We start from the raw sequence: 72,089 nt of genomic DNA, 5'->3' as shown, positions 1-72,089 counted from the left end.
GCACAAGGCGCCAGTCAATTTTTGAGAAATAAATTAACAATAAATCTAACATTATAAGCATAAACATGTCAGCCCATTTTCTTCTAAATTTTGGACAGCTATGGCACCTAAACACTGAGGCAACGACAGCTCTTGTAAACAGGGATCAGCTGTGTCTTTGTGTTGCTATGGTTTCATGGATACTACATCACATGCTTATTTACACCGAAACTTCTGACATTTTAACCACTAACAGTATCAAATACAGACAACACAGAGTCAAACCGGTGAGATTTAGAATCTTGTAATCGTTGTGCTTATGTGTCATGATAATACTTGGAAATTACGTTCACCGAAATGTATGTGTGTTTGTTAATATTCCTTACTGCATTATGTTTGTTAATATTCCTTACTGAATTATTTGAAACATTATTGATAAAATCATTTATGCTTACAATTGGAATTGAAAACATTTACGCAATATATGACTTGGCTATGACTGCAAGCGATTAGTCTGAACCATGAACTCCATATAACAAACGCATTTTATGTACATGTATATGTTTGTATTCTTGAGGAAATCAGAGACTTGCGATGAAGCCATTGTCGATAAGTACTGAAATAAATCATTAAATAAATAAAATTAATTGTCATAGATTTCATGATGATTTTAATTACAATATAATGTATATATCTCATTTTAAGCCTACGCGTTATGAGACATTTAACTTGGAATTATATTCATGTAGTATGTGATCTACATTATCTTCCAGTGTCTGACAATGTTTCACCAAAGTATACCAGTATTCCTAAGATGTAATTACTATATTTACTTTAGTAATTCTTCCAATTACTAATTAAGAAAAACAGGCATATTAATACTCTTGTATATTATTTCTAACAACATTGCAGAAAATTAAACACGATGTGCCATTTAGTACCGCTTGGATAACGGTATGCGCTTAGATAATATCTTATAAAATATGTACGGATGTACCAAGATTAAAAGTCAAACAAAGCTTGCAAAGAATAAAAGCTTGCAAAGTCTTTGCCATTCCTCCATTCCCCCTGGAACGCGTTGGCAAGTTGTGCAAGTGTTGAGGACGATGGTGACCTTTACGAACGCGTCGACCAAGTTCGTCCAATAGATGCTAGATCAGGTTCAGATAAGGCAATTTGGAAGTCCAGGGAAGAATACTGATGTTTACATTGGCGAGACTGAAACCCGAGTGGAGTCGAACGTTGTCGTGTTGAAACAGCTCCCTCTGGTGGTTAAAACGATTGAGGAGGTAAGGTCGTCGGAGTGTGTCGATGAAGCACTAGCTCTGATGTGCCCATGTAGGACATGGTTCCCCACACCATGACGCCTTCAGAACAAAATCTGTTCATCTATCAAACGCTGCTCGGCGCAAACTGTTCGTGTTGACGTGAACAGTCACGCTATCTCCCATCCCGTCGTTGCAGGAGGAAGCGCGATTCATCGGTGAGCCAAACGCATCCAGAATTCCCCGGACCCCATGCCTGTATCCTGTTGCACCAGTCGGTTGAGTCTTGTGAGGACAGATCCAACTTTTGGTCGATATGCTCGAATTCCCACTTGTCACAGCATTCAATCTTGCCATATCACGTTTCCGTCGTAAATTCCGTAAAGAAATTATGTCTTTGGTTTGATCTTTTATATCAATATTGCACTGCATTGATTTCGTGAACAAGGTTTCCTGCAAACAGTTGTCATAAATCATTGACAAACGTTTAAAAACAGATTTTGGGAGAGGTGTTCGCACAATTCATAGCGACAACGACATGGTTCAAACATAGAAATTGTCTTAATGACGATTGGTGACAAAACATGTCGAAATAAACTGCGAAATGAACTGCTATCAGTTCCTTCTTTTAAGAGTGTGAGTAATGTCTTTATTAGAAGTTCATTTCCTCACTGGCCACAACCAAGAAGAAAACAGTTTCATGTCTTTGTGAAACAAATTATTATGGAGTTCCTTGATAGTCACAGATTGTGGTAGTCAATATTTCAGGACTAACATTAAAGTCAACTCTATTTTGTGGCCGCTTCTAACCTTTCGTTATGTTTCAGTAAAGACATTCTGGACAAAATATATTTAATCACATATACCAGAGGCCAATAGAAACGCCACCCAAAACAATTTGTCAAAATAACTGTCAGTCTGTTTGACAATAGCTAAAATATCTCGAACACATGTCCATACCCAGTGAACATTGGCATTTCGTATTTTGAGTAGAAAAACGAATTTACACCTTTAAAACGGAAACTGTGTATAACGTTACCCGTGTCAAATTAGGGTATAAAAGCTAACCAGAGTTATTCTCTTACATCATTTTAATCGACTGACAACCAGTGGGAGAGAGCAATCGGTATGTTACAGGTGGAACAGACACAAGAGCATGTGGCTAAGAGCACGGGATGCTGCAAATCCACCATCGGAAGACTTGCAGTACCGTATTTACGGGTGTTGCGCTTGAGCAACCGATACGTCAATGTGACGTCATCAAGCGCCAACAGCATTGTACATCCACTCAGCAGACAAACTGTGGCCTGACGACTCCGCATTCGTGGTCTCCGTGCCAGTCGACCTTTCAAAGGCATGACGTTGACGTACCAACACCGACGTGCCAGTTTGAGATGGACCAGGACTGTGCCGCAGTGGCAGTAGCGAAACTGGCGAAGAGTTGACTTTGGTAACGAAAGCAAGTTCCAGCTCGTCAAGATCTGTCCGCAACTGAGCACCTTTGGGAATAACTGGAACGTCGCATTAGGAAACGACAAAATCAGCCACTGACGAGGAACGCTTTGGCAGATGCCAGGCAAAAGGAAATTTACACCTGTGTGATAACATGTCACATTTCCTCTTTTGTGATGACAAGGAACACTTACACCATTTTGCTGGCAATTGACAAAGAACATTTACACCCGTGTAATGTCATTTGGCTGTGATGACAGTTACACCTGTGTGATAATATGTGACATTTCCACCTTTGTGATAAGAGGCATCTCCACATGTATGATGACAAGAGACATTTCCACCTGTGTGATGCCAAGGGACATTTACACTTAGTTGTTAGCAACTAACAAAGAACATTTACACCTGTGTAATGACACTATGCTGTTGCACTTTTGTTTTGGCACAGAATTCAGTTGTGAAGTGAGATGTCATTTTCTCCAGTGTGTTGGCACAGAACAGTCATGCCTGTTGCTTGAAACAATACATTTCCTCCTGCTGGACAACGCATGACTCTGTCAGATGACACAGAGCTGTTACAATAGCCTTCCTGTGAGATGACATAATACAGGTACATCATTGGTAGCCATGCGCTTGCAATGATAATGTTACCAACCAGGGTCTAGATTTTCCAAGCTCTCTTAGCGCTAAGGTAGTCGTGAGTTAATGTTAATGTATGGCAATTACGACTATCTTAGTGCTATGAAAGCTTCGAAAATCTAAACCTTGATATGGGTTTCACACAGTGAACTATACTTTATGTATACTAAGTGCTCCTAGTATAGGTAGTTTCAAGCATTATGTAACGTGATTTTGCGCACTTTATAGTATACGAAAGCATATCGTATACGCAATTTATTCCATCTAAACTTGACATCTGCCAAACGTACACTGCCATTTACAATTCGTTAACGAGGAGCCGCTGATAACTTGTATAAAAAAGACATGTTGGCAAGGGTTTTATTTACCCATGATTAATCCAGTTCTTCATCATGAGTAAAACTATCAGTTCACTTTGTTTGTCAAGACAGACTTATCGTTCCCCATTTTTTTTTAAGTACGTAACTCAGACAGAACGTATCTTTCTAATCTACCCACAAGCTGTTCAAGCGTTCCTGAAAGGTTGCGATGTTCTACTTTGATTTTGTTTTCAAATGGTGGATATATACACGAGCGTGGTAACTCTGTATGTTTCTTGTCTGACAGACTAATTTAGTTGAATGACATTTTGTGAAATAAATGGTTGGGTGTTGATGAAGTATAGATAGTGTTCGTTTCTGGTAGCTTTCAAAGGTTACTGCTGCCGTAGACAGGTTGATAACCCATAATAAGAGAGTGATTAGTGAATTAATATATCTATGCTGCTGTTCATTATGAATTTGATGCTGTTATTGAAGGAAACGTGGGATGCATAGTATATTTAAACAAGTTTCGTCGTCAGTAGAAAAAATTCACTCACTCAACCAACCAACCAACCTTCCAACGTACCTACCAACGTATCTACCAACGTACCTACCAACCAACCAACCAACCAATCGATCGATCGATCAGTCAGTCAGTCAGTCAGTCAGTCAAGTTTCGTCGTCACTAGAAAAAATAATCACTCAATCAATCAATCAATCAATCAATCAGTCAATCAGTCAATCAGATAAATGAGAACATAACAAGCATAATAACATAACAAAAGGGGCACTGATTGGTTGTTGTGGTGCTGACGTAAAGAACATGTTGTCAGAACCAGTGCGACCAGTGACTCCTCATGAGTATCTATTTAAGCGGAAGTTATTGGGATACGTTGACATGCGACAAGCAAGTCAGCGAACCTGACCACCCGATCCCGTCAGTCGCCTGCTACATGGATTTACGAACACTAGTTTCAATCCTGATCTTCATGGGTTCAGGAAATTCTAAATGGTAGAACGTTCGTAATGTTTGACGTGAGTAGTTTGACATCAGCTAATCATATCTATAGGAATTCATCTTCAGATCCTGCAATTATATCGTCCTTCTTCTCTGAAGCGGAAGTAAAGCGACTTCAATGTCCCTGCGAAAGAAATATACGTTAAGGAGAACAATACACGCTTTCTGTCACGATTAACATAAAACAGGGAAGTAAGTAAACGATTCTCATGCGCAACGTGACCTCTGACATGAAGTACAAGAAGAATGTTCCCACCTGCACCCACACCATGTTACCATCAGCACCCACGCCATGTTTCCATCAACTCCCACACCATGTTCCTTTCAACACCCACACCGTGTTACCTTCAACACCCACACCATGTTCCCATCTACACCCACACCATGTCTCCATCTACACCCACACCATGTTTCCATCTGCACCCACACCATGTTCCCATCAACACCTACACCATGTTCCCATCTACACCCACACCATGTTTCCATCTACACCCACACCATGTTTCCATCTGCACCCACACCATGTTCCCATCAACACCCACACCATGTTCCCATCAACACCCACACCGTGTTCCCATCAACACCCACACCATGTTCCCATCAACACCTACATCATGTCCCCATCTGCACCCACACCATGTTTCCATCTGCACCCACACCATGTTTCCATCTACACCCACACCATGTTTCCATCTGCACCCACACCATGTTTCCATCTACACCCACACCATGTTTCCATCTACACCCACCCACACCATGTTCCCATCTACACCCACACCATGTTTCCATCTACACCCACACCATGTTTCCATCTACACCCACACCATGTTTCCATCTACACCCACCCACACCATGTTTCCATCTACACCCACACCATGTTTCCATCAACACCCACACCATCCATGTTTCCATCTACACCCACCCACACCATGTTTCCATCTGCACCCACACCATGTTTCCATCTGCACCCACACCATGTTTCCATCTACACCCACACCATGTTTCCATCTACACCCACACCATGTTTCCATCTACACCCACCCACACCATGTTTCCATCTACACCCACACCATGTTTCCATCAACACCCACACCATCCATGTTTCCATCTACACCCACCCACACCATGTTTCCATCAACACCCACAGCATGTTTCCATCTACACCCACCCACACCATGTTTCCATCTACACCCACACCATGTCTCCATCTACACCCACACCATGTCTCCATCTACACCCACACCATCCATCTTTCCATCTACACCCACCCACACCATGTTTCCATCTACACCCACACCATGTCTCCATCTACACCCACCCACACCATGTTTCCATCTACACCCACACCATGTCTCCATCTACACCCACACCATGTTTCCATCAACACCTACACCATCCATGTTTCCATCTACACCCACCCACACCATGTTTCCATCTACACCCATACCATGTTTCCATCAACACCCACACCATCCATGTTTCCATCTACACCCACCCACACCATGTTTCCATCAACACCCACAGCATGTTTCCATCTACACCCACCCACACCATGTTTCCATCTACACCCACACCATGTCTCCATCTACACCCACACCATGTCTCCATCTACACCCACACCATGTCTCCATCTACACCCACCCACACCATGTTTCCATCTACACCCACACCATGTCTCCATCTACACCCACACCATGTCTCCATCTACACCCACCCACACCATGTTTCCATCTACACCCACACCATGTCTCCATCTACACCCACACCATGTCTCCATCTACACCCACACCATGTCTCCATCTACACCCACCCACACCATGTTTCCATCTACACCCACACCATGTCTCCATCTACACCCACACCATGTCTCCATCTACACCCACACCACGTCTCCATCTACACCCACCCACACCATGTTTCCATCTACACCCACCCACACCATGTTTCCATCTACACCCACACCATGTTTCCATCAACACCCACACCATCCATGTTTCCATCTACACCCACCCACACCATGTTTCCATCAACACCCACAGCATGTTTCCATCTACACCCACCCACACCATGTTTCCATCTACACCCACACCATGTCTCCATCTACACCCACACCATGTCTCCATCTACACCCACACCATGTCTCCATCTACACCCACCCACACCATGTTTCCATCTACACCCACACCATGTCTCCATCTACACCCACACCATGTTTCCATCTGCACCCACACTATGCTTCCTTCCACACCCACACCATGTTTCCATCAATACCCACACCATGTTTCCATCAACACCCACACCATCCATGTTTCCATCAACACCCACAGCATGTTTCCATCTACACCCACCCACACCATGTTTCCATCTACACCCACCCACACCATGTTTCCATCTACACCCACACCATGTTTCCATCTACACCCACACCATGTTTCCATCTACACCCACACCATGTTTCCATCTACACCCACACCATGTTTCCATCTGCACCCACACCATGTTCCCATCAACACCCACACCATGTTCCCATCAACACCCACACCGTGTTCCCATCAACACCCACACCATGTTCCCATCAACACCTACATCATGTCCCCATCTGCACCCACACCATGTTTCCATCTGCACCCACACCATGTTTCCATCTACACCCACACCATATTTCCATCTACACCCACACCATGTTTCCATCTACACCTACCCACACCATGTTTCCATCTACACCCACACCATGTTTCCATCAACACCCACACCATCCATGTTTCCATCTACACCCACCCACACCATGTTTCCATCTGCACCCACACCATGTTTCCATCTGCACCCACACCATGTTTCCATCTACACCCACACCATGTTTCCATCTACACCCACACCATGTTTCCATCTACACCCACCCACACCATGTTTCCATCTACACCCACACCACGTCTCCATCAACACCCACACCATCCATGTTTCCATCTACACCCACCCACACCATGTTTCCATCAACACAAACAGCATGTTTCCATCTACATCCACCCACACCATGTTTCCATCAACACCCACAGCATGTTTCCATCTACACCCACCCACACCATGTTTCCATCTACACCCACACCATGTCTCCATCTACACCCACACCATGTCTCCATCTACACCCACACCATGTCTCCATCTACACCCACCCACACCATGTTTCCATCTACACCCACACCATGTCTCCATCTACACCCACACCATGTCTCCATCTACACCCACCCACACCATGTTTCCATCTACACCCACACCATGTCTCCATCTACACCCACACCATGTCTCCATCTACACCCACACCATGTCTCCATCTACACCCACCCACACCATGTTTCCATCTACACCCACACCATGTCTCCATCTACACCCACACCATGTCTCCATCTACACCCACACCATGTCTCCATCTACACCCACCCACACCATGTTTCCATCTACACCCACCCACACCATGTTTCCATCTACACCCACACCATGTTTCCATCAACACCCACACCATCCATGTTTCCATCTACACCCACCCACACCATGTTTCCATCAACACCCACAGCATGTTTCCATCTACACCCACCCACACCATGTTTCCATCTACACCCACACCATGTCTCCATCTACACCCACACCATGTCTCCATCTACACCCACACCATGTCTCCATCTACACCCACCCACACAATGTTTCCATCTACACCCACACCATGTCTCCATCTACACCCACACCATGTTTCCATCTGCACCCACACTATGCTTCCTTCCACACCCACACCATGTTTCCATCAATACCCACACCATGTTTCCATCAACACCCACACCATCCATGTTTCCATCAACACCCACAGCATGTTTCCATCTACACCCACCCACACCATGTTTCCATCTACACCCACCCACACCATGTTTCCATCTACACCCACACCATGTTTCCATCTACACCCACACCATGTTTCCATCTACACCCACACCATGTTTCCATCTACACCCACACCATGTTTCCATCTGCACCCACACCATGTTCCCATCAACAGCCACACCATGTTCCCATCAACACCCACACCGTGTTCCCATCAACACCCACACCATGTTCCCATCAACACCTACATCATGTCCCCATCTGCACCCACACCATGTTTCCATCTGCACCCACACCATGTTTCCATCTACACCCACACCATGTTTCCATCTACACCCACACCATGTTTCCATCTACACCCACCCACACCATGTTTCCATCTACACCCACACCATGTTTCCATCAACACCCACACCATCCATGTTTCCATCTACACCCACCCACACCATGTTTCCATCTGCACCCACACCATGTTTCCATCTGCACCCACACCATGTTTCCATCTACACCCACACCATGTTTCCATCTACACCCACACCATGTTTCCATCTACACCCACCCACACCATGTTTCCATCTACACCCACACCATGTCTCCATCAACACCCACACCATCCATGTTTCCATCTACACCCACCCACACCATGTTTCCATCAACACAAACAGCATGTTTCCATCTACACCCACCCACACCATGTTTCCATCTACACCCACACCATGTCTCCATCTACACCCACACCATGTCTCCATCTACACCCACACCATGTCTCCATCTACACCCACCCACACAAGGTTTCCATCTACACCCACCCACACCATGTTTCCATCTACACCCACACCATGTTTCCATCTACACCCACACCATCCATGTTTCCATCTACACCCACCCACACCATGTTTCCATCAACACCCACAGCATGTTTCCATCTACACCCACCCACACCATGTTTCCATCTACACCCACACCATGTCTCCATCTACACCCACACCATGTCTCCATCTACACCCACACCATGTTTCCATCTGCACCCACACTATGCTTCCTTCCACACCCACACCATGTTTCCATCAACACCCACACCATGTTTCCATCAACACCCACACCATCCATGTTTCCATCAACACCCACAGCATGTTTCCATCTACACCCACCCACACCATGTTTCCATCAACACCCACAGCATGTTTCCATCTACACCCACCCACACCATGTTTCCATCTACACCCACACCATGTTTCCATCTACACCCACACCATGTTTCCATCTACACCCACCCACACCATGTTTCCATCTACACCCACACCATGTTTCCATCAACACCCACACCATGTCTCCATCTACACCCACACCATGTCTCCATCTACACCCACACCATGTCTCCATCTACACCCACCCACACAATGTTTCCATCTACACCCACCCACACCATGTTTCCATCTACACCCACACCATGTTTCCATCAACACCCACACCATCCATGTTTCCATCTACACCCACCCACACCATGTTTCCATCAACACCCACAGCATGTTTCCATCTACACCCACCCACACCATGTTTCCATCTACACCCACACCATGTCTCCATCTACACCCACACCATGTCTCCATCTACACCCACACCATGTCTCCATCTACACCCACCCACACAATGTTTCCATCTACACCCACCCACACCATGTTTCCATCTACACCCACACCATGTTTCCATCTACACCCACACCATCCATGTTTCCATCTACACCCACCCACACCATGTTTCCATCAACACCCACAGCATGTTTCCATCTACACCCACCCACACCATGTTTCCATCTACACCCACACCATGTCTCAATCTACACCCACACCATGTCTCCATCTACACCCACACCATGTTTCCATCTGCACCCACACTATGCTTCCTTCCACACCCACACCATGTTTCCATCAACACCCACACCATGTTTCCATCAACACCCACACCATCCATGTTTCCATCAACACCCACAGCATGTTTCCATCTACACCCACCCACACCATGTTTCCATCAACACCCACAGCATGTTTCCATCTACACCCACCCACACCATGTTTCCATCTACACCCACACCATGTTTCCATCTACACCCACACCATGTTTCCATCTACACCCACCCACACCATGTTTCCATCTACACCCACACCATGTTTCCATCAACACCCACACCATGTCTCCATCTACACCCACACCATGTCTCCATCTACACCCACACCATGTCTCCATCTACACCCACCCACACAATGTTTCCATCTACACCCACCCACACCATGTTTCCATCTACACCCACACCATGTTTCCATCAACACCCACACCATCCATGTTTCCATCTACACCCACCCACACCATGTTTCCATCAACACCCACAGCATGTTTCCATCTACACCCACCCACACCATGTTTCCATCTACACCCACACCATGTCTCCATCTACACCCACACCATGTCTCCATCTACACCCACACCATGTCTCCATCTACACCCACCCACACCATGTTTCCATCTACACCCACCCACACCATGTTTCCATCTACACCCACACCATGTTTCCATCAACACCCACACCATCCATGTTTCCATCTACACCCACCCACACCATGTTTCCATCAACACCCACATCATGTTTCCATCTACACCCACCCACACCATGTTTCCATCTACACCCACACCATGTCTCCATCTACACCCACACCATGTCTCCATCTACACCCACACCATGTTTCCATCTGCACCCACACTATGCTTCATTCCACACCCACACCATGTTTCCATCAACACCCACACCATGTTTCCATCAACACCCACACCATCCATGTTTCCATCAACACCCACAGCATGTTTCCATCTACACCCACCCACACCATGTTTCCATCTGCACCCACACCATGTTTCCATCTACACCCACACCATGTTTCCATCAACACCCACACCATGTTTCCATCTACACCCACCCACACCATGTTTCCATCAACACCCACGGCATGTTTCCATCTACACCCACCCACACCATGTTTCCATCTACACCCACACCATGTCTCCATCTACACCCACACCATGTCTCCATCTACACCCACACCATGTCTCCATCTACACCCACCCACATCATGTTTCCATCTACACCCACACCATGTCTCCATCTACACCCACACCATGTCTCCATCTACACCCACACCATGTCTCCATCTACACCCACACCATGTTTCCATCAACACCCACAGCATGTTTCCATCTGCACCCACCCACACCATGTCTCCATCTACACCCACACCATGTTTCCATCTGCACCCACACTATGCTTCCTTCCACACCCACACCATGTTTCCATCAACACCCACACCATGTTTCCATCAACACCCACACCATCCATGTTTCCATCAACACCCACACCATGTTTCCATCTGCACCCACACCATGTTTCCATCTACACCCACACCATGTCTCCATCTACACCCACACCATGTTTCCATCTACACCCACCCACACAATGTTTCCATCTACACCCACCCACACCATGTTTCCATCTACACCCACACCATGTCTCCATCTACACCCACACCATGTTTCCATCTACACCCACCCACACAATGTTTCCATCTACACCCACCCACACCATGTTTCCATCTACACCCACACCATGTCTCCATCTACACCCACACCATGTTTCCATCTGCACCCACACCATGTTTCCATCTACACCCACACCATGTCTCCATCTACACCCACACCATGTTTCCATCTACACCCACCCACACCATGTTCCCATCTACACCCACACCATCTCTCCATCTACACCCACACCATGTCTCCATCTACACCCACAGCATGTTTCCATCTACACCCACCCACACCATGTTTCCATCTACACCCACACCATGTTTCCATCTACACCCACACCATGTCTCCATCTACACCCACACTATGCTTCCTTCCACACCCACACCATGTCTCCATCTACACCCACACCATGTTTCCATCTGCACCCACACTATGCTTCCTTCCACACCCACACCATGTTTCCATCTACACCCACACCATGTTTCCATCAACACCCACACCATCCATGTTTCCATCTACACCCACCCACACCATGTTTCCATCAACACCCACAGCATGTTTCCATCTACACCCACCCATACCATGTTTCCATCTACACCCACACCATGTCTCCATCTACACCCACACCATGTCTCCATCTACACCCACACCATGTCTCCATCTACACCCACCCACACAATGTTTCCATCTACACCCACCCACACAATGTTTCCATCTACACCCACCCACACCATGTTTCCATCTACACTCACACCATGTTTCCATCAACACCCACACCATCCATGTTTCCATCTACACCCACCCACACCATGTTTCCATCAACACCCACAGCATGTTTCCATCTACACCCACCCACACCATGTTTCCATCTACACCCACACCATGTCTCCATCTACACCCACACCATGTCTCCATCTACACCCACACCATGTCTCCATCTCCACCCACCCACACCATGTTTCCATCTACACCCACCCACACCATGTTTCCATCTACACCCACACCATGTTTCCATCAACACCCACACCATCCATGTTTCCATCTACACCCACCCACACCATGTTTCCATCAACACCCACAGCATGTTTCCATCTACACCCACCCACACCATGTTTCCATCTACACCCACACCATGTCTCCATCTACACCCACACCATGTCTCCATCTACACCCACACCATGTTTCCATCTGCACCCACACTATGCTTCCTTCCACACCCACACCATGTTTCCATCAACACCCACACCATGTTTCCATCAACACCCACACCATCCATGTTTCCATCAACACCCACAGCATGTTTCCATCTACACCCACCCACACCATGTTTCCATCTGCACCCACACCATGTTTCCATCTACACCCACACCATGTTTCCATCTACACCCACACCATGTTTCCATCTACACCCACACTATGCTTCCTTCCACACCCACACCATGTTTCCATCAACACCCACACCATCCATGTTTCCATCTACACCCACCCACACCATGTTTCCATCAACACCCACAGCATGTTTCCATCTACACCCACCCACACCATGTTTCCATCTACACCCACAACATGTCTCCATCTACACCCACACCATGTCTCCATCTACACCCACACCATGTCTCCATCTACACCCACCCACACAATGTTTCCATCTACACCCACACCATGTCTCCATCTACACCCACACCATGTCTCCATCTACACCCACACCATGTCTCCATCTACACCCACACCATGTTTCCATCAACACCCACAGCATGTTTCCATCTACACCCACCCACACCATGTCTCCATCTACACCCACACCATGTTTCCATCTGCACCCACACTATGCTTCCTTCCACACCCACACCATGTTTCCATCAACACCCACACCATGTTTCCATCAACACCCACACCATCCATGTTTCCATCAACACCCACAGCATGTTTCCATCTGCACCCACACCATGTTTCCATCTACACCCACACCATGTTTCCATCTACACCCACACTATCCTTCCTTCCACACCCACACCATGTTTCCATCAACACCCACACCATCCATGTTTCCATCTACACCCACCCACACCATGTTTCCATCAACACCCACAGCATGTTTCCATCTACACCCACCCACACCATGTTTCCATCTACACCCACACCATGTCTCCATCGACACCCACACCATGTCTCCATCTACACCCACACCATGTCTCCATCTACACCCACCCACACAATGTTTCCATCTACACCCACACCATGTCTCCATCTACACCCACACCATGTCTCCATCTACACCCACACCATGTCTCCATCTACACCCACACCATCCATGTTTCCATCAACACCCACAGCATGTTTCCATCTACACCCATCCACACCATGTCTCCATCTACACCCACACCATGTTTCCATCTGCACCCACACTATGCTTCCTTCCACACCCACACCATGTTTCCATCAACACCCACACCATGTTTCCATCAACACCCACACCATCCATGTTTCCATCAACACCCACACCATGTTTCCCTCTGCACCCACACCATGTTTCCATCTACACCCACACCATGTCTCCATCTACACCCACACCATGTTTCCATCTACACCCACCCACACAATGTTTCCATCTACACCCACCCACACCATGTTTCCATCTACACCCACACCATGTCTCCATCTACACCCACACCATGTTTCCATCTACACCCACCCACACAATGTTTCCATCTACACCCACCCACACCATGTTTCCATCTACACCCACACCATGTCTCCATCTACACCCACACCATGTTTCCATCTGCACCCACACCATGTTTCCATCTACACCCACACCATGTCTCCATCTACACCCACACCATGTTTCCATCTACACCCACCCACACCATGTTCCCATCTACACCCACACCATGTCTCCATCTACACCCACACCATGTTTCCATCTACACCCACCCACACCATGTTTCCATCAACACCCACACCATGTTTCCATCTACACCCACACCATGTCTCCATCTACACCCACACCATGTTTCCATCTACACCCACACCATGTTTCCATCTGCACCCACACTATGCTTCCTTCCACACCCACACCATGTCTCCATCTACACCCACACCATGTTTCCATCTGCACCCACACTATGCTTCCTTCCACACCCACACCATGTTTCCATCTACACCCACACCATGTTTCCATCAACACCCACACCATCCATGTTTCCATCTACACCCACACCATGTTTCCATCAACACCCACACCATCCATGTTTCCATCTACACCCACCCACACCATGTTTTCATCAACACCCACAGCATGTTTCCATCTACACCCACCCACACCATATTTCCATCTACACCCACACCATATTTCCATCTGCACCCACACTATGCTTCCTTCCACACCCACACCATGTTTCCATCTACACCCATACCGTGATGTTTGTTCCACAGTAGACGCGGTTAATATAGCTTTATTATTAAATCAGTGTTGCAAACTCCTCAAAACTTATGAGTTACCAGACCCTTTGGATAGTTGCCAGTCAATGATTTTCAGGATTACGAAAAATATAAAGAAGGTAATTAAGAGGTGGGAAATTGCTTTAGTCGTTATACTCAAAGTCAGATACATCCAACACCATCGGGTGTGTAACTTTATAAAACTGACCACAAACTGACCACAGACAAAACAGACTGCCCCGGACAGTCAGACAGACAGGTGTTTGCAACACTGATTAAATATAGAGCAATAAAACTATTTTTGCAAGCCTATTCTCGTTTCTATAATGATAAGTACAATGAAAATATTTTCATTTCTGAAACAGTTTGAGTTTCACTTAAGACACCATTAAATTCTCCATAGGTTTGTAATGTACCTTAATGTACGTTATGAATAGTTATAGTGAGAGTTAACCCGTTAACCCTTAATGCAATACATTAGCTGCGAGGTTCAGCATACGGAAATGGTATTAAACAAGTATGGAAAAAGACAGCATTGCTACAAGCTTAAACATCATCAAATTGGATAGAACCCTGTACTTGGATATAGCCCTGTCAACGGGCCCTGACACGTTTTCACATGGATCACCCAATAATTTTTCGGTCGACTTTTAGCTGTCTATAGCACTTTATTGAAGCCAACTTAGTTCCATTTGAGTATTTTAGAGTGAGCGAGTGTAGTTTTACGCCACACTTACAATATTCCAGCAGTATCACGCCAGAAATGGGCTTCACATATTCTACCCATGTGGGGAATCGAACCCTGCGTGTTTTACCCATTGGGCTAGTAAGGTCAGTCACAAGATTGTCTGGCCTAGACTCGATTATCAACAGATAATCACATACCTAGAACATTGCTGAGTATGCCACTCAACAAGAAACAAACACTTTAAACTGCTGTTACGATTGGTTTATTCCGAAGAAAAAGATAATGTCTTCAGTCTTCGTTTATTGGTTCGACTGATTACCATTAATCACGATTGTTCCAGATTGTTTCCCGAGGGACCGTTCCTTATCATCAAAATGAAATCCAACGAATCATGGCTCGTTGTGATGTGCCAGTCTTATACATTGCCTTCCCATAAATATTGTACGAAAAGAAGGGTTTCCGGACAAGCTAAGTCCGGTTTGACGAGGTGTCCGCATATCCAGCTAAGTCTTACAATAACTTGCTTCCTGCGATCAAATTCTCATTGTTTGTTTATCCTTGTGGCAAAGGTCGAACTGGACGCAGACATGTAAGCGTATAACCAGCCTGAAAATTTAAACTGTAGTCACCATTTGATAAGGCCAGCAAGTTCTAGTTGTATCGTACCAGACCATCAAATCTTCATTTGTGGTGTAGTATATCTCGTCTGGGATAAAACGCCGTATCGTATCACAGTTTATGATCATGTCAGTGCGGATATATGATCCCTGGTTTGGCATGACTATATTTTTCACGTGAAAATGACAAATTCAAGATCGTCTTTTCGCATCAAATTTCCAAACTGCAGCAAGGGCAGTGATGAAAGCCTAAGCTCCTCACGGTGAAGACCAGGGTTCGGATCCCCAAATGGGTACGGTGTGCGAAGCACATTTCCGGACGTCCTCCGCCATGACATTTCTGGATTATTGTTTAAAGCGGCGTAAAACAGAATTCACTCAACAAGATTCTCTCGCTCGCTTTCTCCTGCCACCTCACCTCCAACCTCAGTTACCTCAACCACTACTTTAATTCATAGATATTTCAGCGAAGAGAACTCATAAATAAAATAAAAACGAACTTCTTACCGACAATGACGAGAGACGTCACGTAAAGTGTGTTATCACATCGTTGGAACTTAATGGTAGTGCTTGTCTCGGAATACTCTAAGAATGTTTACCAAAGTTGCGCATTACAACGCTATGATTGCCAGGTTCGTGTTTAGAAATAAGTGCTTGACATTACGCTTTTAGTGAACAAAATAACTAAGATTATCATTATTATCCTTTTTGGGGGCTTAAAGCTCTATTCTCGGACGACCGATGTTGGTTCACTGCAAATTCACGGATGTGAAAATAAATATTGAAATTGTCTCGAATAATTAAAATAACGTTGTCAAAAACAGATCTCACCATGTTCGAGATATTTTAAGATATTTCCGATTTAGAGATTACCTCCGTAGTATTATTGTTGTCAAAATAGCGTAAATTGTTCATCGGATGCCTTTGGTATTTCACTTCAAAGATCCATAAAGTCCACATTAAATACTTTAAAGTTTAATTTGAAAACATGAACATTTTGCAGGGGCGCTGTTCTTGTCCACGTGCGATCATCTTCCATCCCACCCAGCCTAAATATTCGTAATAATAATTGGTGCAAATAGCGAACTCTATTCATAGGTTATAACTGAATGGCGAAACAGCCTTGCTTGTCAAGCCAGCGTCACTCCTAAAGCCACGCTCGTGTGCATTTTGTGAAAATGTGTGAATGTGTGAAGTCTGTTGTTATGTCTTCATTGCTGAACTATTGCCCAGAACAAAAGAACGCCTCAAATATGTTTCACTTGTGTCCTCCCCGCAAAATGTGAAACGTTGAAATGAGGTTTGTTTGGCGCGTGGTTAAAGGGACGCAACTCCTTCATGGTAGTGTGTAATTGACAGAATCACTACGAAAATCTCGCAATGGTGACGACCGAATCAAACGAGAGTGATAACGGTGGCTGGAAGTTGAAAATGACTTAGTGAGTGAGTTGGAATTTACGAGACTTTTAAAAGCATTCCCGCAATAAGGGAACACCAGAAATACACACTTTACACATTGAATACTTTCTGTAGGAGCCTTCTTTGAGTGACATTTTAGACGTTGCACAGTCAGAAAAGGACAAACTCTGTGGATGAAGACCCGTGAAGGTCGTAAGAGGCGGCTAACGGGATCGGGTGGTCAGTCTCGCTGACTTGGTTGACACATGTCATCGGTTCCCAGTTGCGCAGATCGGTGCTCATGTTGTGGATCACAGACCGCCGCCATATGGCTGGACTATTGCTGAGTGCAGCGTAAAACTAAACTCACTGACTCACTGTGGATGAACATCATCTTTATTCAGGTGATGTGTTTTGATACAAGTCAATACGTTGCTGAAACTTCCTATTCAGCACAGTGTTAACAGACTCGTGCAAAAAAATATTCGGGCACTTGACGAGATTTCCGCAGACTAACATCGCCGTTGAAAGAATGCAGGTTGGAGATTGGCAATCTTTTTCTGACCGTCCACGTATAGGCAGACCTTGAGTTACCACTGCAGCCGAAGATCGGTGTATCCATGTACTACAGTTACGTGATCCTACTGCCACGGGTGAGAGCACAGAGGCCAGGGTGAATGGACTTCAGAGGATATCCGATCAAACAAGTTGAAAGAGATTGGTCTGAGAGTCAGGAAACCCTACGTCGGGGTCGTTCTAAGTCGTCACCATCGCGCTCAACGCCTCCTTTATTTAAATGCATCCACTTGGTTGTATAGACATTACCTTCTTCTAAATTGGTGTAAAACTTCATGCACTGAAGTCTATTTGTGGACGAGTTATACATGTTTGAAAATACAACATTTTATCTGTTTATCTGTTTCAGGGTCTTTATGACGGAGTAGTTTGCCCGGAATGAGGATTGTTAACCTAGATCACAGATAGCATCGTATTTCTAATTTTTTTTCTGTCTTAGATTGATCGTAGGAAAGTATTTGCCATCCAAGAAAACAAATATAGCTTGCTCTATCCCCATGTGTTGTGTGATAAAACACAGCTTTGCCATGTTAGTTTTACGTCACTCAGTGACCTTATGTATGCATCATATTTCACTAGTCACATGGAATAGGCTTACCCTCAATATGCATAATTATAATGATTCAAGTCAGGTTTTGAATAAGAGCCACTCGACATATAACAGAGCTGAATGCGGTCAGCATGCACATTCCGGCTCAGGGATGACTGAGCACAACATCCCTGCCACAGGCTAATTAGCAGATCACGAGACAGGACTTTCTCTTGTTTGTAAACAGACGCTCATATTCCTAAACAAGAAGAGACTGGCCTAAAGCAAGCTATCCGGTGCACTCTTCATAATGTTTTATTTTGTTGCAAAAATATTCTTCTAAAGCTGCAATCTGTAGTAAATGACAATACACATTTATACATCAATAATGCTGCATCACTTGCTCTTCATAGGGCCTCTAAAACAGCAATTCGAGCCTTACAACCCATGTATACAAAGGATCTCTACTGTACGAGAATCGGATTAGATCTAGTGTTTTCAGTGAAACTGTACCATTCTATCAAAGATGTCCAATCAAATGTGTAGACTAAATAAAATTAAAAATATGTGTATTACCCGTATATTGAATGGACTACGAATCGTCACACATCTTTCTAGCCTGAGGCACAAGAACTGTGCTAGCCGAATGAAACCTGTAGGAGAGTGGCCTGCTGTCACTGCGCTAGGCTGCGGGACCAAGTTCCGATCTGTAACGGTGACGTCAATACTGAAACACTATTATGACGTCATAATCGTTCATCTGACGTCATGTCAGTAACTGTGCACCACACTCACCAAAACAAGCAACATGGCACTCTTCAGGAAGATAATACCGCGAAGCGTGATAAAACGAAACTCGAAAGGCAGTTTGACATCGAACAGCAGCACCTCTCTAGTGAGCGACGACAACATCGACTGGAAGATACCACAGACAGATGACAGCGTATGTGACATCATCGACATATTCATTGATGACATCAAATATGACGACAAAAGGGGAGCTCTGAACTCACGCTTTTCACTGCACAGGTAAAGCATATTAACTTACCCAACTCTGTAATATGACTGTATACCGGTTTCCTCACGTGGTTTTGGTTTAAACTGAATGGGTAATGGAATGAGTGGGTGAGTGGAACACCAGGGGCTCCTTTCACGAAGCAGCCTTGGGTTTACTGAGGTTAACCTTAACTCCTATTCTTTAACACTGCACTAAGGTTACCTTAGTCTCAGTGCAGTGTTAAAGAATAGGAGGACGAATAGAGATGGGATTCACACACCCGGTTCTTCGGCGTGATGAGCTAAAGTTTTCACCACTAGACTTCCCCACCGTCCCCAAAAAGAAGTGCACGATCTCTTGCTTAGTAAGGGTTTTTAAGGTTTTCAGTTTCCGCCCCTCGGGATTTCCCTCCCTCTGGTTTTACATTGTCTACCAATACCTCAGAGGCCTGTTTTCTCCTGTACATAGAGTTCTTTGTTTCTGTCATAATCGTAGCTATCTATTTGAAAACTTACCATCTGTCGCAGACTCACTCACTCAAATGACATCAGCGTTCAAGGTCCTGTGGCACCGCCTTGCCTTCCCTTTTCTGTCTACATAAGTGTAGAGTCACCACCGTTCTTCCAGCTCCGATAACTACATCAGTCCACAATATCAGTCCACCAAATCTCGACTGTAAAGTATCCGTCCCGAGCTTTATTTTCCGCTGACATCAAAAACGGGTCTGTTCCTTCTCTGGGTAAACGTGAAGACGTATTTTATCGCCAATTTTAAAACGAGCGATGTTGGTAGAGAAAGAGAAAATTAACATGGACGAAGTCATGAGTATAATAATATAATTTAATCTGGGTGTTTTGTATGTTTGAATCCCGTTGTCACCACAAGTATGAATTGACGGAAGACAGCAGAATGGAAATCGGTTTTTGGAAGTACAGAACTAACGATTTAGTCGCGTTAGCTATCTTGTCGCAATATCAGTGGAAACAACCAAGGGGGCAAGTATTATGGAGAGGTGATGTTGAGTTGGGTAGTCGGGTAAAGATTCATTTATCAGAGTGTCTACAGGAGTGCTTACTGCGCCATTTCATAAGCCTATCTCAGCACAAAGACAAACGTCGTTCAAACAGTTTAATGGAGACATTCGACTATCGCCTAGTTTTACTTTATTGACATTGCCTTGGCCTTTCCAATGACCGTGGGTTCGACGGGGTGGCCTCGTGGTTAAAGCATTCGTACGTCACACCGAATACCCAGGTTCCATCTCCCTATGGGTACGATATGTGAAGCCCATTTACTGGAATATGGAATAAAGGTGGCGTAAAACTAATCACACTCACTCAAAAAATATCTGCTTAATCTGCTTAGTCTGGTGTGAGAGATGTAGAAAGACTTGAAAGGGTTTCATTAGATCTTACAATGTCTTAATATGTGTAGGAGACGAGACCGGAAGTTATCCCGCATGAAACAAGGTCTGTTGGAAATGGAGTCAGAAATGAAGGAGTTACAGCGCATGCTCGCCAGAACGGAAGCGGAAATAAAGGCGGTTGAGGGTGAAGCGAAGGAGAAGCTGCAAGAGTTGGAAAACGTTCTAAAACGTGGTAATTGAATTAAAATGCGTATCGGTTCAGTGAGTTGTAGTAATAGTATTTCATTTCTGTTATTAGTATGAATTATTATAATTTAAAAGGTCTTACAGTCACGTCAACCGTTTCAAAACACGGTGTGATGAATTTATTACCCTTAAGATCGTAAAATGAAGTTTATCTTTACCAAGCAGCATTCAACCTTCGGTAGAATGAGACGCAACGTTTTGCCGTGCTGTTTCCAAAAACAGTCATAAAGGGAGATAACTTCGGATGGCTTAGTTTATGATACACGTTTATTCATACGTCAACTCTGAAATATAGTAGCGGTAGTCCGCTTGGTGGCCACATTCCATATAAGGTGGAGGGCATTCGTACATCATTTGTAGTGTGCCACTTGAAAAATTTGACGGGGTGTACGAGTCGTACACCCTGGCAAATCCGGCGACATTATTAGTTACACTGTGTTGCGAAAAGGGTGTACGGGGCTGTAAGACCCTTGTAAATACGGATATCCTACACAGATCCTCCTGAGGAAATACGGATGTCCTACACAGATCCTCCTGAGGAAATACGGATATACTACACAGATCCTCCTGAGGAAATATGGAATTTACAAGGGTCTTACAGTCCCTTACAGCCTTTCAAAACACTGTGTGACGAATTTATTACCCTTAAGATCGTCTAAATAAGCTTATCTTTCAATAGCAACATATTAACCCCCTGGATGCCGATTTTTTTGTCAGGCGCACTGAATATTGTACATCACGGGAATTAAAGCACATGTTGCAGTAATGGCTATGTGAGATCTTCCAACACTTGTGTAGAGGCCTAAAATGTGGTATAGTACACTTACTGAGTTAATTTCCCATGTAAATATTATTCAAACAATCAAAAGCTTTCAAACAATAAAAACGCATACCTTATATCCACATAAGCTATGGTGTTGAACATGGATATATGTAGAACTGATACTGAAATCAGTTTCATTAAAAAATATCTGAACGATACGCTAAATATACATCACAATACTAAAAGTGCAATCGGAATGGTATTGGCATTGTGTTTACTCTTGTTCAACCGACCTTCACCTCAATGAAATTGCCTAATAAGTGCAACAATGTTGACGTGTCACATCACTACCGATGACCGATTTCTTTCAAAATGGCGGCTTCACTGAGAAGGGTACACAGGATTTTGCGAGGACATTTTCCTTGATTCAGGGATCTTTTGTACATAAATGTGAGATGTAAGTAATCAGAATTATTCTGACTATCTGTGTATTGTTATATGTTTTTTATCGTTTACACTGAAAAGGACGGAAGAAGCCAGAAATGCCGATAAGTACCGTTGTCGTTCTGCGTGATTTTGCGTCAGTCATGGCGTCACGCTGCTCAAGAAGTTTGACGGTTTCTTATGAATTACCAAATGATTTCATTGTATGTATTTTCTTGCTACGATACTCTTCCCCTGAATATACTAAGCGCATTGAGTCATTGTAAGCAATGATGAGACGGCTGAATATTGGAAAATTTCCGAAAATGCTACGCAGTGTAAACTTGGAATTTTTTTTCCTTTACATTTCAATCAAGCGCTGTCTTTCGAGCACAGCGTTCGTTTTCATACCAAGTATATTTCGTTTCGTTTTGTCTAGAAAGCTAGTATTGGTGACAAAGACCATTTGTAATTTGCTTCTAAGATGCTTGGGGAATTCAATGATGCATTTGTCGCAGCTAACTATGAAGTGTACATGATATAATAGGCGTCTCAATACCGGCTTTCTCGAAACCTGATTTTGTAAACACTATCCAATATGGCGGAAAGCGCACTTCGGCGTCCGTGTAAGTGTATTTTCGAAAACATCCCCACCGATTCTAGGTTCATCCAGAATTATCATTACTGGTTACATGAAAACTTGATATCAGTGATCATTAATATGCTATTTTTGAAATTCATTACTCCCAGTAATTATCCGATTTTCACATTTCAAAACATACTGCAAAAAACGCTGTGAATCTCGATTTTGTACAGTTTGAAAGTTGACGACATTTACGATGAAGCCTATTTTGAAACGCGATTTTAAGCACTTTAGCTTGGTCTGAGATAATAGTGGATGGTATCAAGAAACAGGGAATTTTCCGCAGAATTCAAAACTGTGAAGTATTTATATATGAGTGGTATATTTAGAATTTTATTGGGCTCCAAAGCGAAGTATGTAGAGGAAGGACATATATGTCCCTGTGGCATCCAGGGGGTTACAAATCACCTGCAATTACGTAACAGAGTATTATGACGTGTTGGTAAAGTTCGTTGTGCTGGGTCCTGTTCCTCAAAGCAATCGTATTTCTTTGTATTAAGAGCTGTTGAGGTGACTGGTCACATTCTGCCATATTTTATTATTCGCATTTTTTGTCAATTTAAATAATCTAAATATATTTTATATTTCGGTTTCAAATATAACTATGTGGACCAAATGAATTATAGATGTGAACTAATATACATATGTATCTTTTTTAATCAGTGGTTTGCATCGTTTATACTGACATGGAGTTTATTATTATTTTATTTTTCGAAGCGGAAAGAATGCACTACACTGGACACTTCAGCCATTTTCGTGCCGGTTCGGTGAATGTATTCTATTTATTATAATTATTTCAAGGGTTTAGGGTTAGGGGAAGGGACCTAATCCAATATAGCACTATGCATTAGTACCATTTCTTTTCCTTTTTCATTTTTAATATTTTGTTCACACAAAAACGAGAGACCTAAAACGTCAAAAGTTAAATAAACGATGGAACGTTTTAATGTGGAAATTTAGGACTAGTGGAAATCGGCCTCGAACCTGCAATCCAGCCACTTTCACTGCTCACCCTCGTGCCGACTATCCGTAATCCGTAATCCGTATCTTAACAGTAGGATGTCACAACTCCCGTCTAACTAGTTAGGATCTGTCTTAGCTGGGACACTTTCGAGAATGTGCACCCAGTGTAATATTTTTGCAATATAACACTAGATACCACTAGAAGTATGACGTCATAAGGGTTCAGAGTTATGACGTCACAATGCTAATGCCAAAAAGTCATGTCAAGATCATCCAGAGTGTCGAGCACTTTCGACCTGTCAGGACTTATTAGTTAACGTGTTTTAATCACTTGTAGTACCATAATCATCGACGCCATCTTTGTACTAGTAGTGTTTACGACCTCCTAATGGACTTACATGTCAATCGGGGTCCTACATTTGCGGCTGTTTACGACACAGTGTAAATGTACGAGGTCTTTGTGAAACGGGGTTAAAAAGCAAGAGGTGGTCTACGACTTGCTTTTTGAGGTCGGACCGGGAAGAGTGCTTTGTGAAACGGGCCCCAGAATACTAAACTCGCTTCTTGAAACACCATTTTCATTAAACTCGTGAAAGATTTAGTATAAAATTCGCTTTGGCTCTTTTAGTATCCTCTATGTACGTAACAACAATACACTCAAAACGTGCAAACAGGACTAACCAGTGAGCCAGATGTATTGTGAATCATTTTACGACCTCATCAAACAATGACAGTCAAGGTCTCACTTAAGGTATGCTGTCTAAACCTCGACATAAAATGTAGAAATACGAATTTACTAAAGTTTACAACTGAGATTCATTTGTAAATACCATTTTCTTATGAAAGAATGAATTGGAATTCAGTTTCACCAGAGGTGCTTGTAGTGTCTTTTTTCACTTTCACACGAAAACTCGGATCGGCTGAAAAGTAGGTCATTGTCTTAAATGATTAATGAGTCTCATGTTTCTCTTTGCGAGAATTCACGGTGCCTTATAGAAAGCGATCAAATGCAGCATGTCATATTTTTTTGTTTACACTTCCTCAGTAACTTACAGGTTCAAGTACATTTTGGAGGTTGAGCCCCATTCCGGGATTCGAACCCACGCCCTGAGAGTAAGGCACCCAGTAGACAACGGCATGAACCACTAAGCCACCGAGGCTTCTACAAACATGGAAGTCTGAAAGCTGCTTGTCTAGATCACGGCGTACGTATTCCTCATTAGTACACCCCATTGCCAAAGCTATGATCTCAGCCTCCACAAAGCATTTCGAATTTGTACTTTAATGAGAAGTAATGGCAGTGACGATTGTCCTGTCCTGCTTGATTTTCGACTGTACCTTTTTTGGTTTCTTTGCAGTTGATGTAGAGACGGAAGTCGAGGTGAAGAAGAAGGAACCATTATTGTTTAAGAAATACACCAATCTGAAAACATCATCAGAGTGTAAAGCTCTCATCCGAACTGTCCGTCAGAAACACAGAGCGTTGCAACATCTAGAACTGCTCATCTACCGGAAGTACGTCAAAATCCAACATGGCGGAATATCAAGTCCAGACAAGCCGAAGGCGAAGGTGTATTCCCTCCTTCCGGTAAAGCCAGTAAGGTTGAAACCATGCAAAACGTTTTCTGGACCCAAAGACCTTCCCGAGGGGGTGGTGTATGTTGAGATTGAGGACCTCAAAAGCCCTGATAACCGGAGTTTGGACCTGACAGCGGAAGATGACGACATGCCGCACACATCGTACGACGTGCCGCTCGAGACCGAGGTGTGATGTGCACTATATAGCGGGCTGGCACAAGATGGCGTCATTCCTTGGTTCGGATCCCATGTTCCCCCGGACTGTGGTTTACGGTTTGTCAGCATATATGCCCGCGTCTCAGTGTTTCAAAGAAGAGGAAACTTTCGAAACCTTGCACTACTTCTGGTATTTCTGAAATGGCACCAATGATACAACGTCAAAAAAGCTCACCCTCTCAATAAATCCGTTGTAAAATAGCAGTGACACTAATTTCTCTCCATACCCCCGTATTGAGTGACTGGAAAATCTCCTTGGGAGGTGCACGTTGTTTTGGGTTTTTTTAAATGTGTTCATTGATGTGAACCCGACACATCAAATGTGAGCACTGACACCCTGTATTTGTTACGAACGTTTCCACTAAATAGACAAGCTCTCGATTTCAACACGTACATGAAATAACGCAGAGAATGTCAAAGGTAGTAATATCTATGTTGAAATTTAATTCACTTAATTTTGCTTTGGCTAAAATGACTGCGAGCGATGCCAAAGAACCAAAAATGCCTAATGGTTAAAGCGTGCTCTCGCTGGAATATTGCTAAAAGCGTCATAAAAACACACTCACTCGTTTTTGCCACGCACGTATAACATGACCACCTGAACCTTACTCCTCGAAACAAACTTAAGTTTTACTAAAATCTCAAACTGAGTTTCACAATTTGAAAGAGCTGCATTTTTAACTAAACTGCATTTTTGAACTGTACAAACCCAAACAGCTTGAGTATTCTCTATCCAGCAAACTCCAATTGCCTACTATAGTTTGAGTTTTTATACCGATTTCAGTTCATTCTGGCAAATGCGTTTTCTCAAATTTGAGTAAAACCTCGAACTTAGTCAAAACTCAATTTGTTTCGCGAAATCGGAGTCTGTTTTTTTTTTTAAGATGTGTCGCTCATCCCTATATAAATTCCAGCTATGGATTCTCACGTTACATTTATGCTTCGTTGAAAAAAATAATAAATAAAGTAAATTTCACTCACGTTTACTTTCTCAAATTACGTTTATGTTTCAGTTTCGTCACTTGGGAAAACCTCTACTAGTGAGCGAGTTTACATTTACGACAAACTCTGCAATATTCCAGCTATATCGCGGCGGTCTGTAAATGATCGAGTTTGGACAATCCAGTGATCAACCGCATGAGCAATTGGGATACGATGACACCCGATCCCCCTAATAGGCGGTCTATTGCGGAAAACAAAGCATGAGAAAAGGATGTTATTTATTTGTTTGTTTGTTTGTTTGTATGTTTGTTTATTTTATTTTTGTATGCATAGTGTCTTTTACTCGATGGTTTCTCAGACTGTGAAATCAAATCAAACGATATCGAATGTGTCTATTTCCTGTTTATTCAATGTTTATGCATTGTTACATGGGCATTTCATGAGATCAAACACATAAGTAACAGAAAGGAAATCTAATATAGAAGAGATCTCTCTTTCACTATGTAAGCATAGGGGTTTTTTTTCATCGATAAGGTTGTTTATGTCAGTAATCCTTCATCGTAGTAACATTTTGCATGATCCTGACATTGATACATCCAGAATTACTAAGAATAACAATGGATGACACAAGACACAACGCCAAGACCAAACGTCTTTGACGATTGGCAATACAAGACACGTACACAACAGAACTGTCTTCACGAAAGAAATATTCCATACAATATTTTTCGAAAATATGCGTGAAAAATGAAGAAATGCAAACCTTCCATTTTAAGTATTGTATATAATTCAAATATGCATATTAACTATAGTCCGTTTGATTTCATTTGAGACCGATGAACTGCCCATTAAGACAAAATCTAATATCAGCAACATAAACATATTTTGCACAGTCACATGAAATCGACAGAAAGTGGTTAACAAATGAGTTTCACGTATGAAATTGAAATTTCACCACTGACGCTTGTTCATACTTGCATGTCCCCCATCTTAGGAAATAGAGGCAAGTGGCCACAAAATAATGATCGTTCGTAAAAGTAGCACAATTTGGTTCTGTTGCAGTAATTAGATTTTGTGTCAGTGATCATTTCATCGGTCTCACATGAGATCAGCAGGACTACAGGAACAAGTGCTCTCTACGGTACTGATCGGCCTCAAGGTCAAATTACGGAGGTCTGTATTATGATGTCACGGGAATTATACCATAATACTGTTGTGGATTTGGAAGGAATTGACCCGTGTTTCACCCAATTATCCACGTGCACCTTTGATCCTTTCGCTTTTCATCCTTGATTGACCCCATCCAGTTATAAGGTATTACCAGGAGCTGGCTATGTCGTAATACTTCTATGACACAGTAACCACATGCTGTGTGTATCTCTTTTTTTTATTTTTGCTTCCTTTTTTTCCCACATCCGTCAGGTCACTGAATTCACATCCTTCATGTTCTTCAGTTCACTGCCTTATACTTTTGTATTCACGTACCTTATTTTTTTGTGTATTTTTTGGTATTCACATGCCCTATGTTTTTGTATTCATATTGCCCTATGGTTTTGTGTTCACATGCCCTATTCCATGAAATACGAACACAAGAACAGTTTTGCACAATCCCTTGTAAATATAAGTACATTTGATCCTCATAATTGTAATATTCACATATAGTCCCGTTAACATTCCTCCCGTGGGGATTTGTCCGCTCTATTTTCCAGGTGTACTCTCTTGCCGCTAGGTATGCTTGGGAGTCGAGTGGGTTGAGGTAGCGTGTTGACAGGGGAGGGGCTGTTTTCATTCAAGGCAGAGTTCCGTGGTGTTATGGGAGTCAAAGGTCGCCTTGAAGACGGCTGCTTGCGAATGATGTCTAAATTGGCTAATCCAGGGGTAACCATTTCCCGTGGAGAAACTGGGAATTGAGCATTTGGAGAGTTGAGCAAACGCTGATAAATTCCGCTCGTGTTTTGGACTTTCCCTGGGATCGGGGAACTCAGTTCGGCTGAAGGCGACAATAGAACTCGTCGATGGAGATCGCTGTTTTGTCTCATGAAGGGCGACGCTCTCATCGATATAGGGTTAATCGGAGTCCCACCCGCCCGTGGTGAGAACCCATGTCGAGTGACAAATCGCTGGTTAAATGGGGTATTCGTTCTCGAGTCATCACGCAAAATGTCAAATAACGCTGATTTATCCTTCACGCAAGTGTCTGCACATCCTTCCTGCACTAACACTTTGCACACGTCACTTAATCTCAGTTTTACAGCCAGTTCAAGGGCAGATAACCCTTGTTTGCTGACAGCGTTAATCTTAAGAACGTTTTTCGTGTTTGCGTGGTTTGTGAGTATTCGAATACCGGCTGTGTTTCCACTGACTGCAGCGTGCATCAGTGCCGTGTACCCTTCCCGGTCCTGTATATTGGGATCACATTTCTTGCACCTGATCAAAAGTCTCACAGAATCAACCTTCCCATCCTCCATACAGGCGTACATTAACGCAGTACGTCCCTCCGCATCTTGAGCATTGACGTCACTTCCGTAACGCAACAACAAACGTACCACGTGAGCTCTGACGTCATCCTTGCTAAGAAAAATAGCATGGATTAAGGGTGTTCTCATACACGAATCGCGAACATCCAAGTCCTCAGTTTTGGACAACAACGAGCTCAGTCTTTGAACTTTTCCGTACGAGATGACTTTAAAGAGATTCTTGTCTTCGTCGTTAGAATTTGAGACAATTTCGTAACGACCTTGTTCCTCGTTCGCCATCACGGCATGTACCTGTAAACAAAACTCCTGATTAATGCAACTCAAATGAATTGAAATCAAATCAAACTAGAATTTTTAGGTTTACTGGAATAAAATTTATATTGTTGATTATAATTTACCTAACTTGAACTTGAACCCACACTGATTGTGTGGTGACGGGTGGCCTCGTTATTGAAAGCGTCTAAATTCGCTGTACAGAGTAACGGCCCTTACGTTTGACAGGCACCCGGGTTCCACATACGACTACCCCGATTACGTTTCTGCGTTTGTCAGCGCCATGTTAATACTTGTCTTCAAAATGGCATTGTCGCAGATCCTATTACTTTGAGACTTGCCCCCAACAAAGTTGAAATACTGTGGGTTGCCCACCATCGGGTGACGTAGTACCTTTACAAAGTAGGACGTAGCGGGATTGGTTTGTCAGGCTTACTGACTTGGTCAATGCATGTAATCGTATCGTAAATGGGTAGGTGTTCATGATGTTAATCACTTGCTTGCTTGATCCCGAATGTATCATTTACAGAAAAGATTCATAAAGGTGAGAAAAAACAAAATCCAGCTACTAATCACATGATGTCTGTATATTCCAATCAACGGCGTCTGATGGGAATTTCAATCTGTCACGACCAGACTATTCACTCATAAATCAGAAATTAAATAAATCTTACATGGTATCATATTTCCGACAACATTCTCTGTTTCAAATATTCCTACTGATAAATCAAACTGGAGCATCTCAAGATTGTTCATGCAATTATACAATGTGTGTACATTGACTTCAATGTAACTGCCGATTGATCGATTGTATGCTGCGGGAAGCCATGAAATATTTAGTCACCTACCGTCAAAGCACACCTTTAATCAAGGGGCTTCTAACACCTGACAGGTATACCTTCGCCATATGCACAATACGGTTTTGTGCCGAGTGGGTCCTTGCTCTGATGTGTTGCCGTTGTGACTGGGATTAATCTGGGGCAGTGTTCTGTGGAAGTATTAGGCTTATACTTGCTTGCTTATGTGGACTCGGGTGATGACGTAATGTGAAGTGTGACTTGAGGGTCAAGGGGTATGCTGGGTCTTATTTGTATATAATGAACGTATGTTGTGTGGATTGTGGTAGTAGTAGTTGTTGTTGTAGAGGTAGCAGATGCAGCAGTAAACGTAGTGGTAGTAGTAGTAGTAGTAGTAGTAGTTGTCATGGCGGTGGTAATAATAGTGGTAGTGATAGTGGTAGTAGTGGTAGTGGTAGCAGCAGCAGTAGCAGCAGTAGCAGTAGTAGTACCAATAGTAGCGGTTGTAGTAGTAGTAGTAGCAGCAGCAGCAGCAGCAATAGTAGCGGTAGCAGTGGTGGTAGCAGTAGCAGTGGTGGTAGCAGTAGTGGTGGTGGTGTTGGTGGTGGTGTCGGTGGTGATGATTGTAGTCGTTGTCGTGGTTGTAGGAGTTGCGATTGTAGTCGCGACCTGGAGCGCTGTAAATCTTGATTTTGAGTTACGTTTCTTTGATAGCAGTGTCAAGATCCGCTCCTATTGGCTGTAAGTTCGAATCCACGATTCGGCACTGACACGGTTCTTCAGCTTGAATACGAGAGGGCACGGGAAAGACAAACGAAACCTACATCATCGATCATCGTCATTAACCCTCCTTGTCATAACAAAGCGTAAATAACCTCAATCTCAATTGACAAAAACGATGGTCACCGAAAATATGTAATAAACAAGTATCACTTAAGTGTCACGCTCTGTTAGGCCCCAGATACATGAATCCTTCCCATACAAACCAACACAACACATCCGAACAAAATGTCCGCCCATATCATGGTATCTGTACCTCACACAAAAGCCAAGCGGGTATCTCTACCCTCTGTGTCTGAGTACGATCTGCTATTGTTGTGGGAGTCATTGTCATTATTTCGTCGGGGTCATCATTTGACCTTAGACTGATCACATTTCTCAAAATGTTACAGACAGTGGTTTGTTTGTTTACAGTGATCGTATTTTGAATATCATGGCCTGGTTATCGCACACGTGAATAAACTTAAGTTGTGATTCATGGCTCTGATGAGTACACAGGGCAATTAATGCCTGCTCATTACCAAATCTTTACGGAGGTCCATACTTAAGAATCATTTATATGTCCGGGGTGGATGAAGACGTTTTACACCGTCTTTTAGCACTATTATAAGGGTAACGCTATTTTTCAGGGCATTATCATATGCAGAAGCCCGAGGTCTTTCATTAACTGCCCGACGAAGGAGGGCAGTTGAAAAGACAGAGGGCTCCTACAAATGATAATGCCCTGGAAAATAGCGTTACCGGCATTATAGCTAATATGAATAGAATATTTAATAAAATAAGAATAAAAACAGCGGCATCGGTTTAGAAGCATTTACTGCCAACAACAAACGACGGAGGTCACTGACACACATTTTACAAATATAGATACGTCCTAGAACACAGATGACGTCAATATAGAGAGTGACGACATTCGACCTTGACCTTTGCCCATACTGCCAGCCGCCATTGTTTTCAGTGATCCACAACGTTAGACTACATGTCGATATTTTCATATGTTGTCAATTATGGTACAGTTGGTATGGTTGGCACAAGCAGGAAAGTGCATAATGGCACAGGCACAGGCACATGTGACGAGTGTGAGCCAGATATATGGTCAATAATGAACCCAAGTTCAAACGAGCCGTAGGTGATTGAACTTCAACAGCTGAACTACCTATGACGTCACCTAACAACGGGCTTGATAATGGCCAAGCATTTTGCGGGCATTATCAAGTTACAGCGGCCCGCTCATTTCTGATAACGTGCGGTCGTTTTAATGATAGTTCTATCCATTTAGCTATAATCTAGCAATATCACGTCGGGGGATCCCAGAAATGGGCTCCAGACTTTACCCATATATGGAATCGAACCCGAGACTTCGGCGTGACGAGGGAACGTATTCCATTGAGGCCGGGGAAGTCGCCTCAGTTTGGATTGGGGGCAGCAAACGCGTTAATTTGGAGAAACATTATGTCCAAGATTTACAGTTCCATTAATTACACTAAACCGTTACATCCCTAAACATTTTTTATTATTTTGAAGCACAGACGAACAACTAAATATCAAGACATTCGGACAAATCAGAGGTGAGTGAATATGGTTTTACGCCGTTTTAGCGACAGTACAGCGATATCACAGAATACCAGAAATAGTCTTCACCCATTGTACCATGAGGGAAATCGCACCCGGGTCTTCGGCGTGACGAGCGAACGCACTTACCACTAGGCTACCCAACACACAAACAGTATTAAGGTGATTCTGTCAAACGCAACCCAGTGCTGAACCAATACCTTTCAGACAGAAACCTAAACTTCCCGGAATGAAAGACTATAGGGGCAGGGCCCCAAGGACTGTGTCATTCTTAGTCGAATCTCCTTGCATAATTAGTCAAGGGTTGTTGTATGAACAGGTTTACATGGAGACTAAACATCATCAACTGCACAGATTTATCAGGAACATCACCAGATATACGACCCTATCCATGGGCCTGAAACCTATTTCCACACTTTCCATGTCGAAAATGACGTTGAAGGAAAACGAAAAGCAACACAACCTCTGACAAATCAAAAATACGTCATACGGTTATTACGAAAATGACAATGGTGTTAAACGAAAAAGGAGTAAAATTACACTCGGTTAAATGAAAAACTCAAAATTTACAGAAAAATGATTTTGAAAAAAAAATATAGTGTTTTGACCGTACGTAGCATGATATATTCACGCATAGTCACGTGAACTAGTAAATTCAGCTCTCATCTAAATTCCCCCAAATCAAGCCTCCGAGTATTCCTAAATGAAAAACTCGAAATTTACCGGAAAATGATTTTGAAAAAATATAGTGTTTTGACCTTTCGTAACATGATATATTCACGTATGCATTGGTCAAATGGAAATGGTTTTGATTCATCATAATCCAAGCTCCTTGTCCACTTTCACGAACAGGTCTCATCAGAGATCAATTAATAGATATATAACCACAGCGATACTATAATGACAGCAATATGATAATCACAGCAATACGATAATCACAGGATTATGATAATCACATCAATCTGATAATCACCGCAACTAAGAGTTTGCAAAAAATATCGTTCTTACCCTACAAGTCCCAGCTACACATCCTCCTGAGATCCTGTCTTGGCTTCACCTACTGTTCTGATTTGCGGTACACAAGTTTGGTCCGTTAAAGTCGTCATGTATCATTCTGACGTCAGGCACAACCACTCATTAATTAGTCGGCTACCATTTTTCTCACGCGATAAGTTTTCCACCTCACAATGATGTGGGTATTAATTATTAAGAAAGAGCCAAATGTGGGCGAAATAGTTTTTTTATAGCCGTTAATTCTCAGCAGACGAGGTATTAGGACATTCTCACATGATACTGAGGGTGATGTCTCGAAGGGGCATTCGGGTGTAGTCGGCATACACCGTCACTTACGTGATAAGTCACGTGGTACTTTACAGTACTGCATATGCCAGATAACTCCAGCTGAATCCAGGGACAGTATAGTGAGTTTTGTTATATTATGCTCTCTGATAAGACATATTCGTTTATGAAAACTATAAACAATGAGTGCATTTATGTCTTAATTTCGGGCAAAAGTGGTGTAAGGGTCATGGCTGTGGTCAGCATAATTCTTTGTTAAATATCGCATAGCCACGGGAACTAGTAAATTCAGCTCTCATCTAAATTAATCCGGGTATTCAAAGAGTTGTTAACTCGCGGTTATGTCCGTGTCTCACAGACAGATATCGACCAGCGTTCGAAATAACCGCTGGCCCGGAGTCCCAGCACCGGTTGTTATTGTATCGGGCCGGCAGTTTCAAATATGTGCAGGCCTTTATGGTCTTCAGTAAATTACATGTCAGGTATGTTTCAAGTGGGATGTTTCCCCTTTCTTTTCTGTAGCAACGTTCGGGTGTTCCACGATCCAGCATGTTTTTTTGTTGTTGTTTTTTTGTTTTGTTTTTTGTTTTTTACGATAATTTACAGTTTCCTGGTATTTCAGTGCTTTGGCGTAAGAATGTCAGTCAATTTAAATAGATAAAAAGTCCCCTGTGTGTCAAAGGCTCCGCCTGATCCTGCAGAATCAATGTGAAACTGTGCACAATGTGGTATACTTTGTTTGTTTGGTTGACTGTAACCAAATGGGCCCGCAGACTTTATTGAAACTGTATTGCAAACACTGCTTTGGACCATTTCCGTGACGAACCGATGCCAAGGACATTAAATGAAAGAACATTCTAGGTTACTATGAGGGTATGGAGTATCGGTCATCCATCAATGTATCCATCCATGCATCCTTCTTGTTAGTTCTCATTTTAACGTTTGTGAACGCAAGCGTGTTTTGTGCGCGTGCGTGCGTGCGTGCGTGCGTGCGTGTGAAATCTGTGCTTGTATATCTTTGTGTCTGTGATTGTCGTCGTTACGTCTTGTGTGTCTTCATCCCGCTGGGTCGGTGGGGTAGCCTAGTGGTTAAAGCGTTCGTTCGTAACGTCGAAGACGCGGGTTCGAATCGCCACGTCGGTACGATGAAACCCATTTCTGGTGTGATATTGCTGGAATATTGTTGGGTTTTTTTCTCTCAGATATACAATTTGGCAAGTTTAGCACGTGTTAATGTGTTGTGGGTTCAGTCACACTCGTTCTTACAGACTCTCATTCTTATAGTGCACAAATGGGTGATCAGGACGCGGCAGAGTCAGAATTATATTTTTAAAATGGAAATAAAACATCGTTACGTGCACAAATAAAAGTGACGCGCCGATGTCCGAGAAACATATCCCTGTTGTTATTTAGCCTTATGCGTAAATGAATGACATGTTGTCATATCACCATTGTAATCGTGATCACCTTTGAACAATTTCCAACATAGACTGTCATCCTCGTGAGTGATTAATGTGTGACATATGATCATGCACCAATTTCTTAACGTAATCAAAGAAATCGCTTCCATAAAATATACATCTCGATTCCATTGCTGTTGAAATGACTCTTGATGAGGTGATCAATATATTAACATTGTAAAAAAATCATTCAGCATCAAGTAAAGTAAAACAACCTACCTTAATTCCTGTTACAACATTCCGCGAAGAAAACCCTCGAGAACTGTACAACACGATACATATTTCACAGACCGTCTATTTTTACGCACATGTACTAAGATAACAGGTGACTGATCAACACGTCTCTGTGGAATTTCGTCCCGAAAACACATCTGCCAAGTCCGGGGGTCCGTCGTCCGTGCGTGACCAGCTCCCAGATTGGAAAGATTAAAACACCATAACGTATACAATCGGCCGGGTAGCATTTATCTCCCTTAGTTTGATTTCGAATTGTACAAATAACTTATTTGAGTCAAGCAATTGGCTCAATGGCTTCAGTCTATCTGGCAAACAGACCATGAAACCAGGGCCGTAGGTAGCCCAGGGGAATAGCGGGACATCCCCTGTACCCCTAACCTTCCCACCCTATCGATGTTCATGCAGTTGATCACTGGGTTGCCTGGTCCAGACTCCGTTATTTTGCAATATCGCTGAAAGCGGCATAAAAGTAAACTCACTCAGTTTTTGAACGACATGATATAACTGGAATCCCTCTCTCTCACTATTTTACTATAATGGGTGACGATGAGATTCGCGTGCAGGATGGTGTTTTGTATTTATCGGGGAAATGACGATTTCTCTCATAGATTTTAAAATCTTTTTTGATTGGTTTGCAAACGCCGTACTCAGCAACATTTGAACTATATGACAGATGATTGTGAATGCTTAATCCAGTGGTTCACGTCGAGAGAATCGATCTGCTAAATTGGGATACGTTAACATGCACGTTTACAGCGAACCAAACAACCGGGTCGCCTCTTACGACATAGGTCGCTGAAGACTGAAAAGTGAAACTTCAACTGAACATGGAATGATACTGTGCATTGTGTGAAAATAATCTATACTGAAACCCAAATTATCTCGACCCTACCGCTTTTTATGTTTTTATTATTATTTTTCGTAACAGATTTTTTTTTTTTTTGTTTTGGGTTTTTTACATGGAAATAACAAAAGACAACATGGCATGACATTATGACTTAAGTTATACATTATGCACCACTCAACGGAAATGGACTTCACACATTGTACTCATGCAGAGAACTGAACCCGGATCTTTGGCGAAACTAAAGAACAGATGTAACCACTACGCCTAACCCCAAAGTCAGATGTGTGAGAACGATATTTGTTGTCTTGGCGAATTGCTTTGACATCGAAATATATGTCTCAAAACAGTTAATGTTCAGGTCCATCTTCAAGATACAGCGACAAATTCAACAGTAAAGCCTAAACTGAAACCGAGTCCAAGGTTCGAGAAAGGGCTATGTATTTTCAGCTCGAAGTTGAAATATGTGGATAAATATGTATAACTTGACGAGCCTACATGATATATTCATTATGTAAACTAGCGGACAAGAACTGGCTTCCATCTTTTAATAACTCATTCCACTTGTTTCTTTGTTATTGTTTACCTGTACCCCCTTCTCATTCAACTGATGAAGGAGTAAGCATTAACTCCGAAACGTTGTGATCTCATAATAAAGAAGTTGATATCCATAAAAATCTTCAGTCTTAAGAGGAAGGAGAATTAAAAAGTAGGGTTTATTTCTTGTGTAAATGCCATACGACCCATGGTACACAATGGTACCTGATACATCATGATACATGATGTATACGGCCTTACTGAAAGCGATACCGGATGGTGTGAAACACTCCCGTGACTATAAGCCATCCACACATGCATCTCCTGAATAATGTATTGTGACCGTAACATGTTTATCATATGAAGGGGATGTAAACATCACGCAATAGAGGAGCGACAGTGCAGATTGTTAACTATGACTCCCGTGCATTCACCCTGTGGCTGAGTGCAGTAAGTTTACCTTCATGCATTAGATCATATGTTTGCTCTTTCGGTGAAGAGAGTTGGCTAAATAAGCGTAGTTGCTTTGGTATGACGGAATCCTACAGGCATGGGTTTCATCCCCTCACTTGTGCCAAAATACAGATATGGTATATATCCATATATATCCGTTGAATACTGTGGAGAGAGAGGGAGAGAGAGACGAAAGGGAGAGACAGAGAAAGAGAGACAGAGAGAGGGAGAGAGAGAAACAGAGAGGTAGAGACACAGAGAAACTGACAGACGGGGAGAGAGAGACAGAGAAAGAGAGAGAAAGAGAGACAGAGGGGAGACAAAAACAAAGAGAGAGGTGGGGGGGGGGGGGGGGGGGGGAGAGAGATTGTTTTTCTTTTGAGTTTGAGTTTGAGTTTGCTATATTATTTAAAATCTTTTGTATCAAGTAGGAAGCATGTATGTCCGGCCTATATAGGCCTACGATGCAGGGGTTCACTTCTGTATTAATTATGTGTGGGGTCGAACTGCCTATGTAACGATGCATCAACATAGCTAGGGTGGATTTCAAACCTTCAGTGCTGCTAAAGTGTGCTACTTCTAATATAAGTCATGATCCATAATTCATAAACGTGGACATGCTTTTATAGCTCTGTATAGACATTGTAATTACTTTGATCTACATGTTAGTCTACATATAACACCACAATCATTGAACATAGACACGCATAACTACATTTATTCTGAACCAGTATTGGTAAGCTGCAAAAATAACAAAACATTGAGACAAATAACAATATGCTGAAAGATAATGACGATTCGAAAATGTTAATTTCACATTCGTTGAAAAACAAAACCATGAAATTTCACATGAACAGTTGTACGGCAAACATATTGTATATGTTCGGCCTTCACCTTGCAGTGTCAAAGAAACTGACGAAATTCTGCGGAAAATAATTTCTATATATCGATATGAATTTCCTCCAGATAAGACGCGTTTTAGTAAAAACAGTCTGCAGTAAACGATTCCTAGGAGGATCTCGGCCACGAAGACTGAACGACGGTTACGCCCACAAGTTCTCACAGCGGTATTCAGCGTTATCTCATTCGGCACGCCCGACCTTGTCGTCTAGACAACATGCTACTTGGGAAAAGACTAATGTTAATGCTAGCGGTATTCTGTCGGAATACGTCAAAGGTTTGCAAAGACTTTAATTTATGTTACAGCTTGAAAATACTTTATTGGCTTGGTATGTCTATCTGCATATTTCTGCTCCACTGATAATTTAATCAGCTACGTACATGTATTTGTAAATTATCTGTATATTCATAAATCAAACTTACCTTCATTACTAGGATATGTACTCGTATAGTTTTCACCCCCTCCTTACATGGTATATATCTGGCAATCAAACCAGTATCAGCAGTCCTGATAAGTATTATGTTATGGACATCTTGTCCTTCTGTCAACCATTTCTTATCACAAGACACAGAGAGAGGCGATGATACAACACATACTGTGCTTTATTTTGTTATTTCTGCTACCCACGTGGGTTATGGGTAACCTTTTGCATAAAATATGCTTGAAACAAACACCACATTAACCTCACATACAGAACACATTCACTGGAATTTGGAAGGAGACAATGGGCCATTTTCAGGATTATTATCCATTTTCTGAATTTAGAATGGGCCCTTGCCTTTGTATCAACTGTAAACTTCATAATTTTAATGGGCCAATTTTTATTCTAATGTGCATAATGGCCCATGGCGCCTGACTTTCCCAGTCCCTGCATTCACACTCTGTCCAACCCCAATACATGTATATACCACCCTTGGGATATGATGGCCACCTTATCCGCTTACACAAGCATGGGTTACTGAAGACCAATTCTAACTCATGTGTCTCTCTTCATGTGTTAATACTTCGTGATTTATAAATGTATAAAAACTTAACAAGTCAGAGATAGCAATTTATTTCAGAAATGAAAATTCATCAGCCAGTGACTAATTTACTGGCCCGAACGGATTTTTACTCGCCACAGGCTGGAGAGCCAGTGGCTATTTTGCACACTCTTTGAACGTGATTTATCAATATCCACTCCAGAAACAAAAAGTGATGCAGCATTGTCAGGGCTCGAACAGGCCACTGTTCTCGTTAACTGTTAAAGGTATTATTTATTCAGCTGAATGTGTAAGGGAGGTAATCTAACAATTTCAAAAGCAGGGTTTTAGCAAGTGAGTATTTTTATGATGCTTTCAGCAATTTTCCAGCAACTTCACAAGGGACAACGGAAATGTACCCATGTGTGGAATCAAATTCGGGTCTTCAACCAAATGTTTTGACCACTCTGCCACTCCACCACCGCCATGGTGTAAGATGTAAGACAGGAAACCAATTGAAATCAATGTTGATCATATTGTATCTTTATGTCTGTGTTGATTAACTATTTTTGGATAATCAAACACAAACAAACAAATTTATTCTGTAACCAGGCCTTAGGCCCATGATACATTATCAGCTACAATCATATTATCCAGCTTGCACTAAATGTCAGTTTTAGAAGATGATTCTATGGTGAATACTTGACAGATAGATAAATAGATAGATTCCACGTTTGTATAATACATCTTTATCACCAGATTCCATCAAGTGTATGACATTAGTAGTTGTTGGGGAGTCTGTAAAGCAAGCTGGTAGATAAAGCAAGATGAGAGAATTTTTTACACTTCATAAGTATGTGATATTCATTTCTTCATATTTTTCTCCAAACCGTAAACACAGATTCTTTCTTCATGGCGTATATTGTTGTGTCCTCCAGTTTCAAATTTCAGTCTTCAATTGTTACATCTGAATTTTGACATATAATAATTTAAATGCTTAGGATGTCATTATACAATATTTAACACTGAGCAGATACTATCTATTGATGAGATAAAAGTCACATTTAAAGGAAGATTCCAGGAAGGAGTGTCAGTCTTGACAGAGGTTTTCTAATGGTCTTATTTTAAATTCTCGAAGAAATAAGTCTACATCACCAATATTTTGTTAGATCCAAACTGTCCCAAAACCTAAGCGAAAAACGATCTTCTTAATTTAGGTATCCCATGAAGATCATTCAGAATCATCAAGTGTTTTGAGTAATTTATATGACTGATGATGTAGTCTTGTTTTTTTCCTAAGGTGAATTAATCTTGTCCAGTACTTTATTGCCCTTGTCATGTATATATGCTCCCACACTCTCCTACAGCCATGTTATTTGGAGTACCTTTAGTAAGAATGAGAATTGTTTTACAGAAAGCTGCTTGGATACTTTCAATCAACTTGTTACATGAAGTTCTCCAGATTTTGGCTCCATAACATAATACTGGAACAATCATGCTTTCAAACTTTATCAGCTTGTGCAGTATGACAGCTGAATGTTCTACTCCATGTACGTTTGGGGGTAAACAGTATCCCCGTGTAGCGGAGGTGTTCCTATATAGTAGATAAATGGTGAACACTTGTGAGGGTTTTCAGGGATTTTCTGGCACTGGTGTCATGTGGGATGTGGAGATCACCAGATAGCTGTCAGTCTAGATTACCGAACTAACAAAAACACCGTGAATGATAAAATATACATAAATTATTGCATGTCTTTCTTATATGCAATACATATCATGTTATACATTCAGTATGATTATCACTGAACTGTTGACCCATCTGATAACTGCCAATCGTGCAGATATGGCATGTACTCTGATGTTTACACACATAAATGATAATTATAATTACAAATATTTACAATCGCAATCTAAATGCAGTACCTCACATCATCTCAGGGACAAAGACAGACTAGGCCAACAGCTAATTAATGCATCTCAGTGCACCCTGTAATGTGCTGGTGTTGTGCTCTGATGGTGCTCACAAGGAGAAAAATGTGGACTGCCACAGGTGAAAGGCAGTACAAAGCTTTAAATATGACAAGAAGGTGAAATCTATCAAACAACAGAAACCTTGACAACAGGCCAATGCAGAGCTACCTGCTGCAACTAGCTTACCAGTGATTTAGTGAATCAGTTCAAATGTTAGTGTTAACACAGACCTCTCTAGAAATGATACAGTTGTTTTGTATCTAAGTTTGAAATAATAGAGTTTAGCACATTAAAATAACATTTATTTACACACCGTTACACCCAGATACCTGTGAAAAATTACTACTTCATGTTTAGCTCCTTTGTAAGTCCATCTCTCATAATTTCTTAACCGCCCCCTTCTACAGAAAACCAGAAGTTTTGGTTTCTTTTGATTGACTTCCATGCCAATAGAGTCACAAAACTGTTTTATCACATCTATTTTCTTCTGAAATTGTGCAGTACCATCAGCTATTGAAGACACATCATCTGTATGTAATAATGCATAAATATTGGGAAAATCTGTTATTATAAATATGCCTTTCCCCTTGCACCAGAATAATTTATAATTAGATTATCTCTGGCTTGAACAAGTCTTTCTTTCTGTTTGTTTTGATAAACTGCCCTTTTTATTACAAAGCTTAAGGTTTTCATGAAAAGTAAACACAAAGATCTAAACTGGCTAAAATCATTCACATAGTTTCTGTGTGATCTGAGTGCAGCATGTTTCCTGTTCGTCAATGTTTCAGGTTCCTGATCCCTCCTGTTATTGCTGAGACAGACTATTGTTTTCAAAAACAGATTTCCCATAATATCTCCTTAAATGTTGTGCTGTAGTCTGATATAGATCAGTGAGTTTATTTATGGCAGGTGTGACATTCTTATCAGTAAGTCTGAAGATTTCATCACTCTGAATTCCCTCAGAAATATACTTAGAAACAGCTTCTGACTACTTTTAGAATTAGGCCATACAAATTGCAAGCATGTGGCACTCTTATTATTTTCCATGTTATTGTCAATAAGATGCACAGGAACTCTTCCTTTGAATGCAGCATATCACCCTTACCTTCATCTTGTGACCCACCTCTATCAAATGTCAGAGAGCGATATAAATGGAAATTGTTTGGTTTATCCTTATGGTGCACACCGAAATCTGAGATATGAGAAAAATTGTGAGCTAATTATTACATACTCTATCACACAAACTCCATTGTGAGCAAAACATGTGAAATTTCATTCAGTATCTTTAAATAACCTCCCACCAAGTGTGTTAATACCAAAGGTGCACCACAAATCAGCTGATATTTTTCCATATTTATTATTGGTTTCTCTAGCAGACCTTGGCAGATTAAGATCAGTTGGGTAATTATCTGAATCCTCCATATTGTCCAGAGAATCATTTGGTAGAAACAATCTTTCATCCAAGGAGAATGATTTCATGATCTGTATATTCACAAAAATGGTCCCTAGGTGGCTAGGAAGCACATTTATACCTTCTAGGTCACTATTTTGGTATATTGAAGAAGACTCTGGAGATAGGTACCGGTACAAAGAAACTATTTCTCATTCCAAACAGTGAAGTTTTTTACCCATAATGCCATACAATTTTCGAAATTGCAGAAAACATGTACGTTTAACTATTTGCTTGTCAGATAGCGAATTTCTAACAAATACTGTTACTCCGCCGCTGTAGCGACCCCGAGGGAAGCAAAAAACAAAGGGTCACTACAGCGGCGGAGTTACGGTATTTGTTTGACTCTCGTGCACAATGGAGAGCACGAAAATCGGACAGAAAATCACGAAAATCGTTTCACAGAGACCAACAATGTCATACCTTGATAGAAAAGGGTCTATATTTCCCGTTGATGACTATTTGTGCATTCCCTCTATATTCGAAGATACGATATTCAGTTGATGAGGCCAACGCGGCAGTGGCCACGTCCTGATTTGTTATTATCACGTCGGGGATTCAGAGTAGCCTCCCTTAAACTTCCGGGTCCAAATACACGGTACGATTCTTGTGAGCGGATTCACTTCGTGATATTGCTACTTGTGATGGGTTTCTGTGAAAATCTGCAACACATGCACCTTCACTGGTCATCCGATTGCGCTGATACACCTTCCTGCCGATGATAATCTTGTTATGGCGGTTGTTCGGGGTTTTACCAGACTCCTTATATGACAGCGCTCGACGATCCTCCCGTGCCTCTCGTGTGAGGTTCTTGGTTACAAGGACAGATCCGTCTTCTGCTCTGAATATTTCCCCCGCCATGCTTAGAATTACATTTTTGTCTTTCGTGATGACAAAGTTGGCTTTTATTGGCGGGTTCAGTTTTCTTGATGGGTCTGTGTGACCTCCGTTAAAAGGACATATCTTCTACGTTGACGGTCTTTCAGGAATTCGCGAACTTTTGCCTCTGTCTCATCCCAATTTTCCCGACGCTAACCTTCTATCCCATGGAAACTAAGGCTGTTACGTCTAGATCTTTACTGCTTATCATCAATTTGCTCTTTTTTAAATGAATATATTTGCTGTTTCCAGTCTAAGTAAACTTATCCTCAGTACTTTTCGCTACACTCCACTAATGAGTCAGGTAACCTTTGAGATTGACCAATCTGAACACAGCTTACCAAATCGCGAAATTGGACATTCGCACACACCTTTTGAACTTTTTGTCATGATAAGGTTCGTACCCGAACGATTCCGAATGCTGTGTAGCGTACCGTAGTAGCCGTTGTCTGATTGGTTAGATATATTTAACCGTCTTGCATTTGATTGGGCCATCATTGATCGCTCATTACTCCTTACTAATGTCCGCGACTCACTTTTTATCCTATTCATAAGTGCTAACTACAAGAGTTCAAGCTGTCCTAAAGATTAATATTGTTTTAGACAGTCACATTTCATCCACTTTCCTTTAAATTGCGATGTTGTATTCGATGAGTATCCCATGTCAATGCCAGTTTATCATGAAATATATACCGTGGATATTGTATTGCCACCGGTCTTTTACAGCTATATGGTTGCATCTTTTTTTCAAAATCTTGATAGTTATGGCAAGATTTTAACTTAGAGCAAAATTGTGAGTGGCTTGCTTTACTTGACATGTGTGATTGATGTTTCACATCATGTTTCATACTTTTACTACTCTTTTTCAATACACGTGTTGTTCAACAGCAGAAAAGGGGCGGTGGGGTAGCCTAGTGGTTAAAGCATTCGCTCGTCACGCTGACGACCCGGGTTCGATTCCCCACATGGGTACAATGTGTGAAGCCCATTTTCTGGTGTCCCCAGCCGTGATATTGCTGGAATATTGCTAAAAGCGGCGTAAAACTAAACTCACTTACTCACTAACAGCAGAAAAAGCCGCTGGTGCGGCGTAAAACAGTATCCGTTCATTCAGCCTTAAGAAACTGTTTCCGAAGTCGACGATTCCTTCTGCATCATAAATATATTTTATGAAATGGTGTATTGATCTAGATTTTTATTGTTTTTATATATTGCCACGCACTGCTTGAGGTTGGTGTTGTGACGGGGTAAAATACTGATCGCCGTACTTTAGCTCACCATCTTTATTTATTCAGTGGAATCTTTCTTAGCCTGGTTCAGTGTAATTCAGTTTTCTCCATAATCCGGACTACAGTCCGAGTCCCGGCAAAATTGTTATTAGTTTTGCACTTACATGTTAACAAACCTTTTCCATTGAAAGTATAAATGACGTATTGAATGTAAATAAAATATAAAAAAAGAATGGTTCCAGTAGTTGGTTGTCCTTAACGAAGGGAGGTAACTCGTGGCAGTAAACACGTTAACGGATAAACGTTGTCTAATCCGGACTGTTGTAGAATCCAGAAAACTGACTCGATCCCTTGTCTGTCCGTAACAGACAGATATGTTTCAATTTGTCGTATGAGGCGACTGACGGGATCAGTCTGTCTTGACTGACATGTGACATGTGGTCACTTGTGGTGATTCATGACTCTTGAAGATCCTGGTTCGAATAGGTATTAAGCATCCCATTCTTGCCACAAGGGCGGTTATGCTTGTTACGCGCCAAATGCAGCGATCCGTGAAGATCCGGGTTAGAATGCTCTTCAGAAACCCATGTTTGTCGTAAGAGGCGACTAACGGGATCGGGTGGTCAGGCTCGCTGACTTGGTTGACACATGTTATTGTATCCCAGTTGCACAGATCGATGCTCATGATGTCGATCACTGGATTGTCTGGTCCATACTCGATTATTTAAAGGCTGCCGCCATATATCTGGAATATAGATGAGTGCGGCGTTAAACAACATTCTAGCCTACCACAAGACAAACACGAGTGAACATGTGATCGAGGTGTCGTCGGTGTGCAAAATAAACGGTAGACTGAGGGCCAGAGGCTGCATGATTCAGAGCTATCTAACGGAGAAACTGCTACAATCCGGGCAAGGCTTGGCTGACTGTCCGGGAAGATCAGATTGATCATGTTGTTTGTAGAACGCCACACTCAGCAGTATTCGAGCTATATGACCGAATTGTGTAAATAACCGATCTGGATCAGACAATCCAGTGATCGACATCATGTAATCGATCTATGCAGTTGGGATATAAACATTAAACTGAAGGATCTGATATATTAAGACGTTCTTCTGGCAGCACACAAGTCATAAAGTATGTTTTTATTTTTTTTCACCGATACCACGGTATGGTATTAGTAGATCCAATTTGAAGTCAAATAAATGCTACCGAAACAAGGTCACGATCTAGATTTGAAAATTTCTTAAAAAGTTAAAGAAAAGCAAGTGTTTGGTTCCAGTTAACATTTTGCCCACGCCCTGCTTGAGGTTGGAGGTGTGGCAGAGGAAAATACTGATCGCCGAACTTCACTGCATTGGCTCATCGCTTTGATATATAAAATGGAATCTGTGGAATTTGTCAAATCCGAATTGAATGTAATTAATTTTTCTTCATAATCCGGACTAGTCTCGACATCATGTAATCGATCTATGCAGTTGAGATACGAACGAGTAAAACATTGAAATGAAGGACAAAGACGACCTTCCGGTATTATATCATAGTCATAAATTTGCACCGATTTGACAACATTTATTCATACATCCAGCTTGAAATACAATGAATCTACTGAAACAACTACTTGAGTCATACTATACATTGCTCCATACAGAACCGTTTGAACTCAAGGCTGTAAACGTTTCAATCTTTTAGGCAATAAAATGGTGTTTCGTGAGTCACAACCTTTTGTAAGAAAGTTCAGCTTAAGATCTGTACGGTTGTATGAGCGTCAGTAGACGGTAGTGCTATGAATCAAACCCCTCTTTGGCATTTACCTTGGCATACGTATCCAGTCTTTAATGTCGTAATTCAAATTATTGGTTTTCTCGAATATTGTATGACAAGAAAGAGAGAAAATTCTGCTACAGACAAGCGGCTTGTGAATGTATTTCAGGATGCGTCTAATGATTGTTCTATAACTTATTTGTTCTACGCACGATGGTGACTGATAATGATTATGATGATATGATAATCTTTGAAATGTAAACTTGTATCATAAGAGTTATGTTGTTGTCTTCTTTGCCCTTAGTTTGGTACCTCCTGATATCTTTACACAATCCAGGGCCCCGTTTCACAAAGATCTCGTTGGCCAAAGAGCTTTTCTCACAGCATTTGTAATTCCTATGTTACAATATAGAGGTCCAAATGCTCCAGAAAACTTGCGAGATGTTAGGTTTACGAGAACTTTGCGAAACGGGACCCTGGAGCGTGGGTTTTCCACCGACGGGGTCTGGGTTAGCCTAGTATATAAAGCGTCCGAAGGGGCGGGCTCAATTCTCCACATGGGCATAATGTGTGAAAACTATTTTTGGTGTGCCCCGGCGTGATATTGCTGGAATATTGCCAAACGTGGCGAAAAATTTAACTCTTCCCCTCACAAACTCTCTACCGACATTCACAGACCTTCCTACAGTGGGTAATCCAGATTGCTGAGTGTGCTTTTTGGGAGTCTACATATTCTCCGAAATGTTTTTTGTTGTTACCTAGGAGATGTTTCATTCCCTGTCAATGCCACATGCAGAGTGAGTGAGTTTAGTTTTCCGTCGCACTCAGCAATATCCCAGCTACTAGGTGGCGGTCTGCAAATGGTCGAGTCTGGACCAGACTGTCCAGTACTCAACAGCATGGGCATTGATCTGAGCAATGGGATACGATGACATGTGTCAACCAAGTCACCTTGCCTGACACCCGATCCCGTTAGACGCCTCTTCCGACAAGCATGGGTTTCTGAAGGATAGTCTAACCCGTATCTTCATTGGTCGCTGCATTTGGTCGGGGCAGGGGTACGTGAGCTGATAACAACCCTCTGATAACAACTATCCTGACAGTGCCAGACTTCCCAGACCCCTCGGATTTATTTATTTATTTATTTATTTATTTATTCCACCTGTGAAACATACTAATAATACTCTGTTGTTGCTGTTGCTTTTTTATACTGACAGTTACTGTGTTGGTGTGTAGGGACATGTTTCACTGCGACCCGACGGTACTCCACGGACCTTCCCGTCGATGATGTCAACATTGACGTCACGCAGTTGAAATCGGCCATGGAGAAGGGGGATCCGTATCTCATAGACATCCGAGAACCCCAAGAGCTTGTTGAGAGCGGAGGTATCCACGAGGCACTAAACATACCACGTAAGTATTGATTGAGGTTGCCTTTCTGAACATTATTGGCATGATCAAATTGGGCATGTGATATTGTAATATACGTTAAATGTATAAACTCACATGAGTGAGTGAGTGAATTTAGTTTTACGCCGCTTTTTAGCAATATTCCAGCAATATCACGGCGGGGGACACCAGAAAATGGGCTTCACACATAGTACCCATGTGGGGAATCGAACCCGGGTCTTCAGCGTGACGAGCGAACGCTTTAACCACTAGGCTACCCCACCGCCCCTAAACTCACATGAAGTACTCATTATATGTTATGTATATATACTCACGCGCACAAGAAACGAAAGTTGTTTTTAATCCATATAGGAAACAAACACTGTTATGAGTTCGGGGCATTTTATAAAGCCTGGTGGCGTTAGGAATCAGTTCTGTTGAGTTTAGGTAGGCACACCAATATAAGGAATCACCAAAACGCACCGTACCAATGAACATGTGGTTATCATGGAAATCCCATGAAATTGAACAAGCACGAATTGTCACCACCATTAATGGGTATAAGTGCCACAAAATTGGATCGATCACCATTTGTTCAACAACCCCACGCTTAAATTAAATTGAAAGAAACCAGGCCATCGGGCGTTTGGAAGCTGGAGTGCCTGTCCAAAATGTTGCCAGTCATTTCGACGTAAACATAACCATGATGTACTGGGTCCAGAATCGATACTAGCTTGTCGTAAGAGGCGACTAACGGGATCGGGTGGTCAGGCTTGCTGACTTGGTTGACACATGTCATCGGTTCCCAATTGCGCAGATCGATGCTCATGTTGTTGATCACAGGATTGTCTGGTCCAGACTCGATTATTTACAGACCGCCGCCATATAGCTGTAATATTGCTGAGTGCGGCGTAAAACTAAACTCACTCACTCACTCCAGAATCGATACAGCGCCACAGCGTTTCCAGCTTGACCGGATAAGAGAATACTAGTGCATTGCGTGACCGTGCAACAATTGGTTGGGTCTATTATTGTGAAGGGGTCAAGGGCCTTTGTCAGTTGATTCCCATCATGTCCATTTAACATCGACTGCTCCCCTATTTTATGAAGATAGCTCTACCTGCCGTTTGTACCAATTTTCCCACCTGGTCATTCATATGTAGAGTAGCTTAGGTTAAGCCGAACTATGCTGTACACAGACCACAGATGACCATCCTCGGAGCGATCGTCCTAGGATCACCACCGCTCGACATGATCGGCACATTACCCGTCAACACCAGCGAAATCTCTTCTTGTCAACCCTTATACCTTTCGTAAACTTAAAGATATCATCAGTCTTGGTAGCCAATGAAATGTCTTCACTAATTTGTTGTCTATCTGACCCTGTTTGTATATCTTGTATTTAATGTTGAAAATTGCATACATTATGTAGTATACTTCATACTTGACTTGCGTTACTTGTGCTTGTGAGTATAGATGTGGTTACATCGAAGATTGGTTTCTCCAGTAACTTAGAGGAACCAACAGCAAACCTTATGCAGATGAATTGCACGAGGATCATGCATCAAATTTCTGAAAAGCATGTGCAGATATCATGCATGCGAACAGCTGTTTTTGTGTTAGGTTTTGTTAGGACTTCATCAGTTGTCAAACTCATGACAATAATCTTTTCAATGTTTCGAATCGTTTCACAATACACCGGGGTCATGTGTAAACAGTATGGACGCAGCAAAAATTACTTGGTTTCCGCAACTGGAAACTGGACTGAAACTTAAGTTTCCACTTTGAATCCAACGAGTTTCCGTTCTTTTGCACTGAGTTTCCAGAATGTTTTCTTTAGAACAGCTGCCCGAAGTAAGTGGCAATATGTACACTAGTTTGATAGGAAGTATAGATTTTGTCACACGTCATGTATTCCCAGTTGTGCAGATCGATGCTCCTGTTGTTGATCACAGGATTGTCTGGTCCAGACTCGATTATTCACAGACCGCCGCCATATAGCTGGAATAATGCAGAGTATGGCGTAAAACTAAATTCACTCTTAAAAAGGGATAACGACACCAAAATAGTTTGTGGAATGCTTTTTCTCTTGGCACATGCCAGGTGGGCATGGCACAAAAATTATAAAAGTGTCAGACTGTGACCGTAAGATGCTTGGCGTAAGAAGCGACTAACGGGATCAGGTGGTCAGGCTCGCTGACTTGATGTGACAGGAAAATACGGACCGCCGAACATCATTGCATTAAACTACTAGAATTGGTCTTCAGTAGCCCATCCTTGTCGCAAGAGGCGACAAGAGGGATTGGGTGGTCAGGTTTGCTAATATGGTTGACAAATGTCATCGGTTCCCAATCGCACAGATCGATGCTCATGCTGTTAATCACTGGATTGTCTTGTCCAGACTCAAACATTTACAGACCGATGCTATAAAGCTGGAATAATGCAGAGTGCTAAACTCACTAAACCTGTTTTCATGTTTACAGTAGGGGAACTAGAATCCGCTCTGGAGATGGCACCGCAGGCTTACAAGAGCTTGTTTGGAAGAGAGAAACCCGATGCAAACAAGACTACCCTTATACTTTTCTGTGCTCGGGGCAATCGGAGCTACCGGGCGGTAACGATGACACGAGAACTCGGATTTAAGAGGTCAGATTTGTAAACTGAAGGTTAGTTTTACATCACCAAACTTCAGGCTAGCTAACCGTCAGTCGTCTTCTCGAGCTGGATTCTAATCCGCCTTTTGAATTTTCAAGCAATATCGCCGAGGGTGACGGGGGCGGTTGGGTAGCGTAGTGGTTAAAGCGTTCGCTCATCACGGCTTAGATCCGCGTTCAATTCGCCTCATGGTTACCACGTGTGAACCCCATTGCTGGTGTTCCCCGCCGTAATGTTGCTAGAATATTGGTAATAGCGGCGTAAAACTAAACTAACTCACTCAATCCGAGGTTGACACCAGAAATAGGCTCCATAATTTTTGTGCATGGGGTGAATAGAACCCGTGTCGTCCCGATTTAATCATTTTTTTCTCATAAAATAAATACACTGCCGGGCAAAAGAAACGATACCAAAATAAAACCCACAATTTTCATTTTATGTAGGTACTTCGGAGCTTAAAACAATCGCCACAACGCTTCCCCAACATTTGTCATGAAAATTGTTGTGTTTGGGCGAACAGTATAACTGCAGAATGTCAAGAAGCGCAAAAATTCTCGTGCACGAATTGCAGGAAGCACGTGCATCTTTGGGGCATAAAAATGCACATGATCCTTCGTTATTGTCAGATCTTCAAGACAAGTACAGCGACCATGCCCCGATTATCGCAGGAATCAAGAGAGAGAGACATTGAAATAGCTCAGATGGGTGCCACTCATGCACATGTTGCAGGTACCTTCGGCTGTTTCCGTCAAATCATCACGAGGCTGCTCTGTCCAGGAGGTGGAACCGTTTGGAGTTATGGTTTCGGGCGGCATTTATGACGGTACTAAGACAGATCTTGTTGTAGTGGATGGTAATATCACAGCTCAACGATACATCGATCAAATTCCTCGTCCAGTTGTGTTACCATTCTTACGTCAACCCCGTAGCTGGATACTGTTCCGGCATGACAACGCCCGTCCCCACAAGGCATTTATCAACACTAATTTGCTGCAAAGAAATAACATCAATGTGTTTCCATGGCCTGCCAGGTCACCTGACATGTCACCCCCTGAATACTTGTGTGACCATTTGGACCGTCAGATCCGTGCTAGAGCCATTGTTTCTGGCAACTGACGTCAGCTTGTCCAAGCTCTCTCTCCAAGAGGAATGGCAAAGGATCCCTGCTCAGGTTATACGGCGTCTGACTTTCTCAGTACGTCATCGAGACAGAGCTTGCATTGATGCCCGCGGTGAACAAACCCGATACTGACAACGTGTGTTATCGAGCTTTCCATCAAGTGTACACCTGTGATCGAAAACTGGACACTTCATTTCCTTATTTTTACAGTGCCTATTTAGGCTTGTTATTGCTGTTACTTGAATGGAATTACTTGCAAAATGTTGTCTATACTGCTGTTATTACACACTATTGTGGTAGAGTTGTTTATGTAGTCATTATGTAATATCATTCAGCTGTTTTACTTTAGCATGTTCAAAATAGTGTCATTTGTATATTTCAGGCAATACAGTAATTAATAACCATTTGTATCAATTTCAGGTATATGAACCAGTCATCATTACTGATTTATAATAATCAAATCTCTCATTTCAGGCTGCGTAAGATATTTAAGCAGTTGTAAGTAAAGTAATATCATTAACGCTCATTTCTTTTGTTAAGTTATTTCATTGGGTAAGTGCATTTCAGTGTCGGGTAGTACAGCTAGCAATCAAAGTGTAAGCTTGGATATTTCAGTCAGTGGCTGGTTTTGAATTAGGTGTCCTACATCCCAACCCTTTGTTTCCACATGCCATCTCTTATCCCTTGCACATGGACATTTGGATCATACAGACTCCGAACAATGTATTAAAAGGGGTGTCAGTTTGTCGTTAATTTTACTCAACCATTAAACAGTTCTCACTCCCTAGCCTGCGTCACCGTGAATGAATTCACAAGACCATCTTAATGACTGTAACGCTATCTTTTTATACAATGTTCGTTTGTTGTTTTATGATATCACCAATAACGCTTGGTACCGTTTCTTTTGCCCGGTAGTTTACATGTAGTACGATCTGTTATGCTCTTGCATAAATGTACACATGCATGTTGCTTTAATCATTAGACGGAATAAGATCACATTTTGATCACATTTAAGATCACGTGTTTTGCTTAATGGTTAGCTTTTGTCATACAACATTTAAGGAACCTTCCTTTTTGCATAAACGTCAGTGATGGTTTTATTTTGTCATCATTATCGACACTCTTCCTCCACTATGTTATTGACGATGCCACAAAATGGTATCTCAGGGTGTTTACCATCGTTTATGAATTGATCTCAGGCTAAGCAAACTTAGTCTCAGTGTATTTCGTTACACTCGACCAGTGAGTCTAACTAAACCTAGTGGAAGGTCGCGTCAAGTAACCTTCGAGCGACCAATGACCGCCCAAACAAATGCGAGACGGTTAAATATATTTAACCAATCAGACAACGGCTACTATACTGAACATCATTGAAAACGCACCACCTGTAAATTTTGAAATAAGGCAATAGAATCTTTTGGAAATGGAAAATTAATGGTGGGAATTTTGATAATAACACACTAGATCGTAAATAACGCTCTACAGTAAAAAACGGATCGTTCGAACACATCATCGAACACATCACATGAAAACAACAAAATTCATGCACATCACACACGAAGGGCACAAATTGCATGCAGAAAGCATGCTGTTCAGGGGTATAAATGACCTTCGGCACAAAACCGTTCTCATTTTCGCAGTACTTTCGTAAGTAAAGTTTTTTCGCCATGCCAAGATTGTCACCAGAGGAACGAGAACAGGCCTTGGGTATGTTGCAGGTCGGCGCTTCAAGCAGAAACATTGCACGACGATTTGGGTGTCATCATTCGACCATTCTGAGGCTTGCTAACAGATACCAACAAACAGGAACCAGCAGGGACCGGCAACGCCCAGGTCAGACACGTGTTACCACCCCTCGTCAAGATCGAGACATTGTACGGCGCCATATTCGGGATCGAACCTTGCCCGCTGCCAGAACCGCCAACGCTGTCCAGGGTCGACGTGGTTTGATCAGCGCTTCCACCGTCCGACGCCGTCTCCGTGCGGCAGGGTTACGTTGTCGACGCCCTTACGTTGGACCCATCCTAACTGACAGGCATCGCCGTGAACGCCGACAATGGGCTGAACAGCACCGTGTGTGGTTGTTACGACGTTGGCATGGTGTGGTGTTCTCCGACGAGTCGCGTTTTCACTTGCGAAATGCTGACGGGCGTCTACGGGTATGGCGTCGACGGGGTGAACGTTATCATCAGGATTGTGTTGTGCAAACCGATCGGTGGGGTGGAGACAGCATTATGGTGTGGGGAGGGATAAGTTATCACCACAGAACCGCTCTGATTGTTTGTCGTGGCAGAGTGAATGCCGTTTACTACCGTGACAACATTCTTCAGAACAACGTCGTTCCCTTCTTTCACCAGCATCAAGATCTGCACACATTTCAACATGAGAATGCACGAGCCCACACTGCACGTGCACAGTATCTGGCTAACAACAACATTCCTCTACTTCATTGGCCTGCATTGTCACCAGATTTGTCACCCATCGAACACTTGTGGGATTACATCGGCCAACGCCTCGCACGTCGTCCGCAGATCAACAACCTTGGGGAACTCGACAATGCCTTGCAGCAAGAGTGGAATGCAGTGCCTCAGGACTTTATTCAGAGACTTATCCGTTCAATGAGGAGACGTTGCACAGCTTGTGTTGCTGCTAACGGGGGTCATACACGCTACTGACTTTCCATTTTGACCCCATCTTTATTTCATTGTCAGCTGCATTAAATCTTCACTGTTTTGCTTGATTGTTTTTTGCTTCTTTTCTTTATCAAACATTGGTCTACACAAATATGTAAAATTTACATAGATTGCTCACTTCTGCTCTTAGAAATCCACAATTTTAGGGGTGGTGCGTTTTCAATGATGTTCAGTATATTTAGGGATCGAAGTGACTTTCAAAATATTTAGGTCACTGACACCGACCTAAAATGCTAAAGTGAATGCATATGCTCCCAATATATGAAATATTGCCAAAATATCGTCACAAATGTGTGACATTGTGCCTTCAATGTGTTGTTGAAGTATTGGTTGCAACCTGACGTAAAACAGTAAAGGGTACATTTCAGGAAATAGATGAAATATTAAGGAGTATGTCATATCATGAATAATTCGTCTTCTGGACACAGAGTAAGGAGCTTCCATTTTAGAAATCGAACAACTAGTCTCCAAGGTATGATGACATCGCGGTTACCTGCCAGGTAAATGACGTTTACCTGTCAGGATCCCGCACCTGGGATGGCGTGTCCTACGGTATACCCCCGTACTTCGGTTATGACGATAGGGGATGTGCAAGAGATACAGTGTCAGTACCTGGGGGCCTTTGGAGCTTTTACCGTAGTTCCCCAAGCAACCACAAGACGATGATCTTCGTTTAATAGTTTATTAAGACTGTTGCTGATTAGCCCACTCTTTGGTCACTCTATAGGACTTTAGCCGCAAAGCCTCCGTCTTAAGCCAAATGCTAGTGCTTTTTAAGATAGTTTTTCAGACGATTCCTCGTGACCAAACATCCAGAGTGGGAGCGCACCAGACTCCCGACCCTGGGCTCTGCTACCGGTTAAAGCTACGTCACAGCCAACACCCTCTTCCTTTTGCCCATTGGTCAACAACCGTTTTCACTCTTCTATTTCGTACTCCCAATACCATATTTGTAGGGCTGTGAGGTGGATTCCAAGAAACTCAGAGTTCCTATCTCCTCACCATATATGTCCCGTGGAATACTTCGAACTGCTGCCGAGGTCCCCGGACAAGTTGCTCCATCTAGTACCGTCATTTTCCCTTTACCTACTCTATGAATCATCTCGACTTGCCTCGAGCAAGCAACAACGACCTACTTTCATTCTTATTTCCTCCGCAACCGAATACCTACCTCTCTTGCCCTTTCTATGTTTCCTTCCTCTCAAACCTATATTTACCATTTCCTATTTTAAATGTATTATTAAAACGCCTTTGTCACCTGTTATTAATAGTATCATTCTTAGACCTAAATATATTTTAACACTAATTATAATTCCTCGGCAATGATACGCTATTATTATCACCATAATATCATACTGAGATCTAACCCGGCATTGTGACCGGACGCTTTCACCACAAAGCTATCCAACCGCCCGTGTGAGACATGAGTAATAAAAGCGTGAAACCCCAGCCAAAGGCATGAGCACGAGCAGTGAGTGAGTGAGTTTAGTTTTACGCCGCACTCAGCAATATTTCAGCTATATGGCGGTGAGCAGGAGCAGGAATGCCAATGTCATGGCATTGTATTTGTCAGTCAGATGATTATGTACACCATCATGATATGTTAGTTTTCAGTCTGGGGCGGTTGGGTCGCATAGTGGTAAAAGTGTTCGCTCGTCACACCCGGGTTCGATTCCCAACATTGGTACATTGGGTCAAGTCCATGGCGGTGGCCCCCGACTTGACATTGCTGGAATACTATTTAGAGCGGCGTAAAATCAAAACTCATTCATTCATTTTCAGTCTACAATCCTTATTCAAGATTCCCATTGACTAACTGGTTTCTGAAAATGCAGCCGTATTTTCTCATGGTTTAGAAGAATACTGGTATTAACTGTTTATGTATGGTCTCCTCTGTTGCAGGAGCTGGCATTTAGTGAAAGGATTCAACTACTGGAAGGAATGCCAGGAAACGGATTGAAACCGTTACCATCACTGCCATACATTCCTTGGTATGGGAGCCAAGGTAGAAGAATCTCAAATCTTGAATCTCAGCCTTAGCAAGGATCAATACAATGTGTCCTACATAAACCTTTCTATATGATTTGTGTGTGTCCGTGTTTCATTACCGTCCTCTATGCTACAATTGGACCGTTGTAGTGTTGGTTTAGGTGTTAGCCGTGTTGTCGATTCTTCCATTAAATGCATCATGCTTGTCAGACACTAGTCCACGTAAATGCTGGAGAAAAGCGACTTTGAATTTCAGACTGTTTTTTCAATCGAAATGCAGTCCATCTGTATTGCGAAATTTAAATGACATGATAATGATGATTATGATGATAATGGATGTATGATGATGATGGGTGATGATCATGATGATGATGCATGATGATGATTTATGGCTCCCCCGCCATGTTATTGCTGAAATATTGCTGAAAGCGGTGTTAAACCATACTCACACACTGCCTGGCTTTGCCATAAGACGAAAGGAATGGTGTGTGTCGGACTGTTACTCCCTGTATGCCCCACTACACAAGTAGTGTTCAACATTAAGATAAGATTAAAATTGTGAATTGTATTTTCATTTGAATGAAGAGTCAAGTGCGGAGCGCCAAATTGCAGGAAGCAGTCATAAAATCGTTGCGTGAAGCTAGAATTGTATGTTTTAATGACGTATTTAATTTCTCGTCAGATCCATATGAACCCAAAGCCATCCTGACTAAAGGTTTTGTCTTATGTGTAAAGCCCAGGTAGAATTATTATAATCATCATGAGATCTGTTAAGGACGTCTTATGGTGAAGTATCTGCAACAGTCTGCACCAGTACATTATTGATCTAGTGAGTGAGTGTAGTTTTACAGCGCTTTTAGCTATATTCCAGCTATATCACAGCGGGGGACACCAGAAACTGGGCTTCACACATTGTACCCACGTGGGGAATCAAACCCGGGTCTTCGGCGTAACGAGCGAACGCTTTAACCACTAGGCTACCCCACCGCCCTATTGATCTAGAGGAATAGTGAGTGAGTGAGGGAGGGTCTGCCACACTGCAAGCAGCATACTAATGTTTGTTTGCTTGCGGACTTAGAGAAAAGTCTTACCGAATTTAAAATGTACACTTTCAATATGTCTGCCATGAGTGGTTCCCAAAATGTCTGATCCATTGCACAGAATAGGTGTAATCACGATGTCAAATACCTGTGGAAATTATATGTCTACTAAACAGGATACAGAGGATATTATATGAGTGCCCATGACATACTATGTTTACGAGACGAGCGTCTAAATGTTGGTATTATACCGATATTGAGGCACAAGTGTCTTAAACACAGTATGCTATGGGTCACAAATATAACATTCTGTTTACTACCGAAGTCGTAAAATTCAGGAAAATAAACCAAATCTACTTTCACACATGGGCTGGTTACCACGTGCAAAGTGCTATTTTGCCATAGGGCATCCTATAAACCCCGATATGTTTGTCCTCACTGGTAAAGATTTAGGAGATAAACATCATGTGTTGGCCAGTTTCCGGGTGTTATTGAGTATGTATCTGAAGGAAGGGAATACATTTGAATTATTTCCGTGCTTCAAATACTCAATAACACCCGGAAATTGAATATTACATTTGAAGTAGGGGGTAACCCCGAATCGATTCTTACACAAGCCAACAGTGTAGAGTAGTGTTAATAGAGTAGTGTGGGGTAGTGTTAATAGAGTAGTGTAGGGTAGTGTTAATAGAGTAGTGTAGAGTAGTGTTAACAGAGTAGTGTAGGATAGTATTAATAGAGTAGTGTAGAGTAGTTCTAGTAGAGTAGTGGTGTTAAATATAAATTTGAGAAAGTTTTCCTTTACACCTATTGCTATTAAACTCTGAAAAGGGTCATTTGTGATTAACACACAGAGAGAGTCAAATGCCCTGGAAAAGGCGATAAAAAGGCAATATAACCTTCCATTTTTCTTTGGCAGATTTTTAGTGACCATAGCGTGAAGGGTGGGGGTATGGTTTGTTGTTGATCAATCACGTCTGAAACACACAACCTCCCACCCTCAACTCCTCCAGGATCCCTTTGTTGCACACAACGACCAATCATGTTCCAGAAATGTTCCAAAGGGTTAGGACAGTGGCTTATGCAATCGTGGCATAAGTGTGTATATGTGTTGAGACTGCACGAAAGCTGGGATGTCTAAGAAAATGGGTTTTTATCAGGTACCCGCTGTTGTGATACATTACATTGGAGGTCGTTACCCCGCCGTATTGCGTATGGGTTATTGTTATGCTGAGTTTCCTAGCTTTGTCAACACAGTGTCGTTTACCTTGGAGCTTCAATTTCCTGTGACGTCTATTGGGCTCTTAATGGTGGTCTTTTGTTGTGCAGTGTACCGATGCGCGAGGCAGAAAGCAATCTCTGGCAAGATAATTTCAGAAACGAAGATTGTGGTCTCTGAACTGAGACCGATGTCGCGATCATCTTCTGGGTAGTTCTGGTTCATGAACCATACGAAATGCGACACACCTCTTGCAGTGGATCTTTGAGGAGTCTGTGATGCTATGTGTAGATGTCAAACCAGATGAAGATGTGCACCTTTGGGTGTAGAGGGTGATTGGACAGCGACCGTGAAACAATAAACTAAAAACAATTCTTAGTTAGTTTGGATGGGTTTCTCTATATTTGTCCAAACGTATCCAAATCTGCAAATGACAGCCGTAGCTGGTCACGTGACCGTAATGGCGGCCTCGTTCATCATGTAAATTGGATGAAGTCACAGACGTTGCTGACTGGTCTACTCGCTGATACTCACAAGCTACACAAAACGATGAATTACTTATCAGGACTGGCCTCTATGTTTGTTTAGCTGGAGACTGACACTTGCCCCTCATGTCGGATTATGTGCTAATTTATTTATCCAGTCTTTACTTCCAGGGACCGTGAGAAGACCTTTAGTCAAGCGGTATTGTTTACTTATGCGAGTTTAGTTAACCGGACTCTACTAGTAGTGACCAAAGAACCGTCTTTACTTATCCTGCCTGTAATCGGTCTTACTTACTCGATTTCCACTGTAGCCTTTAGTCTTTCTTAGGGGTTCACGTGTCACTCTGAGTGAGCTTAGTTTTATGCCGTATTCTGCAAGATTCCGTCTATATGGTGGCGGTCGGTAAACAACCGAGTCTGGACCAGACAATCCAGTGATCAACAGCATGAATGTACGCAATCAGGAACAGGCGACATGTACAGGTAGATGAAAAGCCGGAGGAACATTTGTTCTCCAAAAAATGTGTGCATGAGTATTTGACGTCAGTCACAGACAAACGCTGGCCAGATTTGATGAGACCCAGACTAGCAGTTCGCACCTTGAGGACACCTGGTCCTCCTGGAATCCCAGCTGTGAATATCGTGGTTGCCAAACGCCTCATTTTGGAAATCTTGTCAGGAGCAGGACTTCTACGGTACACCAGTCCGTAGCACTCCGTTTCCTGGTCTGCACTTGCATCACTGACTGAAACACCACTGGCTGAAACACCACTGGCCGAAACACCACTGGCTGAAACACCGCTGGCTGAAACATCACTGGCTGAAACACCACTGGCTGAAACACCACTGGCTGAAACACCACTGGCTGAAAAGTCACTGGTTGAAACACCGCTGGTTGAAACACCGCTGGCTGAAACACCACTGGCTGAAACACCACTGGCTGAAACACCACTGGTTGAAACACCGCTGGTTGAAACACTGCTGGCTGAAACACCACTGGCTGAAAAGTCACTGACTGAAACATTAAAATTAGGCATCTTTGAAAAGAAATACGGTTCTCCCCACCCGAACGAATAGTAAAATATAGCACACTTTTCGCACTGACTGGGTGAGTGAGTTTAGATTTTACGCCATTTTTCAGAGCCGAGAACTCCAGAATGGGACTTCACTCTTTCTACTCATGTGAGGAATCGAACCCGGGTCCTCGACGTGACGAGTGAACCCTTTAACCCCACTGCTACCCAGCCGTCATCTTTTGTCCTAAAATTACGTCCTCTTGCTTGAATTAAATCACACCTGAGAGGGAATTATCCAGACGCCCACTGTTTGAACAGTGGTAAAGCAAACACAAAGGACAAAGAGTCTTCTGTATAGCCATATTCTAACAGGTCAAGCAAAAAGTAGGTCGAATTCGCTGTGGTTGTGGCAGGTACCTTGTGTAATACCCCACGTACCCGTTAGATTAGAAAACCCTGGATAGTAAAACAACAGAGTATACCACAATGTATAACTCAGTATATATTTGTTGGAAAGCGCGTGTGTGTGTTTCATTGTGTGTGTGTATATGTATGTATGTGTGTGCGCGTGCGTGCAAGCATGTAGGCAAGCAAGTTGCTGTTGTGGAAAGTTTTGCCATGTTCTCTGTAACACCTACTCAAAGTCATTCAGAGTATGGGGGTGTGTATGGAGACCGTAGATACAACTCCCAATAATGTCCCAAGCATGTTCCGTATTATATTGGGTTCGAATTAATCTTCAGTAACCTATGGTTGTTGTAAAAGGCGACTAACAGGATCGGGATCACAATTGCGTAGATCGATGCTCATGATGTTGATCACTTGAATGTTTGGTCAACCCTCGATTATTTACAGACTCTGCACAGTGTACCAAAATGTTATAAATATATATAAATTTCATTTATTAGTGAAACCATAAACATAAAATAATGTGATTTTCCAGTCGAAATGTGGTGGTCAGAGTTGCTAGAGATATAACTGTGCTCCCAACCAATGTAACTCGATACATTGTGAATGTTCTAAACCGATACTGAGTAAGTGAGTTTAGTTTTACGCCGCACTCAGCAATATTCCAGCTATATGGCGGCAGTCTATAGATAATCGAGTTTGACTACGTTTTGAGAAACAACAACTAATGTCACGGGACCAGATAGGCCTCTCTGTTATCCCATGCTCAAGCTTACTCTGGAATATAGTGTATCTGTCTGGGCGTTGTATGAAGGTAGTTCGCATAATTAGCTCGCATAACACGAAGGACAATTCAAAACCTCTTCAAATCATTCACGCCAGGTAAGGTGACGATAACGCTGATAGGAAAATGTAACCTGTTTAACGCTGCTTGTGGGTGTGTAGTATGAATAGGTTAAGGCAAAGGCCTTGCACAGTCCATTTAAATAACTACCGTAGTGAGGGTGATTAAACGACCTACACCACAATGGCACTTTTACTTAATACGCGTGTAATCTATTAGGCAAGGTGAATATTATCAAAATTAGTATAGCTGTATTAATTTTGTTTACATAGAAATACTTGAACTGGTCAGGTAGCCAGTTATGCTATTAAAAAACTTCCAAGAACAATGGATATAATTTTCCACGACAATTTGACTCAAAAATCACTGCAGGCCAGAGAAACTTTGTCCGTTGTCACATCACTCGCAGAAGGATGACGCTGAGGACAAACATGAAATACATACTTTGAAAACTACCTTTTCCCTCCCAAATCTGCACATGCTCCATTTCTTAAAATTAAGTGTTCTATGACTCTGATCAAATCACAATTTCTCGATTGAAACAGGACGCTGGTATAACATTCTTAAAATTAAAACAGACAATGTAAACTTAGTGATTTCCTGTCTAGATAGTGTCTGGATTCTGGATACACAAATACCCACCTCTACGTTCCCACTGTGCAGTAATGCATATAGAACAAGTACTTTCTGAAATAATAACACGACTCGGATCTTCTCGTACATGTTTCAATACCGTATCTTCAGGGAGAAGGCATTTCAGTTAAACAATACATATATTGTGTCCATTTCAAAGTGAAATAGCTATACTCCGTGGTTTTCATTAAAAGATGTTTCACTTCAAGAGAAAGATAAGGAATTGACAAACGAACTCAGTGGACTTCTATCAGCGCTTCTCCTGAACATTTATGCGGAAGCCATTTACAACAAATCAATTGCCAGTAAAACGTAATACAATGTATTGGTTTTGACAGTGACAAAAGCAAGTAAGTGAGTGAGTGAGTGAGCTAAGATTCATCGTCACATCGGCAATGTGCAGTCATATCGTGACGAGAACAATTGATAATTACATTGTATGTCATGAAAATTAAAAGCTAAAACTCTGTTGACGAAGACCAGCAAAATCACTAGTATATTACAGATATCCATTTAGAATTAGTAATTAAATCTAAAACAGTTTAACGATGGAGGACATACAATACGAAAAAACAGGCTTGGGTTGTCAACAACTGAAAGTAGATCACCATACTAGGGACCACGGGGACTCACAGTACAGTTGTTAGTTGCATGGGACGTAGCTGGATTTACACAATCCCTTCAACAGCTCACAAGTTACACACATCTAATGGTACATTAAAAATACACATATGCTACGATTAAAACAGTGCAAAGTTTTAATTTTCTTTGAACGTTTTAGGACTGACGTACCCTTTCATGAGGATATAACTGACACAACAGGATTGTCTCTATTTTCAAGAACGTTTTCTATTCTGTTGGTGATCGGATAGAAAGTCGCATGAAAAAGGTTACTGTAACAATTTGGACTAGGAAAACATCACAGGAAAAAGTCATAATAATATGATTTCATAAAATTCATGGCATGCTGAATCTCTTTGCACATACCCACCAGATTTTGTTCTTGCGACTTGCATGCTTACTGTGAATGTGTCCTTAATCAAATATTATTTTCAACCCGCCTTTATGTTCTTAATAAAATCCATGACGGATAAGAGGTCATAGTGTTTTGTAAACATTTGAAAGGCCACTTTATTATCACAACTCGGTGTATTCGCTCTAATACACATTCAGAATCAGAAACCAAGTCTCATGTCGTCCTAATTGGTAAATAAACTGACAATTACCACACACACAAATACCTACTTATCATCATAGCGCGTTTATAAAGTCACCCAGTAACTGCAATCTAAACAAAGCATAATCAAAGTAATATACAGCGTAAATTATTTAATTAAGAATCAGTAAATAGCTTTTTGGCAATTTTACAACGCCAAAATATATTTTCTTGTATTGTGGCTCATGTTTTCCCTCATCTTTTACACGTGACGTTTCTTCTTATGCGTGAGTTAAAATTTAACGTCACATCGGCAATACTGCAGCCACATAGTGACAAGAAATATTGTATATACACAATAACAGCAAGTATTTATCGAACCACCCATCGATCGACTGTAAAATATTGAGTGAGTGAGTTAATATTTAACGTACATTAGCAATATTTCATCCATTTCGTGACGAGAACATATTGGACACTGAAATGGAAACTGTGTGTAATATAATATAAATTGAATATAACATAAAAACCTGTCATCAAAGGACATTTAAGCAACTAGGATATCACAATTACAAACTAAAACTAGTATGGAAAGTTAGAATAAATAGCACTATTTTGACAATACAGTATAAAAACTGGCTATAAATCACCAACAACTCAAGCTAAATCACTATACTAGGGACCATGGACTGTAAAATAACTAGGGTATCACAAAGAGAGTTAAACCTAGCTAGCATGTATTCTTAAAAGTAGAAAACTAGGTTAAACAAAACCAATAGATCACCATACTAGGGGTCGTGGGGACTTACAATGCCCTTGCTATTTGCATGGACCCCTACTAGATTTACAGCATTTCTTCAGCTGCTGGCGATTGTAGGCAAGTTTAACCAGAATCTGGCGATACGATTTACCAACATGCATAACCATGATGTTATCTATATAAAATCATTATACAATGAATGTATCTACTCTTGTGAATAAAAATGATGGAACAAAAAAAAAGAAAGTTTAGCCAGAAATTAAAACAACAACAATACTACGACTAAAAAACTGGAAGATTAAATTTGACTTCCAATGTCTTGGGACTTACGTACCCTCTGAGGAGGACAACAATTTTACTGTACCTTAAGCCCCTTTGAGAATACCGCCACTAACAAACTAACTGCTGATTTAACTACCAATGATAAAATATACATATATATTCAAAACATATCCATCAAAATTCATCAATTGGTTGAATTTCTTTTAAAAATTAAATAATTAAATGATAATTACCACTGCGAAAAGAGATCCTTATGAGTATTTGCACTGAAATAGTTATTCCTTGTGATGAAAAATGTCTTGTTTTCCTGAGACTTTCTCTCCTACATTCATTCTGTTGACATCCCTTATCGACGCTTATTGCTTTAGATGCCGAAGCAGTAGGTTAAACATCCCCTAAAGCTTTCGTACCTATGAGTCAGACGACTTGTTTGTCAAAGGCTGAACCTAGAAATGGCAAAGTAAAACACGGATGAATGTAACAAGCTCGTCACCCCACCAGCGTACGAAGCACCCTGCAAGGTCATACCCTGCTTTGCCTGACGGATGATTCAGGGCGACGGTCCGCTTGTTGTCGGCTATAGCCTGTTTTAAGTGGGTAGTTGTCACCCATAGTCTCACTCTGAGGACGTGAACGTTTCAGACTGAGTCCGAACTCATTAATTGCAAGGCCCCAATGTATTCTGAATGAACTCATTTTCTATTAAGTAAATCACGAACTCGAATAAAATTATCTAATACAAGCGAAAATTATTCAAATGGTGATATCCGTCATTGTGTCAGTAATTACAGAATGTAGACAAGCTTCTCGCAATCGAAAATGACAAACGCAAAAGTTAACTTTCTATTTATTTATGTCTTCAGTTACCATATTCTCAATTTTGGAAAATGTACGGAATGTGTATACATTAATTTCACCATGAAGAAAAAACACACCCACTATGTTCAATTGCTGAAATAAAACAATCGAGATGAATTTATAGTGTATACTTCGCTAAGCCAAAACAGAGTATAAACCAACCCTCTAATTACGCACATCAGTGGATTTGTATCTAAAATAAAAGCGTTCGAAGACACGGAAACCCCGTTTGGAGATATTTCCACAGTCACTACTCGCAGGACCGGTTTTTCATATTCTAAATTTATTGATTTTGATATTGGTATAAATCATATTGCTTCCGTCGCCATACGGCTAAAATATTGCCAATGTGAAACTAATTATTAACTCTCACTCACTACCCGTAGAGGGTTTGGTAGTAAGGAATAAATACATGTACACTGAAACTGACCTTGGTCAGTCCATTAGATATAATACATGGTTCCATATGTAACCTGGAATGAAGAACAGAAGGAGTGTAAATGTGTTTTGATAAGACTACAGGCAAGCGGGAACACACCCTGCAGAGCATTCAACCCGCCACTCATTGCCGACTGCACGCTTTACCTCGTTACCCGCTGAAGCGAATAGGAGAGTGACTAGATTTGTCGTTTTCTTGTGGGGTATAAATAAAGTCAGTGTCCGCCCAACCTTGACAAATACCCTTTCCGTGCTTCACAAAACAAACCCTGTGTATGCAGTATCTGTAGTTATCAGACTACGTCCAACATGCCGTGAATTTTAACGACCTGGTTTCAGATTATACACTGTATTCGTAATCAGGCTGGTTGATAAACCTTGGCGCTCCTTCCACGAAGCAACCTTTTGTAAGGTTAACCTTAACTCCCATTCTTTTACATTGCGCAAAGGTTGCCTTAGTGATTTTAGGATCACATAAGTGCTTTGTGATAAGAAGCCGTGTTACCTTTGCTTGCTGAAGACGGAATGTAATAAGCGCATGAAGCTAAACATGTCTTTCCTTGAGTGTCATATACTAGTATATCAAGGAGATATGTACTATAAATTCTCCTACAAAAATAAGGCAACAAGTATTTAATATCTTTATCAATCTAGATAGCGATTTTTGCAGACATGTTCCTGAAAGATAAATATGTAAAGAATACTTAACTTTTAGTGATTCTCAGATTCATTTACCAAAAGACATGGTGATTAGGCGGTAGGACTTTGGGTCGAGATGGTTACCTCTCCCCTTGTATATTGGTCTAATAATACCGTTTACCCACTGTTCTGGTAATATCCCCGAGTTTAGTATTAAGCTGAAATATTGTTCTAGAAAGGGGAATAGTATGTCATTTGAAACAATCAAACAATCATTTTCCACGAGAGCTATACCTATTTCTCTTTATTTTATTTCTCTTTAAAAGACTAACAGCTTGTTTTATTTTCTCTTTAGTAATGTCAGAGTTGTGTACCTGAGCACCATAGTTCACTTGTTGTTGGGGGCTACACATGTCAGCAGAATTTCTACATTTGTCTTCGTTTAGTTCTTTATAATAGTGAAAAAATGTGTTAGTGGATGATTTGGTGCTAGATTTAGCCTCCGGATTAACATTCAGCAACTGCAAGAAATCCCGTGGGGAATCTTTCTTCTTAATCCTGAATAGCCTGTTCAAGTGATTCATATATTTTGTCATACACATAGTCATACAACGTTTATAGGATTTCTATATTTGTCTCAAATGAGATCCATGTATATGTGGCTTTGATTTTTTAAACTTGCTTTTGGCATTACGAAATTGCATGCGCATTGTTATACATTCTGATCCAAACCAGGGTTTGTTATTTTTATTTGTAGAATTAAATTGTCCAGGTTTGTTATTGAGAACGGGTCTAACACCAAAGGCTTCACGTGCGGTATCAATAAGCACGTGCGATATATCAGCAGAGAGGGAGTTGACAAGCTCTGGGTTTCAGTGACCTTCGCGAGCTAACCGTGCAAGCTCACTCAGGATGGTCACATTCTCAATGTTAATAGTTTGACGGAATGTATCTATCTTCCCTACCCCGTAACGCTTCGGCCTGTTAAAATTATTATTATGGTTTTTCTGATTCGATGGTGAGATATCGGAATCTAAAAGGTGGGCGGACAAATTTTGCAAACTGACGAATACAGGATAATTAACATCGGAAAAGAGAGGTGAGGATTGAATTACTACCATTTCATGTAAACACTTTCAGGGTTTTACACATACCAGTTATTTAAGATCCAAACTTGATATTCAATTCTTTGTCTTCAGGGCTCCTTTAAATAGGTAACTTCATTCATTCTATTTATTCAGTATAGTGGTAGGGGACATGCGCCCTAAGTACAACATAGTCCATACACTATACAGGAACTTATTCAAGTACAACAAAGATATGTGGCGATACAATCAATTTTGCTGAATATTTATAAATGTGTATCCCATCATGAGAGATACATTCCACGGTCAATGATACCTAATTTTACACTGCATAATAAATATACATATATTTAAGACAGGGCCCTTCGTGCAACATGGTCCATACATTATACGAGAACTTATGCAGGTACAACAAGGCAGTGTAGGACACAGTCGATTTTGTAGAATGTTTATGCAGGTGTGTCCAGGTATGAGAAATATAACATTGCACGATCAATCATGCATAAATTTACATTACAAGATAGATATACAAAAATGTTATGGAAAAGGCTTGAATCCTAGAGGATATCCTACCAATACAAGGCGTCAAGACATTGAAAATAACACGGTTCATAAACATTAGAGCAATTTGTTTATCAAAGTAGAAATATTATCATGGCATAGTGATAATAATTTCATACGTTACGTCAACAAGTGCTTGAAGGTCGGCGATTTGCAGCACGGAGGATATACACATACCGTCTATCAATGATACTTAATTATACTGAGCGCCTTTACCACTGCATCATGGCATGGCCTAGCATACCATATGCACCAAAATCAAAGATTTTTACAAGAGGTTTAAAAGGGAGATTTTAATGGATGGACAATATACCTGTATAGATTGTGTGATACAGCAAGGGACAAGAATTATATACCGGTGCACGGTCAATGCTGCATAATTTCACATTGTAAAGTAGATATACACAAATGTTAAGGCAAAGTCCTGTGTACAGCGTTGTCCATATGTTATAGGGGAACATATACGGCAAGTAGAGAGTAACAATCAATAGGAAACAATCCATTTTGCAGAGTGTTATATACTGACATATCTGACATACTGATCAATAATGCATAATTTTACATTATAAGGTAGATATACAGAAGCTAAAGGTAAAGGCTTCGGTCCCAGAGGATATATACTACTACTTAATGCATATTCTATACAACAGCTTTGAGACAGAAGTTTGGGGAATGAACAATGTGACAGGCCAGGTTTCTATTGACCGCTTAGTGTTGGGAAGATATAAATAAATTAAATTGTGCCAGTGTTGGAAATACAAAATATTTCAGGGATATATATATATATATATATATATATATATATATATATATATATATATATATATATATATATATAGCTAACTTGTGTATCCTATGACAATCTTCGCCAAAGATATATATATATGTCTTTGGCGAAGATTGTCATAGGATACACAAGTTAGCTAAGTGGTATTCAGTCTCCACGTATCCCGCGTTACAAGCTTTACATAATCTTTCATTCCTTGAGGTATCTAACTTTATCATATAATGGAGAGTGTTATTGATGCAATAAACCCATCAAATAAACTTGGTATCCAAATCTTATAAATATGTAAATTAGGTAAAAAACGAGAATTACTTTCACAAAACTCCATACAACGTCATGCGAATCCCACAACGTAAACGTTGAATTATGACGTCGTCAGGAGTTTTCGAGGGGTTTTTCCATTGCGTGGGCGAGTTTGTAAACAAACATTGATGCACCCAAGTTCAATATTGGCGATTCTGTCAGGGGTGACACAATAAATGTACAGAAAAGTGACAAAGATTCTCCTCCTTCTCGCAGGTATCGACCACTGGCCTTGATTGAATCGGATAGCAGTCGGGAAACTGACTAAATCTCGGCATGTTCTCAACATGGCCGTTTGTTTTCGAACGTTTAATTCCTCTCGTTATATGAACTTGTTGTCAAACACACTACTGTTTGTCTGTGAAGCAAGAACCTGTTTCTAACTTATTACTCTCTTTCTCTTGAATGTTATCTTGTTTTGTTGTTCTTTCAAGGCGAAAAAGTCTTTCTAGGTTCATATTCAGGTTTGGACTATATGTGAGACTGGTCACAACAATATGCCGCCGTTGCGAAAGGTCACTGACATTGACCTTGCTTCAATGCCATGTATACGTATTCATACGCAAACAATATATTCTTTTCAAACGTATTTTGCTCTACTTTTAAACTATTTTTAAGCATCACATTATATGATAAAAAGATTATTGACCTCGTGTGTTTCCGTATCATTAATATCATATTATTAGGGATAAAAATATGTATTATGCTCCCCAAAGGCTCGTATAATACAATTTCTATCCCTAATAATATGATACTAATGATACGGAAACGGTGGCTAGTTTACGTAAGATGCAGCTGTGCGGAAGCGTATTAGTTCCACGGTGAAAATTTCTTTTGCTGTCACTATCTCCTACGTAGGAGTTAGGAATACTATCTTCTACGTAGGAGACAGTATGGCCTACGTAGGAGAAAGTGACACCCAAAAAATATTTCACCGTGGCCCTAATACGCTTCCGTACAGCTGAGCTGTGCAAGTACAGTTCTGAATTTAATTATGGTTATGGCAGGGAGAAAAGACCCAGTCTGGGAAAGTGTCTCAAACAGAGATTAATTAAAATATTTATGGCTATTAAAGATAATCTCATGCCACTCCCGCTCACCGGTGCATTGTAACCTGTGGGAAAAAACAGCACTAAAAGAAGTCTTGCCCATATGTGGCCAAAACCAAGATTATAAAGCAAAGCTCTTGTATGGGAGATCCAGGTTGTCTTCCCCATCGATGTCAATTGCAAAAGCACGCCGTAACGCTTTTTCGGGTAGCGGTGATCTGGCATATTGATAAGTGTTACCCAATACCGGATGTAGCGGATATAGGCTGAGAGGGTATCTGCCGCATTCCCCTCGTACAGCTTCTTTAGACGTTTGTATTTTGACACCCAAGACCCGCTCACAGGCTAGGACATGGACAGATTCAATTTCCTCACTAACAGATAATCCCTAACCTCTTCACAAAACGGAGGATCTTCACCTTTTGACAAGTATTTGTGAGTATACCTTGTATGGCCAATCAGAGTAGGGGATTAAGAAGTGGTGTCACAGATTTTGAGTGCTGCTTTAGCCGCAAAGTCGGTGACTATGCTACCACATATTCCACCTTGGCTTGGTAACCAACCAAAAACGCATTGTCCAGTAGCAAGATCTTTATATAATTCAAGAATTTCTATTAAAAATGGATGTTTGCAAAAAATATTTTTGATGGCTTATAGACACGATTGTAAACCAAAAGTCATTCGGTCCTGTAATCTGACTGGTTGAAAAAACATGATCAAATGGTATTTGATTCCCGGAAACTGCAAGACTATTCACTGCGTACTGACACGTATAAACATCGCAAACAATTGTCTTGTTGTGTCATCAACAGTGGTGACGTCATCCAAATCATATTGTGACGTAAAGTTAGAATGACGTCACAAATGAGCAACTCCAGATGATGGAGTGCCCAGATTAAAACCCTTTAGTTTACATTCTTGTTTACAATGTCGATAAACATCATGTGTCATGTGTCCGGTGACGCCGTCAGTTCCAAATGTATTCCCGTGCTTCAAATACTCAATAACACCCGGAAATTGGCCAACACATGATGTTTATCTCCTAAAAGAGAGTCTGAGTAAATTTACAATGTTTATGTTTATGGTGTTCATTGATATATTGTAAGACCGTTAATGTTGCATTCGCTGTACAAATTAAGCTGTGATCTGGTATTCTGGAAGATATTGTTCTGGATTCATCATACCATAGGCGTTTTAATAAACCACATACACATAAACTAGTGCATCTTATTTTGAAATCAGGACATTTATCATTTACCCATCAAGTTCGACCCGTGAAGGTCCGGGGTAGAATAGGCCTGCAGCAACCCAATG

The 72,089-nt window shown here is 41.8% G+C and overlaps 3 protein-coding genes across 3 annotated transcripts; 2 read left to right on the top strand and 1 right to left on the bottom strand.

Annotated features, from left to right (window-relative positions):
- The first annotated feature begins 20,152 nt into the window (after positions 1–20,152).
- LOC137282004 (uncharacterized) lies at positions 20,153–26,516 on the top strand. Its single transcript, XM_067813759.1, has 3 exons — positions 20,153–20,373; positions 21,776–21,939; positions 26,104–26,516. Exons 1-3 carry the CDS (start codon positions 20,153–20,155, stop codon positions 26,514–26,516), a joined length of 798 nt encoding a protein of 265 aa, XP_067669860.1.
- Positions 26,517–29,125: 2,609 nt separating this feature from the next.
- On the bottom strand, positions 29,126–30,237 carry LOC137282577 (ankyrin repeat domain-containing protein 34A-like). Its single transcript, XM_067814348.1, has one exon. It carries the CDS (start codon positions 30,235–30,237, stop codon positions 29,149–29,151), a length of 1,089 nt encoding a protein of 362 aa, XP_067670449.1. The 3' UTR covers positions 29,126–29,148.
- An 8,843-nt stretch (positions 30,238–39,080) lies between these two features.
- Positions 39,081–57,308, top strand: LOC137282576 (thiosulfate:glutathione sulfurtransferase-like). The gene is made up of 4 exons (XM_067814347.1): positions 39,081–39,387; positions 48,603–48,779; positions 51,239–51,401; positions 57,126–57,308. Exons 1-4 carry the CDS (start codon positions 39,162–39,164, stop codon positions 57,181–57,183), a joined length of 624 nt encoding a protein of 207 aa, XP_067670448.1. The 5' UTR covers positions 39,081–39,161; the 3' UTR covers positions 57,184–57,308.
- The last annotated feature ends 14,781 nt before the right edge of the window (positions 57,309–72,089 follow it).

Source organism: Haliotis asinina, chromosome 4 (genome assembly GCF_037392515.1).
Source record: "Haliotis asinina isolate JCU_RB_2024 chromosome 4, JCU_Hal_asi_v2, whole genome shotgun sequence".
Classification (NCBI taxonomy): Eukaryota; Metazoa; Mollusca; class Gastropoda; order Lepetellida; family Haliotidae; genus Haliotis; species Haliotis asinina.
This window is presented reverse-complemented; position numbering and strand designations above follow the sequence as displayed.

Bases quoted from the DNA above. Each gene is read 5' to 3' on its own strand.
- LOC137282004 (XM_067813759.1), top strand. From the start codon at position 20,153: ATGGCACTCTTCAGGAAGATAATACCGCGAAGCGTGATAAAACGAAAC. The intron at 20,374-21,775 runs GTAAAGCATATT...TAATATGTGTAG, and splicing joins TCACGCTTTTCACTGCACAG to GAGACGAGACCGGAAGTTAT. The intron at 21,940-26,103 runs GTAATTGAATTA...GTTTCTTTGCAG, and splicing joins GGAAAACGTTCTAAAACGTG to TTGATGTAGAGACGGAAGTC.
- LOC137282577 (XM_067814348.1), bottom strand. From the start codon at position 30,237: ATGGCGAACGAGGAACAAGGTCGTTACGAAATTGTCTCAAATTCTAAC.
- LOC137282576 (XM_067814347.1), top strand. From the start codon at position 39,162: ATGAATTTCCTCCAGATAAGACGCGTTTTAGTAAAAACAGTCTGCAGT. The intron at 48,780-51,238 runs GTAAGTATTGAT...TCATGTTTACAG, and splicing joins CGAGGCACTAAACATACCAC to TAGGGGAACTAGAATCCGCT. The intron at 51,402-57,125 runs GTCAGATTTGTA...CCTCTGTTGCAG, and splicing joins CGAGAACTCGGATTTAAGAG to GAGCTGGCATTTAGTGAAAG.